The sequence below is a fragment of the Labeo rohita genome, chromosome 25 (assembly GCF_022985175.1).
Source record: "Labeo rohita strain BAU-BD-2019 chromosome 25, IGBB_LRoh.1.0, whole genome shotgun sequence".
In the NCBI taxonomy this organism is placed as follows: Eukaryota; Metazoa; Chordata; class Actinopteri; order Cypriniformes; family Cyprinidae; genus Labeo; species Labeo rohita.
In genome coordinates, this window is record NC_066893.1 from 14,738,827 (window position 1) to 14,798,271 (window position 59,445).

The 59,445-nt window shown below is 33.7% G+C and overlaps 7 protein-coding genes across 11 annotated transcripts; 2 read left to right on the top strand and 5 right to left on the bottom strand.

Moving 5' to 3' along the window:
* Positions 1–396: 396 nt before the first annotated feature.
* On the bottom strand, positions 397–4,231 carry borcs5 (BLOC-1 related complex subunit 5). The gene is made up of 5 exons (XM_051099044.1): positions 3,993–4,231; positions 3,773–3,860; positions 3,478–3,621; positions 1,096–1,253; positions 397–1,020 (listed from the first exon to the last, which is right to left on the bottom strand). The coding sequence occupies exons 2-5, from the start codon at positions 3,828–3,830 to the stop codon at positions 793–795; spliced, it is 588 nt and encodes a 195-aa protein (XP_050955001.1). The 5' UTR covers positions 3,831–3,860; positions 3,993–4,231; the 3' UTR covers positions 397–792.
* Positions 4,232–5,509: 1,278 nt separating this feature from the next.
* Positions 5,510–23,351, top strand: bmal1a (basic helix-loop-helix ARNT like 1a). 2 transcript variants are annotated; one of them, XM_051100073.1, is made up of 19 exons: positions 5,510–5,623; positions 13,774–13,830; positions 14,132–14,279; positions 14,950–14,970; positions 15,087–15,125; positions 15,243–15,275; positions 16,131–16,288; positions 16,412–16,491; positions 16,578–16,670; positions 16,756–16,873; positions 16,957–17,106; positions 18,657–18,903; positions 19,180–19,286; positions 19,397–19,547; positions 19,968–20,056; positions 20,136–20,244; positions 21,451–21,544; positions 22,474–22,567; positions 22,651–23,351. In XM_051100073.1, exons 3-19 carry the CDS (start codon positions 14,140–14,142, stop codon positions 22,806–22,808), a joined length of 1,881 nt encoding a protein of 626 aa, XP_050956030.1. In that variant the 5' UTR covers positions 5,510–5,623; positions 13,774–13,830; positions 14,132–14,139; the 3' UTR covers positions 22,809–23,351. The 2 variants fall into 2 exon arrangements, with proteins under 2 accessions (XP_050956030.1, XP_050956032.1); XM_051100075.1 differs by lacking the exon at positions 15,087–15,125.
* A 2,228-nt stretch (positions 23,352–25,579) lies between these two features.
* Positions 25,580–43,273, bottom strand: btbd10a (BTB (POZ) domain containing 10a). Of its 4 annotated transcripts, none has more exons than XM_051099982.1 (9): positions 43,082–43,273; positions 41,444–41,593; positions 34,553–34,764; positions 32,126–32,378; positions 31,914–32,016; positions 29,650–29,770; positions 29,133–29,330; positions 28,666–28,776; positions 25,580–26,485 (listed from the first exon to the last, which is right to left on the bottom strand). In XM_051099982.1, exons 2-9 carry the CDS (start codon positions 41,542–41,544, stop codon positions 26,172–26,174), a joined length of 1,413 nt encoding a protein of 470 aa, XP_050955939.1. In that variant the 5' UTR covers positions 41,545–41,593; positions 43,082–43,273; the 3' UTR covers positions 25,580–26,171. The 4 variants fall into 4 exon arrangements, with proteins under 4 accessions (XP_050955939.1, XP_050955940.1, XP_050955937.1 ...); XM_051099983.1 differs by having other exon boundaries at positions 34,553–34,761; positions 43,082–43,272; XM_051099980.1 differs by lacking the exons at positions 41,444–41,593; positions 43,082–43,273 and adding an exon at positions 38,548–38,854.
* Positions 43,274–43,613: 340 nt separating this feature from the next.
* On the bottom strand, positions 43,614–44,539 carry pth1a (parathyroid hormone 1a). Its single transcript, XM_051100275.1, has 3 exons — positions 44,462–44,539; positions 44,201–44,307; positions 43,614–44,113 (listed from the first exon to the last, which is right to left on the bottom strand). Exons 1-3 carry the CDS (start codon positions 44,498–44,500, stop codon positions 43,882–43,884), a joined length of 378 nt encoding a protein of 125 aa, XP_050956232.1. The 5' UTR covers positions 44,501–44,539; the 3' UTR covers positions 43,614–43,881.
* A 4,371-nt stretch (positions 44,540–48,910) lies between these two features.
* Positions 48,911–53,374, top strand: si:ch211-176l24.4 (uncharacterized). Its single transcript, XM_051098979.1, has 4 exons — positions 48,911–49,499; positions 49,720–49,816; positions 49,901–49,955; positions 52,386–53,374. Exon 4 carries the CDS (start codon positions 52,391–52,393, stop codon positions 53,372–53,374), a length of 984 nt encoding a protein of 327 aa, XP_050954936.1. The 5' UTR covers positions 48,911–49,499; positions 49,720–49,816; positions 49,901–49,955; positions 52,386–52,390.
* A 199-nt stretch (positions 53,375–53,573) lies between these two features.
* On the bottom strand, positions 53,574–53,828 carry LOC127156211 (phosphatidylinositol N-acetylglucosaminyltransferase subunit Y). Its single transcript, XM_051098955.1, has one exon. The coding sequence runs from the start codon at positions 53,826–53,828 to the stop codon at positions 53,613–53,615; it is 216 nt and encodes a 71-aa protein (XP_050954912.1). The 3' UTR covers positions 53,574–53,612.
* A 33-nt stretch (positions 53,829–53,861) lies between these two features.
* LOC127156210 (protein preY, mitochondrial) lies at positions 53,862–55,598 on the bottom strand. The gene is made up of 2 exons (XM_051098954.1): positions 55,289–55,598; positions 53,862–54,003 (listed from the first exon to the last, which is right to left on the bottom strand). Exons 1-2 carry the CDS (start codon positions 55,495–55,497, stop codon positions 53,862–53,864), a joined length of 351 nt encoding a protein of 116 aa, XP_050954911.1. The 5' UTR covers positions 55,498–55,598.
* Positions 55,599–59,445: the final 3,847 nt, after the last annotated feature.

Genomic DNA, 59,445 nt, shown 5'->3' on the forward strand with positions numbered 1-59,445 from the left:
TTTTTTTTGTTTGTTTTTTTTTTTTAATTTTTGCTATGTCACACCATAGGACAAATTTATGGTACAGTTCAGTAAAAATGTTTAAAAAAAAAAAATCTCAAAGATCAGACTTCACAAATATACAAATATATGCATTTCTTCTTCAAAAATGGTTAATTATGCATATATGAATCAAATTGTACTTTTTTTTTTTTTTTGGAGTAAAAGGAACTTCTGTCATTAAATTGTGAATAGCGCATTTCTACAAAGGCATTAGAAACTGACATTTATCACTAATAATCCTTAAGGAATTACTTTTCTTTTCACATAACAATGCTATAAAACTTTTTTTGTCCTCCAAAAGTGTTTTCTTTAATTAATCTCTCTCACGAAAACAGAAAGTGTATGTATAAACGATTTAATGCCAACAACTTTAATGACACAAGTCTACAGAAAGCCTGTCAAGTGCAAAAGCATCATCATATGCATTAATGATTTCTCATTCAATAACATTATTAAAGAAAATTTCAGAGGCAGAATTATGTTGTCATGCCCTTTAAAACCATTCAGTTATGCATTTTAAGTAAATATATACACATGCCTACACCATTTTGGTATTAAAGGATTTCATTTTGTACCGTGTAACTTGTTTTACGCCAGCTAACACTTGATCCAGGCACACATTAAGCCTTTTGGAGTGCAAAGTGAGAAGTTCCATAGGTAACAACCAGATATGACCTGAGGTAGGTCTCTATAAAGCAAAAAGTCAATCAGTGAAGCCACTATGAACTATTTTTCATTTGTTGGCAGACTCTATTTGATTTCTCCATCAGGTTTCATGCTGAAGGGCTCCAGGCGCTCGCTCTCTGGCAGTAGGTTGTTGAGACGCTCCATTAGTGGTATCGTCTGGTCGATGCCCATCTGGATGCGTCTCAGAATCATCGACATTTCATTGACCTTTTGGATCTGCTCGGCGTACTTGGCGTAACGTTTTTGCCTTTCCTGCATAATGCTGAATAATGCTTCCACTGACAGATCCATCTGACAAAAAAAATCAGGTTAGCATTCACAGCTGGCTTGGTGAAACTTAAATTGAAAAGAAATGATGGTGAATACCTCTTTGATCCTCTTGACCAGAGCGTTCTGGTCAAAGGCAACAGCTTCCGCACACTGGTGTAGATGATCCTGATATCGGACACACAGCTGCAGCACCTGTGCCGAATCTAGCTTTTCTAAACAGACAGTGCTGGGGGAGGTTTGCCCACTGAGCACACCTGAGAGAATGACACCGATATTAGGCTCAAATTGTGATTTCATATCATTTTGAAAAAAAAAATAATAATAATTATGATTATCGTATGATTTTATTCTAAGTTTACTTCCACCACAGAATAAAAGTAGTTGTGACTATTTAATCTCACAATTCTTTACATTTTTTTCTCAGAATTGCTTGTTTCTGTCTTTTGTCATGATTTTGAGGACAAACAAAATTCAGAATTTGTATAAACATTTGGAAAATAAAAACAGAATTGCAAGATATAAACTCACAATTGTGAGGAAAAAAAGTTGTAAGAAGTGAACTGAGAAAAAGTCAGAATTTTGAGATGTAAATTCAAAGGGAAAAAGTCAAAACTGCAAGATGTAAACTTAGAATTCTGAGAAAATGAAGGTTGAATTGTGAAATGTAAAATCGGAATTCTGAGAAAATAAAGTAAGATTTGTGAGATGTAAACACACAGTTCCAAGAAAACAAAGTAAAAACTGCGAGATGTAAACTCAGAATTCCGAGAAAATAAAGTAAGAATTGTGAGATGTAAACATACCATTCCGAGAAAATAAAGAACTGCAAGATGCAAGATGTAAATTTACAACTCCGAGAAACTTAAGGCTGAATTGCGAAATGTAAACTCAGAATTCTGAGAAAATAAAGTAAGAATTGTGAGATGTAAACACACAGTTCCAAGAAAATAAAGTAGTAATTGCAAGATGTAAACTCAGAATTCCGAGAAAATAAAGTAAGAATTGTGAGATGTAAACACACAGTTCCAAGAAAATAAAGTAGTAATTGCAAGATGTAAACTCAGAATTCCGAGAAAATAAAGTAAGAATTGTAAGATGTAAGTTCAGAATTCTGAGGGAAAAAACTCAGAATTGTGAGACGTAAACTCAGAATTCTGAGGAAAAAAGTGTGAATTGCGACATGTAAACTCAGAATTCTGAGAAAATAAAGTAAGAATTGTGAGATGTAAACACACAGTTCCAAGAAAATAAAGTAGTAATTGCAAGATGTAAACTCAGAATTCAGAGAAAATAAAATAAAAACTGTAAGGTGTAAACTCAGAATTCCGAGAAAATACAGTAAGAACTGTGAGATGTAAACTCAGAATTCCAAGAAAATAAAGTAAGAATTGTGAGATGTAAACACACAATTCAGAAAAAATAAAGTAGGAATTGTGAGATGTGAACTCAGAATTCTGAGGAAAAAAGTCTGAATTGCGACATGTAAACTCAGAATTCCAAGAAAATAAAGTAAAAACTGCGAGATGTAAACTCAGAATTCTGAGACAATAAAGTAAGAGATGTAAATTCAGAATTCTGAGAAAATATAGCAAGAACTGCGAGATGTAAACACAATTCCGAGAAAATATAGTAAGTACTGCGAGATGTAAAAACAATTCCGAGAAAAATAAAATAAGAACTGTGAGATGTATATTCAAATTCTGAGAACATATAGTAAGAACTGCGAGATGTGTTTACACATTTTCAAGAAAGTAAAGTAAGAATTGCGAGATGTAAACACACTATTCTGAGAAAATATAGTAAGAACTGTGAGATGTAAACACACAATTCCGAGAAAATAAAGTAAGAATTGCGAGATGTAAACACATTTCCAGGAAAGTATAGTAAGAACTGCAAGATGTAAACACAATTCTGAGAAAATAAAATAAGAACTGTGAGATGTGTAAACACAATTTCGAGAAAGTAAAGTAAGAATTGCGAGATGCAAACACACTATTCTGAGAAAATATAGTAAGAATTGCGAGATGTAAATTCAGAATTCTGAGGAAAAAAGTCTGAATTGTGAGATGTCAACTTAGAATCTGAGAAAAAATTCGGAACTGCAAGATGTAGACTCCAATTTCTCAAGGGGACGAAGTCAAAATATTTATCAAAATGCTGTTCTTTTGGTCAATGTCGCACCACATTAAAGAGCATCAACAACACTGACTTTTTGAATTTTGTGATAAATTTGGCAGAGTTTAAAAGTTGAGGACTTGTTTTATATTAAAGTAGAAGTACATAGGGTTTTGTTATAGCATCAGCCGAAAACAGCACAGACTATGAATTTCAAGATTTAAGTATCAATATCAGTTCATCAATTTGAAGACTAATTAAAATCAAATAATTACAATTTTCAACACAGACCTATTACAAACCATTTGCCCATAGATCATTTACCTAAACTAATAAATTGTTGGCATTTGCACTAGGGCTTACCTTTCAGAAGAGGCTGAAAGGTGGGAATTTCCTGTAACTTTATTACATCTGGATCATTATGAATATTCCGTAATGACTGAGTTCCTTGGGCAACAACTACTATGTCATCCATTTTGGCTCTGTGCTTGGCTGGAGAGGGAACAACTGAAACAAGAAGACAGAACTTACTGACAGGTGATAGTAGAATATACACCTCTATTCTAACAGATATTTGTCTATGGATGCTTATGTCATTTCCACGTCTAACATATTTCACATTAAGAATAAACATAGCGTAAGCAACAATGTCGAGTACCTGAAGCGCTGAAGTCTGAATGTTTATGATCAGCATCTCCACTCTGTTCAGCACCCATCGTGCACTGTCTATGCAGTCAACACAAGCACTGAACCAAAAAATAACATAAATTAGATATATTTTATATTAAAATTATACATCAAATACATAAGTGCGATACAAAAATAGTTCTTGAAATTTGATTTAATACATATCCACGACTGCATAATGCTTGACTTACCGTAATGTTGTTATTTCCAGCTGTTTAACTGTGGCGATTTCATTCGGCTGACTGTTAAGTCAATTGAACGGTTTCCTAATGTTTTACATTGTAGTTTACGTAACTTACAGACATTGTGAGATGTTAAACCACAATACCGATCGCAGACAACGTTCACAAACTATATTTATTAGCAAATAAGCTTACAATCACTAGAGGAACAAATGAAATATCCGGTCTGATAACATGAGACGCGTGATGATGACATCACGGGTTTGTTTACATGTGACCATTCAGGCACGTATGATATGTTCTCGTATCCGTCATAGTTTTTAATCTACAGCTAAAAGAAACGTACACTTCATGTTTAAAGAGAGAGAGAAAGCAGGAAATTAATTAAGAAAAACTGTAACATAAAATAATGAAACCGCTTTTTAAAGATTGATTTTACATATCATAAAATGTAGCTTTTACTTACAATTTATAACTTAAGATGACACATATTTTAGTATATATTTTAGTTTATGCTTACACAGTTGCAAAAGTATATACCTACATATTTTGCACTCTATTCAACTTATAAATAAATAACATAACAATACATAAAATTACCTGATCCTTTACATATGCTTATCATTATCTTTGAATTAATAATAGATCATTTATTACAATTATATAGAAATAAGTGATAATATATCATCATAGTAATACATGTAAAATTATATACTTTTTTTTTTTTTCCAAAACTTCGTGGTTAATCAGTCTGTAAGAGAAAATGTTTATCTTCTACATTTAATAAATGGACACCGTTTTAAATCATATTTCTGGATATTACTTTATGTAAAGTAGTACATTAAATGTACATCAGTTTATTTTTGTAAATATTCCTGTGGTGTGACAAGCCTTATGAATAACACATTGATATTATACATTAATACATTAATATTAGGTTTTGGGTAGTGGTTTCAAACATCTGTTTTTCTTTCAAAAACAAACTCAAAACTTATATAGCACCACAAAAAATGAATAGTAATTAATGTGTGCATTTATTTTTAAACAACCACAATTTTATAACAATACTACTAAGAAAACTGTAATAGTTTTACATATTCTGTATCTGAAAACAAACTTCTGCATTTCTTTTGTAATTTTATCCAAATGTATATTGCATTCACTACCACTGTCCCTTATTTGTTTTCAACATACAATACATTCATATTCCAAATGTTAACGCAATTCCTTAAAACTAAGCATCTCTCTCAAAGAAACTAAAAGGTTTAAGCTGAAGATGTTCAATAATCTCATCCATTTCTCAAAGGAGCAAGTACATTAGACACAATGCAGCAACATGCGATTGAGAACCACCCCTTACTGGGATCATCAGCCATGTCGGTGAATCGCAAGAAACCTTGTGTGATTGGTCACTCCGTGTGTCAATCATTCCGCCGTGAAATGTAACCGCCATTCTGACTGGCCACAACAAGTGCACCTTTTTATCCAACGATCCTATTGGTTGAAAATATAGGTTAGTGGTCCGACAGTCACACGAAGGAAAGAAAGTAGGTCAGAGACTGATTCCGTTTATGTCACAGTTCCTCACGGACCGGACGTCAAATAACCGAAACAAACTGTGATGTTGAGCTATTCCTCCGGTAAGTGTGACGATTTAACGTTTGACCATTAGGTCTAAGTGTCGCGTACTGCTTATCGGTTTATTATGTGCGTTTTTTGTCCGCTCGCATATTGGTTTCAGTAGGAGGGGCGTCTGTGACATTTCTCGGGTTGAATACCTTAGAACCGATGCAGCTGCTGCCACCACAACAGAAACAATCACGGTGTCAGTGATTTAGTTAGAAAGTCATAAATCTTAGCTGAACGTAGCCACAAACCCACACCCATCATCGATGTGAGTTTAATGGTCTGCGTTCCCTTTAAGATGGTTGAATAGAGGGAGCGCAAGTGTGCTTGAGCCTCTTGTGTGGGTTGGTCACTTCAAAAGGTACTTACGCTTACATTTTATCTACTGTGTTCGCCGTATAAATTTGGGCTGCGTCTCAGCGCCTTATGAGCTGTCTACCTTTGGGAGGTTTCGTAGGCTTTCACAAGTGATGCTCTCTAGGTAGGCAGCTCACTATGGTTTGATTCAGGGCTACAGTGGCGTCATTATGCTTCCGATTGCGGTTTATCAATGCCATTGTAAAGATAGCAGTTTTAGAGAACAGATAAAAGGCGTGAGGTTAGTCACCGTTCAGATGTGTCTTTTTTTTTTTTTTACCCAGTTTGAGTACTAGCTAGAGACAGCTGACTGTGTCCTACAGTTGAGTCAAAAAATCCATTTAATGAACCTGACATTTCAGACATGGAAGATTTAATGTGATACTCTATTACCAGGCAACCATACAAATGCAAGCAAATTTGTGACACTGGCCAGAACTCATTTTTTGCAAAAGGTCAGATGTTCTTGCTTCCACTAAGGAACAGAGTGTTCTTTGCATCATTCTCAGATCTTGCTGGATGTTAAGCCGAAGTTCATGGCGATTTCCAGCTCAACTTTTCACTTATTTTTGTGACGACAATGTAATTTGACTTTAAATTAATTTGGAAAAAAGCCAAATGGAAGCTCTTTCATTGCAAAACACTGTATAAGACAGACAAGGCTTTTTTATTTTATTGGATATTTTTTTTTAGCATTGATTGAGCACGTTTCCCACTTTTGACTACATGCCCCAGTGGTGTGGCTTATTTTGGCACACTTCATTATTATTACAGTGTAACAAATATTAATTTGTTTTAAATATTAATATTTACCATTTATACCATGTCATTTTTTTTAAATGTATTTTTAATTTCATATTTTTTTTAAATTGTCTAATTTTAATTATTATTTTATTTTTAATCATTAGTATTTAGTTTATTAATTTATATTTTTAGTATTTAAATTAATTGTTATTACAATATTAATGAATAACTGTAGTTGTTGTTAACTGTTAATAAAATATTAATGTTAAATATTTACCCTACCAGTCTAAAGTTTTTGAACAGTAAGATTTTTAATGTTTTTTAAACGCCAAACAGGCTCACCAAGCCTGCTTTATTTGATCCAAAATACAGCAAAAGCAGTAATATTGTGAAATATTTTTACTATTTAAAATCTCTGCTTTCTATTTGAATATATTTTAAAATTTAATTTATTCCTGTGATCAAACCTGCATTTTCAGCATCAATTCTCCAGTCTTCAGTGTCACATGATCCTTCAGAAATCATTCTAATATGCTGAAGAAACATTTATTATTATTATCATCAATATTTTCAGGATTATTTGATAAATAGAAAGATCAAAAGATCAGCATTTATCTGAAATAAATGGAGTCAGTACATATATATTTATATTTGTACTTTGTACTATATATATATATATATATATATATATATATATATATATATATATATATATATATATGATTTCTGAAGGATCATGTGACTGGAGTAATGATGCTAAGAAAAAATCATCTTTGAAATCACAGGAATAAATGACATTTTAAAATATATTCAAATAGAAAACAGTTATTTTAAATAGTAAAAATATTTCAGATTTTTACAGTTTTTACTGTGCTTTGAATCAAATAAATTCAGGCTTGGTGAGCAGAAGAGACTTGTTTAAAAATGTTTAAAAACGTTTGACTGCTAGTGTAATACTAATATTTAAAAATGTTAATATTACATATTTATTAACATTGAACACCAAATCCTACTTTATGAATATAAAACATTTGAAATCCATGTGAAACTTGCTTCGGCTTTACATTTGTGAAAAGTACTACTTGCTTACAGTCATGACAAGTCCAACAAGTTATGTGTAAGTGCGGCTTCCATATTGTAAGACGGGTGTGTGGCATTCAGTTTAAGTAACTGCATTCCTAAAGTACAGCATCAAACACACATCATTAGGGCGTTCATCAGCTCTCACTTCCAGAATCAGTTGTTTTTCCTTAAACCACGTCTGGAGTTTCTTCCATTCACCCACATGTCATGTTTTTCCTGAATTTGTCTGTAATAACTTGAACTGAGGCGTATAATTAGGATGAGTAATACAGGTATAATCTTTAAATGTGACATTATAATCCAGTTGCCACGAAGGGAGGTTTCATTTGCATATTTGGCTTTCGCCATACTGAAATCGTCTTGAATTCGAATAAACTGAGATGACCTACTTTAATCTTTTTCGCTCGTCGCTTTCTTCCTCTTTTTTTTCTTTATCTTTGGCAGTCTGTGAAGGCAAGCCCACGCGTTCAAGAATAGATCTTTTGGAGATGGGTAGAGTGATGGTGGTACATGAGCTTTAAGAAAATAAAACCACAGAGTTTTTTTTAACACTTTTGTGTTAAAAATATGTGAATTTGAAGAATGACGTATGCATCACAGTTATAACTGCACTCTTGCTCCAGCGTGGGCATTGAAATGGCTGGTTGAAGGGTCTGCAAACGCACTTTTTATTTCAGTAGAAAATCCCATTCGAACACAGGGGACTCCTGTTTCGTTTACAGCGGGAGAAAATGGGTCTTCCGGCCCTTTCTTTCTGCCAGTTGCATTTCTGTAATCTAAATGTGGCCTAGATTGTGCGCTTTCCAAGGGTTTCCTGGCAACCAGAGCAGGTCATTGATGAATCTCACCGATTCCTCCGTGTGTATGTGAGTGTTTGTGGGAGTATGAGAGAGATTTTTATTTATTTATTTATTTTTTGTAGATAATAAGGAAGCTCAAGTTACTTGTTAACTTAAAGAGATAGTTCACAAAAAAAGAAAATACTGTCATCACTTACTTCAGTCCAAACTTATATGGCTTTCTGTAGTCTGTGGACTGTCTCAAGGATTTTTTTTTCTCAGTATCTCCTTGGCTGCTGTTAAATTTGATGATAGAGTCAGTGGAAACATTCCTGCTTGTTTTAAAGGAGAAGTCCACTTCCAGAACAACAATTTACAAATAATTTGTCACCCCCTTGTCATCCAATATGTTCATGTCTTTCTTCAGTCATAAAGAAATTATGTTTTTTGAGGAAAACATTTTAGCATTTTTTTCCATGTAATGGACTGCTAATGGAATGCAGTTTAAATGTGGCCTCAAACGATCCCAAATGCGGTTGTAAATGATCCCAACCGAGGAAGAAGGGTCTTGTCTAGCAAAACGATCAGTTATTTTAATAAAAATAATACAATTTATATACTTTTTAATTGCCAAACACTCGTCTTGTCTTACTCTGCTTGGACGGTTTTTGCTCCTGTTCATGACAGTTAGGGTATGTCGAAAAACTCCCATCTCATGTTTGAAATCGTCCTATATTGCTGTTTTACCTTTTTGGTAAAGGGTGTTTGATCTTCTTTGCATGTTCACTTTGCAAAGACTGGGTCGGTACTTCTGCAGTGATTTAGGAGGATTTTGAAATGATTATTGAAGTTGAGGGAGAAAATACGATTGGAGTCAGAATACACAGAGTTTAGGGAGAGAAAGGCAAGACGAGCATTTGAGAATAAAAAGTATTTAAATTGTATTTTTTTATTGAAAATAATCGATCGTTTCGCTAGATAAGACCCTTCTTCCTCAGCTGGGATCGTTTACAACCGCATTTGGCATCATTTAAAGCTGCATTTAAAATAATATTTTGGAAGTTCAAAATCGGGGCACCATATCAGTCCATTATATGAAAAAAATATTTTCCTCAAAAAACATAATTTTTTTACGACTGAAGAAAGAAAGACATGAACATCTTGGATGACAAGGGGGTGAGTACATTATATGTGAATTTTTGTTTTGGAAGTGGACTTCTCCTTTAATCACTTATTAAAAAAGCCTAATTTAGATTGTACGGTGTGAAGTAATTATCAACCTTTGATGTGAGCTTTTTATCAAATGTTTTAGAGAAGGTCATTTTATCACAGTGTTTTCCATGTTTAGACACAAATGCTGTTATAAATGTGTTTTAGGACCCTTCATAGTATAGAACCTGCCCATCTTAAAGGAGAAGTTCACTTTCAGAATAAAAATTTCCTGATAATTTACTAGGGATGCACAATATTATTGGACTGATATCGGAATCGGCCGATAATGGCTTTAAATGCAAATATCGGCATTGCCCGATATGAAAAATCATGCTGATTATGGGAATATGTTAACACACTTGTGTTCAGGGTGTGCTAGCGTGAGGCTCATTCTTGAAGTTTTGCCTGAATAGTGATTAGATTCACTGTTTTGGATAACTGCATTTAAACTGAGAATGCACATACAGAATGAGGCGTTCGGTGTGTGATGAGTAAAGTGTAATAGCAAGTGCAGTGGCAGCAGCGGTAGCTTATAATGCCTGTTTGGTAAGAAGTAGGGATGTCAGTTTTTTGATAAATTCCATGATCGATTGTCATTTAAGTCGTTAACTTTAATGCTGCAAATGTGTCTAGTGCAGTGACATGTAGTCACCGGCATGACAGGATGTGCAATGCCACTTAAAACACCAGCTTATTCACCCGAATTAAAGGTTTGTTTTAGTTTAAATTAAAGGCTAGTAGCAGGATTGTAAAACCAATAGATGTGAATATGGTCATTTGATTAAAAAATGAAGTTCCGTTTAATTTTTAGTTAATTTTTCATATCCGGTCACTAGACCACTGAAAGCGCCTTTTAAAATGGTTTCACAGTGCTGCTTGGTGTTGTATTTTGAAACACAATCGGAATGTTTGCAATTGACACGATCAGCATTTAAAATAAAATGATCCCAAAAGTAATTACGGTGTGCGGTCAGTGAATCACTTTCACCGGCAGCGCTAAGGCAAAACACACTGTTGCTCATATGAAATATTTTTCCGTGAATATTATGACACATTTGAGGTACAAAGCCTTCTTTATAAATTGGTTAGCAGGCAAATGTTACATAGTGACCATGCTTTTGGATTCATGCCGTTTGAGCCCATAAAGCAACACGGAGAGACTTGGTATTGTTTCCAAATAAAAGGATATAAATCGGTATGGGTATCGGCCAAAATGAGATGAAAAATATCTGCATATCGGATATCAGCAAAAATCCAATATCGTGCATCCCTATAATTTACCCACCCCCATGTCATCAAAGATGTTCATGTCTTTCTTTCTTCAGTCGTGAAGAATTGAAGGTTTTTGAGGAAAACATTCCAGGATTTTTCTCCATATAGTGGACTTCAGTGGTGGCCAACAGGTTGAAGGTCCAAATTGCAGTTTCAATACAGCTTCAAAGGGCTCTACACGATCCCAGTTGAGGAATAAGGGTCTTATCTAGCAAAACAATTAGTAATTTTCTAAAAAAAAAAAATAATAAAATAAACATATACTTTTTAACCACAAATGCTTGTCTTGCACTAGCTCTGTGATACGCAAGCTTGTCTTCATGCATTACGTAATCATGTTGGAAAAGTCATGCGTGGTTTGTTCTTCCTCTGCGTACTTTGGTTCAAAAAGGTAGGCGAAAACTCAATGTCATGTTTAGCTCCAACTTCAAAATCGTCTAACATGGTTGTTTTAATTTTTTTGTAAGGGGCGTTTGACTTTTTTTTTGCATGTTCGCTTTGTAAACACTAGGTTTTACAGTAAAAGACTGTAAAAATGCTACAGCAAAACCTGTTAAATTGTTAACAGTAAGTTAATTAATTAATTAACAATATTGGACATTACATGTAATTTTATGGTAGTATACCATTTTTAGAAGTGGAAAAGAATGTATAATTTACAGTAAATAACCGTAATTTGACATTGCCAGAATTCCCTGTGTTATATTTCAAATTTGATGTTTTGTTGTTGAAATAACTATGTTTCTTCTTAGTTTTTTTCTTATCAGTTTTGTACATTAGGGTTGTGTGTTACATCTAATGTTGTTAAATTAATGTTTATTGCAATATTTCAGTTTCATGTGTGTTACCATGATGGTGTTTAGTGTTTGTGTGAATGACACTGTGCACCTTCTATATATGTTATTAATTAATTAAAATGTGCTTGTGATGGACTTTGATTCATCAGGTGAGTTTCTCATCACCACCTGCTTTTGGTGGTTATCAGTGTATTACAAAGGTACAAAACAGATTTCAGTACTTCCATAGGTTTGTATATTAACATTATATCAATTAATAAAATTATGGTATTTAAATGTAAGTTAAACAGTAAAACTGTAAAACCTAAAATGTTGCTACTTTTTTATGGTAAAATTTTACAGATTTTTATTTTTATTTATTTATCTACGTAATGCGTGAGGTTGGGCTGGTGCAAAATGAACATTTGTGGTTAAAAAGTATATACATTTTTATTGTTTAAAAAAAAAACTAAAAAACCCTCTAAAAAAAACCCAGTGAAGTCCATTATATGGAGAAAAATTCTGGAATGTTTTCCTCAAAAACCTTAATTTGAAGACAGAACGGCATGAACATCTTGGATCACATGGGAGTGAGTAAACTATCAGGAATTTTTAATTCTGGAAGTGAACTTTTCCTTTAAGGTTGAAGTTGCTTTCCTTAATATTTTATTGGCAGTTGACTCTAAAAATTTAACGGAAAAATCTTTGTCTGTTTGTTTTAGTAATTTGTGTTCTGGATCGGCTAAATTAAACAGTGGTGTGCCGCAGGGTTCTGTTTCTGGACCTCTTTTGTTTTGACTGTATAAGTGCCCATTGGGCTATATTTTTCATGAACACAATATATTGTATCATCTGTATGCTGATACCCAGCTGTATCCCAGCTGATCCAAGAGGTGAGGCTAAAGCCAGGTTGGCGAGTGATTTCCTTCATCTTAATACCAAAAAGACTGAGTGCGTTGCCAATAAGTAAATTATAAGTAGGCTTTAAGTTTAAGTTTGTTTTAAGATCATCTTAAGAATATGGGTGTTGTAATAGATTCAGCTTTGGCTCTAGATAAGCAGGTCATTAGTGTTGTCAAGGCTGGGTTTGACAAATTTATTTCTAAATTAAAACCAATTGACCCTTCGCAAACAGCTTGATTGACAGGTGATCTGACCAATCATGACGTTGAATCTGCCGTTTTGTCTGACAAATCAGACAGGAGAGTAGATTAATGTCAGTAAACTTAAACTTGAAAAATGGTGTGTATTGACATCCTTCCGCAGTTTAAATAAAATACGTTCTGAAGTTCATTCATGTTTATTTTGTGTTTCAAGTAAACGATCGGTTTACTTGCCATTTAAACTGAGGTAATAGACTGATCTGTCATGACACATTAAAGAGCCACAAAACAATATTTATGACAAAATTTGAAAGCTGAGACCTTGTTTCATACCAGAAGTAACCTGCTTTTTCTTGTCTATCGGCATGTTGTTAGTTTCCTCTTTCCTCTGCAATGTATTTTTCACTGTGTCAGAACTTGATGTGTAGTGTGAGAGCGGCATTGTTTGTTGGACATAGCAACAGTAACTAAGGGGGGCGGGTCTTTGCGAAGGTTCAGTTCTGTCCTTTAAAGACCTGGAAACGTCATTCATGCATTTGTATAATCAAACATTGATTACTGGAATTGTTTACATATAAAAAGCTCTTTGGTCAATGACATTTGCTTTAAACATGCTACGTAAATAAACTTTGTATTTTATTGCACAATGAAAGCCGGTGGGGTCCAAAATGACTCGTCGACGAAGCGAAGACAGCTTTTTTCTATTAATGACTACTGATTAGTCTTCACTTCAACTTCTCTTAACCTCAACCACAATGTCTGTGTGAAACTGAAAAGTAGAGTTAGTCAAAGGAAACTTATTTGTTTGCTACAAATGCAGTTTTATTTTTGTCCACAGGATCTTGCCACAGGTGGAAGGACATGCATTGAACAGCTGCTTGACTGAATCTGTGTGGTGAGCATCTTGTATTCTCTATACACACATTGATATAGCATTTTGTAGGCCAGTGGTTTTCAAACCGGTCCTGGAAGCACCCCTGCCCTGCACGTTTTGTATGTCTTCCTTATCAGACACACCCAATTCATGTTGTGCAGCTTCTGCTAATGAGCTGATGACCTGAATTAAGTTTTGTTAGATGAGGGAGACGTACAAAATGTGCAGGGCAGGGGTGCTTTCAGGACCAGTTTGAAAACCACTGTTGTAGGCATTTTAAAGAACTGACCTTGAATGTTTTTTTGTGCACGTTGCTTTTAAGATGATCTAATGGCAGACCAAAGAATGGACATCTCCTCCACAATGAATGAGTTCATGTCCCAGAGTTCTGCAGATCTCATCAGCAGTTCCATTGGCACCACGGGCTTGGACTACAACCGCAAGAGGAAGGGCAGCACCACCGAATACCAGTGCGTGAACTTCTCATAGTATAGTATATAGCGTAACACTTTACAGTCAGGTTCATTAGTTAACATGAACTAAAAATGAACAACACTTCTACAGAATTAATTGTATATTTCAGCATTTACTAGTGCATTATTAAACATGAACAAACAATGAACGACTGAAGTAACATAAAAAATTTGTGTGATAAATGTATTGCTCATTGTTCGTTCATACATTAACTAATGTTAACAAATGACACCTTATTGTAAAGGGTTACCATATTTAATAATAGTATTTAAGGCTTATTGTACCTTAAATATTGCAAACTATGTTTGAGCAGTTCTGCATTTCAAAGTAGTATCACATAAAATAGTTATGGGAAACAGTGACAGAGGTTTAATTTTTTGATTATTTATTTGGAAATTAGGCAGTCTAAAAAACAAGAAACAATTTATGAATTGTAATACAATAAGATGAAAAATGGCGTTTGCAGATACAATGTTTTGTTCACTTATTAAAAATAAATAATATATAAATGATACAATTTTTCATATTTTTAATAATAATTTATATAATATATGAATGTTTATACATTTAAATAATTTAAAATACGAATAATTGACTGTGTGTTCAATTGCTGGTTTGAAATATTTTTATTTAAAGTATATATATATTTATTGTTTTGTTTTACAGGATTGATGGCTTTTCCTTTGAGTGAGTAGAAATGTTTCCTAAAATTTTTCAGAAATTTGCCCTAATTATAATATAATTGAAAAATAATTTTTGTGGGAAGGGGTTTCAGTGACTGATTTGGTTCTTGATTTTTACAGTGATGGTATGGACACAGATAAAGATAAATCAATGGGAAGGTAAATGAAAATGAATTATATGATGTTATGTCTTTACAAACACTGTTTTAAGACATAAAGAGATTTAATAAATGAATGATTAATCAATAATAAATAAATATTTTCTCCTAAATCCAGGGATGACCAGCAGGGCCGAATAAAAAATGCCAGGTAAAGTGAAGATAAGACTTTCCTTTGTTTAATTAATGTTATATGTACACTACCAGTCAAAGTTTTTGAACAGTAAGATTTTTAATGTTTATTAAAGGCGTCTCTTCTGCTCACCAAGCCTGCATTTATTTGATCCGAAGTACAGCAAAAACAGTAAATATATATATTTTTTTACTGTTTAAAATAACTGTTTTCTATTTGAATATGTTTTAAGATGTAATTTATTCCTGTGGCATTTTGTATTATTATTATCAATATTTAAAACAGCTGAGTACATTTTTTTTTTCAGGATTCTTAGATGAATAGAGAAATCTAAATATCAGCATTTATCTGAACTAAAAAGCTTGAAGTTCGGGAAAGAAATATAGAAATACTTTTATTTAGCAAGGATGCTTTAAATTCATCCAAAGAAGACGTTTATAATGTTACAAAAGATTTCTATTTCAGATAAATGCTGTTCTTCTGAACTTTCTATTCATTAAAGAAACCTGAAAAAATTATACTCAGCTGTTTTTAACATAATAATAATAATAAATGTTTTTTGAGCAGCAAATCAGAATATTAGAATGATTTCGGAAGGATCATGACTGGAGTAATGATGATTAAAAAAAATCAGTTTTGATAACAGAAATAAATTACATTTTAAAACATATTCAAATAGAAGTAGAGTTATTTAAAATAGTAAAAATATATCAAAATTGTACTGTTTTTGTTGTACTTTGGATCAAATAAATGCAGGCTTGGTGAGCAGAAGAGACTATTAAAAATCTTACTGTTCAAAAACTTTTGACTGGTAGTGTACATGAGGTGTGTTGCCTGTGTATTTTTAGCTGATTTTTAATTTTATTTCTTTAGGGAGGCTCACAGTCAGATAGAGAAGAGACGCAGGGATAAAATGAACAGTTTTATAGACGAGTTGGCATCGTTAGTTCCCACTTGCAATGCCATGTCTCGCAAGTTGGACAAACTCACTGTACTACGCATGGCCGTCCAACACATGAAGACATTACGGGGTGAGAGCTTTCTGCCACTGCACAAGCCAGAATGCATCTGATTGAGCTCATTAGGAGTCTAAAAACAAACTTTTTCCACATTTAATTATGCTTGGCATGTCTCTTTCTATCTTTTTCTTGTAGGGGCCACCAACCCATACACAGAAGCAAACTATAAACCAGCATTCTTGTCAGATGATGAATTAAAGCACTTAATTTTAAGGGTGTGTTTAAAATATCAACTCCCAGGCTTTTGAGAATTGATCATGTGGAAAACTTTTTAAAACTGTTCTTTCCTTTCTCTCTGCAGGCTGCCGATGGCTTCCTCTTCGTAGTTGGTTGCGATCGTGGAAAGATTCTCTTTGTCTCGGAGTCTGTTTATAAAATTCTCAATTACACTCAGGTATATTTTCTTGACCGTGATCTCCAAGCTCTGATACAGTAGTGTTTTTGATGTTAATGCAAACTGTTTTGTTTTAAACTATCAGAATGATCTGATTGGCCAGAGTTTGTTTGACTACCTGCATCCAAAAGACATTGCCAAAGTGAAAGAGCAGCTGTCATCGTCAGACACGGCTCCGCGGGAACGACTCATCGATGCCAAAAGTAAAGTTTGTTTTTATAAATGTTACCGTTTTACTTACATTTAAGCCAAAAGAACTTGGATTGATGTCGGGTTTTCTCTGTAGCTGGTCTACCAGTGAAGACTGACATCACTCCCGGCCCCTCCAGACTGTGTTCAGGGGCCCGGCGATCTTTCTTCTGTAGAATGAAATGCAACCGTCCGTCTGTCAAGATGGAGGACAAGGACTTCCCCTCAACTTGCTCCAAAAAGAAAGGTATCACTAGCTTTTCAGGTAGTTTTCATGGGTTACAAAACATATTAAATACAGGGAAATAAAATGTGTGTATATATATGTGTATATATATATATATATATATATATATATATATATATATGTGTGTGTGTGTGTGTGTGTATATATATATATATATATAACAAATATTTTCCTAATTCAAAATCTTAGAAAAGCTTAAATGTTGTGTATATGTGTATACATACCTGAATAAATATATTTTCATTTTGTTCATTTGTTTATTTTCATAATTTAAAAAGAAATGACATCTAATATATGTATATATATCATTTTTATTTTTTATTTTATACATTTAAAATATTTTTTTTTAATTATATAAAGATATAATATTTGACAAATATTTTTTAATTAAATAAAACTGTTTTAATGTGTGTACATATCTAAACAAATAACCTATAAGTAATTGTTTACATATATATTCCAAAATTTTAATATCTGAAATTTATATAATAAAATGAGAAAAAATATTTATTATTTTAAAAAATCGCTTAAATATATATATATATATATATATATATATATATATAATTAGTTTTTTTAGTTATATACATTATAAATGTATTTTTTTTTTATTATATAGAGATATAATATTTTATAAATATTTTTTAATTAAATAAAACTTACAATTTATGTAAAATACATATTTTTATTGTTCATATGTATATCTAAATAAGAAAACCTATACATTTTTGCATATATATTCTATACATTTAAAATTTGAAAACTATAAATAATAAAATGAGAAAAATACATATTTAAAAATAAATATATTGCATATAAATATATATATATATATTATGTAGAGAGACATGTAAATAGATTTAATAAATATTAACAAAATGTTTTTTTTCAAATATATATCTTTAACAATAATTTAACAATAAATTATTGTTAATTTAATTTAACAATAAACTCTGTAACATCTAATATATATATATATACATTTTTTTTAATTATATACATTGTATATTTTATTGTATTATTTTTTTTATTATATAGAGATGTACTATTTGACTTTTTTAATTAAAAAACTTACATTTTGTGTATGTACAATATATATTTTTTTGTGTATGTATATCTGAAGATTTTTTACATATTCTATATACTTAATATTTAATATATAATTAAATAAGAAAAAAATAGATGTTTCAAAAAGCACTTTATATATATAGAGAGAGAGAGAGAGAAAACATGTAAATAGATTTAATAAATATGAACAAAATATTATTTTCAAATACATATCTGCAATTTAAAAGCAAGCAATAAAATCATATATATATATATATATATATATATATATATTTTTTTTATTTATTTATTTAAAAAAAACTTAAATTATATATATTTTTATGTGTTTATATTATTTTTATATATATATATATATATATATATATATATAATTTTTTTTTTTTTTTATAAATATTTAAAACTAATATTAAATTCTATTAGCAGGATATGTCATCTTTTTTAGCTTTAGAGGCTAATGGATAAATCTTTTCCTCTCTCTACAGCAGACCGCAAGAGTTTTTGCACCATCCATAGCACCGGCTACCTGAAAAGCTGGCCGCCCACCAAGATGGGTTTGGACGAGGATAACGAACCCGATAACGAGGGCTGCAACCTCAGCTGTCTAGTGGCCATCGGCCGCCTACATCCGCATATCATCCCCCAGCCCATGAACGGCGACATCCGCGTTAAACCCACAGAATACGTCTCCCGCCACGCCATCGATGGCAAGTTTGTTTTCGTCGACCAGAGGTAAGAAAGACCCGTCTTACATCATCTACAATAATCCATTTGTAAGAAATCCACAATGTTTGGTAGACCGGACTTTATAGGGCACCAGCTAAAATGTTATATACACTTTAGTATAGACTTTTATGGCTCAAAAGACCACTAATGATGTGTGGGATGAGCAGATGTGATTAGTCAGAAACCTCAAGGGTCTACAAGTATTGATTTCAGTTCATGTCAGTGAATTAGCATCTCACTTAATCCATTAGTTTATCAACGCAATTCATTGTGTCCATTCAGGGCGACAGCCATCCTGGCGTACTTGCCCCAGGAGCTTCTAGGAACGTCATTTTATGAGTATTTTCACCAGGACGATATCGGTCACCTCGCCGAGTGCCACAGACAAGGTTTCTGTTGTATTCACTCAATCACGTCATTCATACCATTTGTAAATTGATGTTTAATCTTCCTGTTATGATGCCATTTGTAATAAATGCTCATTTGCTTATTTCCTCAGTGCTACAGATGAGAGAAAAGATTAATACAAACTGCTACAAATTCAAGATAAAAGACGGCTCTTTCATCACTCTGAGAAGTCGCTGGTTCAGCTTCATGAACCCCTGGACCAAAGAAGTGGAATATATAGTCTCTACAAACACTGTGGTTTCGTAAGTATCACGTCACATTATGTTTGTGAACATTTGTCAATAAGGTGCTCAACCGTAATGTTTCTTTAATCAGGCAGAGGTACCCCATGATCTAATAAATTTGCCTTTCACACACTACTTAGACTCAAAACTTAGCATGTTTAATTTTGTCATTGTACACAAATAACTAGTGCATGTGATTCTAAAATAAAAAATAAATGTCATCTGCCTTTAAAACAGCATTTCTGATGGCCTCATGAAGAAAGAGTATTATTTAATAGTTCAGGCTCTTCCAAGTTAGTAATGGCAGTGAATGGGTGTTCAGATTTTGAAGTCCAATAAAGTGCATCCATCCATTATATAAAAACGCCATGAATGTCAGTGGTGTTTTTATATTAATTCCATTCTAATGCAGAATGCTGTTGATTTATGTTGTTTCAGGGGCAGCATGCTGGAAGGCGCAGACCCTAGTTATTCGCAGACAGCTTCGTCCCCACAGAGCATGGACAGCGTTTTAACATCAGGAGATGGTGAGAGCTGTTTATTTTCAGCTGAGCAGTTTCTCTTACAGATCTCGTTCTAACCTTTATGTGTGTATGTTTCTGACAGGTGGGGGGAAACGTCCTCTTCAGACGGTTCCTGGTATTCCAGGAGGGACTAGAGCCGGCGCTGGCAAGATTGGACGCATGATAGCCGAGGAGGTGATGGAGATTCAGAGGTATGTCCAGCTTCCAGGCACATTTAGGCAGGGCTCTACGCTTACTTTTCTTTTACTTTATTCTTTTAACTTAAGAAATGTAGGAGCACAGTCAAAATTTCAGGAGCACCTTCTAATCAATAATCTAAGAATCTGAGCAAAAATTAGCGTTCTCATTACGAGGTGATATTTGACTTGTTTTTACCTTCGTAATGGCATTTTTCTAACTTTATTAAAAGTTTGTCATCTTTTATGTCAAATTTGTTTTCAGTTATATAAGCTTTTTAAAAAAGAACAAGTAGAATAAGAATAAGTTACCAATCAAATGAAATCAGTAATAACAAAATTAATTTATACTACAGAGGTGGCAGAGAAGAACACAAAAGTGGCATTTTCATATGTTTAATGAGGCTCAGAGGTGGCATGAGTGCAATCAAATTCATAAACTCATTTTAAGATTAATGTTTTAAATATAACATTTGGAATGTAGAAATATTAAATGATTTAAATAACTGAAAAGATACTTTAAAAATGAAGCTGTGGTGGCGGCAAGTCACTGATTTAGTCACTGAATCATATTCATTTGATTCGTTTGAATGATTCATCTAGGAATTTATGAATGGGAAATTGAATCATTGACTCACTAGATTCGTTTAAAAATGCACGTTCATCCATAAAAGAAGCAACGCCATGTTTGAATAGATGCGCAGCGGCTCAGTTGTGACTTGTTTCAGACTATTTTTTTATGAGAAAATAGAGCAAAATCAGGCAATAGTGTTATAGGCAGACAAGTCACTTGATATTAACTTCTTGTTTGTTTAACTGTTGTATTAAATCAAAACTCCCTTATTAAAGCTGTCACTCATCTTAGTTCATCGTGATCTCACAAAGTTCCATTATAATCAACGAAACTCTCTACACTGCACAATGAATCTCTTATTTACACTCTCTCTACACTTTGTTTATGAAGGGATCTGTGAGATATGTCTGTGATACATTACTCAATGTTGCAAAAACGCGTAGAAACCTTTGAAGCTCCTCTCAGCGCACAAATATGCTGATCGGGTCAGTCGCACTGGTGCTCCTAAATATTTTTTCATAGTCGCACGCAGTAGTTTCCAGTCGCAAATACGACTCAAATTGTCACACTGTAGAGCCCTGTTAAGTTGCACTGCAATATCGTTCACAAAATTGATATGTGATTTTATAATGATGTCCTGCCCTCAGGATTCGAGGCTCCTCCCCTTCCAGCTGTGGCTCCAGTCCTTTAAATATCACTGCCACACCTCCACCGGACACCTGCTCTCCAGGGGGGAAGAAGGTGAGAAAAATGACTCTTTCCCACATTTACACCTACAATTCTGTTATTAATTACTCTGATGTTGTTACAAACCCGTAAGAGCTTTGTTCATCTTCAGAACACAAATTAAGATATTTTTAATGAAATCTGAGAACTTTCTGACCCTGCATAGACAGAAACACAACTGACACGTTCAAGACCCAAGAAAGGCAGTAAGGACATTGTAAAAATAGTCCATGTGACATCAGTGATTCAACTGTAATTTTACGAAGCTAGGAAAATACTTTTTGTGTGCAAAAAAAACAAAAATAATGAATTTATTTGACAGTTTCTTGTCTTCCACATCAGTCTTCGATGTGCATTCATGAGAGCACCACGATGAGAAGAAATTGTTGAATGAAGTTGTAGCTTCATACAGGCTTCGTACAAGATGCTTAAAGTGCTTGAATTTGACTTTTGAAATTTAAGGCCTGGAAAACTCTTGAAAATGGCAACATTCCTGAAGAGGTGCTTGAAAAGTGCTTTAATTATCAAGAGACCAGCTATGTTAAATTTTTCCAGTAAGCACATATCTTTTCACACAAAATTCACACAATTCAAAAAACATCATTCAATTTAATTTTTTCAGTATCTGTACGAACCCTGTTCATAAAAGTAAGGTTGAACTGCTATCACATGGACTATTTTAACAATGTCTTTACTACTTTTCTGGGCCTTGTCAGTTGTGTAACTGTCTATGCAGGGTCAGAAAGCTCTTGGATTTCATCAAAAATATCTTCATTTATGTTCTGAAGATGAACAAAGGTCTTATGGGTTTGGAACAACATGAGCGTGAATTAATGACAGAATTTTCATTTTTGGGTGAACTGTCCCTTTAATTACTCTGTAACAATAGGTTATGAAAAAGTGACCAGTACATGAAAAAACAATGTCTTATTTCTTTTGATTAGATTCAAAATGGTGGAACTCCAGATCTGCCTTCAGCAGGAATTGTGCCTGGGCCTGATTCGATAGGATACCCATATTCAAATAACTCCTTAATGAGTAAGTACACTGAATCAGTCTCATTTAAGTGAATCACATTTCATATTCTTATGCAAGTGCACTAAACGAATCTCCATCTGCAGGTGACAACTCCCATCTCAGTATTGACATCATGGAAGAGCCCGGATCCAGCAGCCCCAGTAACGACGAGGCAGCCATGGCCGTCATCATGAGCCTCCTAGAAGCTGACGCTGGCCTCGGCGGTCCTGTGGATTTCAGCGACCTCCCTTGGCCTTTGTGAAACCACAGAGGACTCCCATCAGGATGCTCATCGGGTCCAAGGTTAAACAGGTCTAACCGCAGATCACCGCAGCCGCTCGGCACAGCGGAGGCTCCTGGATAGGAAATGCACCGCAGTGGTGTGCGGAGGCTAACGAGCTGCTGCCACTAGATACAGGACCTCCTACTCAAAGCACACAGAATGGTTGAGCTGCATACTTCTTTCCAACCGCCTCCTGCCGAGTGGAGATCTGTGCATTTCCCACGATTCACGATTTTTCCCGACCTGCCTGTTTCTCTGTAGATATCGGCCTGGATTATTCCTGTGGTACCCATCAGCAAACACGGATATCTTTCTATACATATATAAATATATATATATAAATATATATATACAATTTTGTTTGTGTTTTAATGTTTTTACACTACAAACGTTGTTGAAATGTTAAATATTCTATATGCAGATTGTAACTAATATTGTAATTCTATTATGTAAGATTTCTTTATGCAAAATGTATATGGTAAAAGTGTAACGTATCAGCAGTGGATATTTTTAAAATAAAAAAATCTTGTCTTCAACATTGCCTTGTTTTTTTTTCTTTTCATTTTTGTTTTGAACTTTACTACTTACTATTAAAGGAACAGTTCAGCCAAAAATGAAAATTCTGTCATTAATTACTCACCCTCATGTCGTTCCAAACCCGTAAGAGCTTGGTTCATCTTCAGAACTCAAGTTAAGATATTTTTGATTAAATCTGAGAGCTTTCTGACCCTGCGTAGACAGCAACACAACTACCATGTTTAAGGCCTAGAAAGATAGTAAGAACATCATGAAAATAGTCCATGTGACATCAGTGATTCAACCGTAATATTATAAAGTGAATACTTTTTGTGTGCAAAGAAAACAAAAATAACGACTTGTTTCAACAATTTCAACGTCTCAACTATGGAAATATGGAAGCTATGGAAGTCTGTTCCCGCCACAGTTGAGAAAAAAATGATTCCATAATTTTCCATAATTCATAATATTAAGAAACTTTCTCATAATAATGAATTAATTATAAAATTCAGGAAATGAGTTAATAATAATATTCAGAAAAATATTCTGAAAGTCATAATTTTGACTTAGTTTCTTGTAATACTAAACTTTCTCGTAATAATGAAAAAACGTTCATAGTAATGACTTCGTTTCTCATAATAATGACTTTCTTATAATAATAAACAACTTTCTTGTAATAATGATTTAGTTTCTCATAATATTGAGAAACTTTCTTATAAAAATGAGTTAAGAAGAAATAATATTCAGGAAAAAAAAAATCATTTAATTAGAAACTTTCTCGTAATAATGACTTAGTATCTCATAATAATAAGAAACTTTCTTGTAGTAATGACTTAGTTACTCATAATAATGAGAAATTTTTGTCATAACGAGAAACTTTCTTGTAATAACGAAACTTTTTTCGTAATAATGAGAAACTTTCTCGTAATAGCAAAAAACTCTCGTAATCGCGGAAAACTTTCTCAATAATGAAGAACTTTCTCGTAGTACTGAAAAACTTTATTTTGTAATAACAAGAAACTTTTTCGTAATAATGAGAAACTTTCTCATAATAATTACTTAGTATCTCGTAAGGAGGAACTTCATAATGAGAAACTTTCTCGTAATAATGAAAAACTTCCTTGTACTGAGAAATTTTCTCATAATAATTACTTAGTATCTCGTTATGACTTAATGTCTTATAATAATGAGAAACTTTCTCATAATGATGACTTAGTTTCTTGTAAAAATGAGAAACTCATAGTAATGAGAAACTTTCTCATAGTAATGTCTTTCTCGTAATAATGATTAATATCTTGTATATGTAAAACTTTCTCATAATAGTGATTTAGTATTGTAATAATGAGAAACTTTTTCGTAATAAGAAAAGTTCTCATAATAATGACTATTGTGGTAGTATCTTATCATTATGGTATCCCATAATGGAACGGCATGAGGGTGAGTAATTAATAGAATTTTCATTTTTGGGTGAACTATCCCTTTAATACTTGACTCATTTTTGTCTGGATAAAAGATTATCGATGTCTTTTGGAGAATAGCTGGGGATGTTTCCTCATGCCTGCTTCAACTGATGTCTCTTTCCCTGCTGGCTTTTGATTGGTCCGTGGCTGAGATATTTTTGTTCTATGTTGCCATCCAGTGGTAAAATCTTTGAGGAAATTAAATGTGTTGTCAGGGGAAGAAGACTATAGCTTGACAATTGAGTTCTGAAAAATCTGTTGGTACCATCATGAATTATTTTGTAGGTCAAGCATAATTCTAAATTAATTGACTTAGCATGACATTCTGATGAATATTGAATGTTTCTTAAGCAGCAAATCAGCAGAATTAGAATGATTTAGAAGAAGAGTCATTTTAAATTGTTTTTTTTTAACTATATTTCTGTTCTTACAGTAGTTTTGATCAAAGAAATGCAGCTTTGATGAGCATAAGACTTCATTAAACATTTTTTATCAATCACAAACTTTCTATATAGATATTTACATATATTTCATGAAATAGTTCAAATTTAATTTTGGCATTGTGACATTTTTATGACAATACAATGGTGACAGGCAAACGTTCTTAATTGTTACAAAAATGCATATTAAAATAGTTTTTATGCAAAATTTCTTTATTTTTCAGGTGAAATTTAAATGACACATCTGGGATGCACCTATAAAATTCTATGAAAACATGACAAATGATTTACAGCAATTTCTATATTCTTAACCATATCTAATGAACCAAGCATGCTGATTTGATCATGTTTATTAAAATAACATTTCTCCAGCGGTGCACGAGAGGATTGCACCCCACCGCAGCTACAAAATAACAACAAAATGAAAAGTACGGTACGATAAAAACGTGACATCACTTCAGTACTCATTCAGAGGCCATGCATCACAGTGAAGCTCCACAGGTGCTCCGTTACACTCAGTCCACACGACAAAACCAGAAGGGATTCTCATTTTATCGCATGATGTTGCTCGCGGGGTGCTCGGGTGGATTGTGCTCCTTTTTTATTGCCAAGTTAAACAGCAGTAGCCACACAGCACCACAACATAGTACAATCAGATACTAATCAAAGGAGTGATTATCAACTTTGAGTGTCTATCTATATCAAAAAAAACTCCTTTGGTTGAGTTCTATGTGGGAAAGAAAGGCAAAGTGTCCAAAGGTCATGTGCTGCCGCAGCGATCGTCTTTGAGACTCTTAAGGCGGGAGAGGACTTGAAAGGCAATGCGGTCTTGGCAGCGGGACTTGGCTGGCCTTTCTCTGCAGTGCTCCAGTGGTGACATTGTGTACGTGTGTATGTGTGTGTGTGTGTGTGTGTGTGTGTGAGGGTCAGATTGCTGGGGACGAGGCGTCAGGATCAGGATCGTAATGGTGGCTGGGCTGAGGGTGGTTGGGGAGGATGTCTAGTTCGTCCACCTGAGGTCCGGGGTGCATCACCACCAGCTGGTCCTGAGGGATGTCTGCGGCGGCTGCCGCCAGGTTGGTGATGGACTTGCTTTTCACGCACTGGAAGTCTACATGTCGGCTTTTGCCCTCCTCTTTTTCCCAGGACATGCGGATGAAGGGCCGCTGGACGTAGTTGTAAATGACCTCAGGACGCCCGCCGGGTCGCTTCTTTACTTTCTCCTTGTAGGTCGGGTAACCTAGGGACAAACATAGACATGGCATTAGCAAGGCGGCTAATTAAAGGGATAGTTTATCCAAAAGCCCTATACAAGATTACCACTAGGCATGCTGTGTACGCAAGGTCAGAAAGCTCTCAGATTTGATCAAAAATATCTTAATTTGTGTTCTGAAGATGAACGAAGCTCTTACGGATTTGAAACGACATGAGGGTGAGTAATTAATGACAGAATTTTCATTTGTGGGTGAACTATACCGTTAAAAGGACTAACATACATCAAACTTTACATATTCATTCTGAAGGTGTTCACAGATGTGTTTATTGCCATATTTTATACATTATATATACAGGGCTGACAAACGATGTATTGCATACAAAATAAAAGTTTGAGTTTGCGTAATATGTGTGTGTGTACTGTGCATAATTACTGTGTATATAAAAATACACACAAATTAATGTATAATGTATATATTTAAGAGAAATATGGTATTTATGTACAAAATATTTTTATTTATATAATACAAATTATATGAAAATGATCATAAATACATGAATATTAAATATATACATGAATGTGCTTATATATATATATATATATATATATATATACACACACACACACACACACAAAAACTGTGTTGACAGTATTTTCTGATTTGTGGAGCGATAAAAGAAGACATCCAAAATCCCTTTTGTAAACATTTCTGAATAATTTTGAACCCAGCTTTTATCCAATGTTCAGATTTCTGTTCTGCAGATGTATGCAAGTTAGATATAGATGAATTGAATTGTACACACACACGTAAAAAAAGTATGGTAAAAAGTATGGTAATATCCATTAGTTTTGGTTTTTTTTTTAAACCCTTCTTCATCTGTGGTGTCTTGCCCTAAAGGGATAGTTCAACCAAAAATTTTAAATTTGCATTATTGACTGGTATTTTGGCCAAGTTTAAAAGCCTTAATGATGGATTTTCTACAAACACAGTTTGTCACTTGACAAGACATTAAGACACTTTCAGAACAACTATTTACAGATGATTTACTCAACCCCTTGTCATCCAAGATGTTCATGTCGTTCTTTCGTCACTCATAAAGAAATTACGTTTTTTTGAGGAAAACACTTCAGGAATTTTATCTGTATTGTGGATTCCTCTGGAGTCTGTGAGTTTGAACTTCCAAAATGCAGTTTAAATGCAGCTTCAAAGGGCTCTAAATGATCCCAGCCAAGGAATAAAGGTCTTATCTAGTAAAAAGACTATTTAAATACTTTTTAACCTCAAATGCTCATCTTGTCTAGCTCTGCATGTGCTCTGTGTATTTCGGTTCAAGAACGATTTTGAAGTTGGAGAGGAAAATTACATTTTCGACCTACCCTAACTGTACTGAACCGTAATACACAGAGAGCATGCAGAGCTGGACAAGACAAGCACTGAAGGTTAAAAAGTATATAAATAGTCTTTTTATAAAAAAAAATAACCAATCTTTTTGCTAGATAAGACCCTTATTCCTCAGCTGGGATCATTTAGAGCCCTTTGATGCTGCATTTAAACTGCATTTTGGAAGTTCAAACCCACGGGCACAATAGGAATCCACTATATGGAGAAAATAGTTTTCCTCAAAACAATTTCTTTTACGAATAAACAAAGAAAGACATGAACATTTTGGATGACAACAGGGTGAGTAAATTATCTGTAAATTTTTGTTGTGGAAGTGAACTTAATAACTTTAAATAAACTTTAACTGATGGTTTGTGAATTATTGTGATGTTTTTATCAGCTGCTTGGACTCTCATTCTGTCGGCACCCATTCACTGCAGAGGATCCATTGGTGAGCAAGTGTAATGCAAATTTCTCCAAATCTGTTCTCCAAATTAACTAAGAGAGATGGACGTACTAAACGGCGGAAGAGGCTGAGACGGAAGACAAGAAATTGTTTAATAAAGTTGCTAATTTTGTTTTCTTTGCACACAAAAAGTATTCTTATAGATGTCACATGGACTATGTCCTTACTACCGTTCTGGGCCTTGAACATGTCAGTTACATTTCTGTCTATGCAGGGTCAGAACATCTCGGATTTCATCAAAAATATCTTAATTTGTGTTTTGAAGATGAACAAAGGTCTTTCAGGTTTAAAACAACATGACTGAGCAATCAATGACAGAATTTTCATTTTGAAAGCCATTTTTATTTAGTGTCTTACCTTCAATGCCTAATCGAATTTTCTTCAGTCCCCTGTCCTTCAGGACCGACTTGGCAACATCTCTGTTTTCAATGTATTTGAAGAAGCGGTATAGTTTTGTGCTGTATATAACTGCGTAACACAAAGACAAAACCATTACGACCTTGAAGCACACCTATGCATTCCTTACAAACCTACACTGATCTTCAATACACCCAGTCTTTCCTGGCTAATAATAAAATTCTTGCTTATGTTAGTGTATTGCTATGTGGTCACTAGGGTGTTTATCTATTTTTATTATCTACAAGGTCAAAACAAGCTGTATCATTACTGTTTGTAGCAATATGGGTTAAAAGTGTTCAAAAACCACATGCACACACCACTAATGACCACAATCAATCCCCTGAGAAATAACCCAGTATGCATTAGCCATGTGATTGACATATAGATATCAGTGTGTAATTGAGGTGCATGTGAAGTAAACTGACTCTGTGAGTACTCCTCGCCCATCTGCGGTGGATACTCCTCATCCCAGTCCACCACATCGTCGTCGGTCAGCACCACCACATGACACTCCCTCTCTCCGCTCTGAGCGCTGGCCACCATCAGGGGCAGCACCATCTCCTCCAGATAGAACTCAAACTGCCGCCGAGCGCCGTCATTAGACAGCTCGTGCATGAGTGCACCTGTGTTATTCAAATCAGCTCATTACGATTCGGCAGCTGACTCGCTGATTCACTCCAGCCATATCATGACATACACATGATTGTTTAAACTCAAAATCCCGTACGCTCACAATGTAAACAGGTCACGCTAACAGCATCCAGTGACCCATATCTGACAATCACATCGGATACGGCACTGACCTACTTCTGCTCTCTCGCATCTACCATCCTCAGACATCCGAAACGCTCGGCACGCCGTGCAGTTCCGCCGTTGGCGTGACAATCAGAGCACAAAAAAACGAATCCGTTTAGCGCATTTGTCATGTTAATGGATACTCACTGAGGTCTCTGCACTTGATGGTGCTGTAGTCGAAGGCGATGCAAAGGTAGTCACATGCCTCTCTCAGCTCCGGGATGGAGATCCCATCAGGGCAGCGGATTATCCCTGATTTGTAGTAATCCTGCCGGTTAAAAGGGAGAGACGCAGTGGAAAAACAAACAGGCGGCCATTACTGAAGCAGCACTTATTCCAAAGAGAAGCAAATGGCTCCGATGCCAGGCACACAGACATACACACACACACCCCCTGCTTTTCCCACTCTTCACAAGCACTGATCCATTTAAAGCCAGCCAAACGTGGAAAGAGCTCAGCATACAGACAGCATGAAGACGCTCAACAAAACACTTCACTGAAAAAAAGAGAAAGGTTCAGTATGGCTGTTATTTGTGTAGTGCTGTCCTGATTTTTCCACTGAGCTGAGCCTCACGCTAGAAGCTTAACCCTTTTAATGCCGCAGAGATGGGTTTGTAACAAATGCCAAATTTGTCCAAATTGGGCTTTTTTTTTATTAAGCACTGCTGTATACAAAACGTCAATTAGAAAATTACAATATTTCAATGTAGTTAATGCAACGGCCCCGCCCCTAGACCTGTACGTCATGTAATATTTCATACAGTTTACTGCTGACAAATATGCTGAAGGGCAACAACTCCATAAATACAGTTATGCTCTAAAATTCAAGATAGTGGGGCAAAAAAGCTACTGTATTAGTTGTTTCATATTTATATATATCACACGAGCAGCAAGTGCAATATGACACAAGTGCTGATTTTGTCTCGATCTATCACAAGTTTAAATGTGATTTTATACAACCGTTCAGTAAATAAGAAGTCTGATACTGTGTTATATTTTAAACACAATATTATGTGTTTTTGCTCAATTTTACAGAGAACACATTATCTTTGAAGCCATAGCAGAATTGTTGCGCATCTAAAGCTACAATTTGTAATGTCTATTTATTTATTTACTTTTCAGTTTTAATTATTTAAATATAATATAATATATTTATAATATATTTTCAGACTGAATTATTTTTTTGGATTTTTTTTTTTTTTATTTAAATTTTTCTAGACTAGTTTTAATGATTAAATTAAAAAAATATATTAATAAAAAAGCATGTCAAGTTAATTGAAATCATGAAACATACACAATTTAAAAGCAATTTATTAAAAGTTTAACAAAAAAAAAAAAAAAACATTAACATCGCCTTATGAATTTTTTTTCTCTAGTTCAGTTTTATATTTAACAAATTATGTGTTTTTCATTAATTTTCTGGAGTCCATTTTAATGGTTTCATTAAATATCTAATTGATTGATTTTATTTAAACAATTGATTGAATTGATTTTATTTTAAAAAAGTATTATGTATTTATTTATTTATTTATTAATGAAATAATTAATTTATTAATTTATTCAGAAATACTGTGTTGTGTATTTACATTTTTCTGGTAAATAAATTCTGGTAAATAATTGTTCTGGTAATGTTTCTTTATAATAATAATAATAATAATAATAACTTATTATAATATTTGTATTATTAGTAGTATTAATATCATTACATTAAGTAATATATTTCTGTCATAGTTTCTTCAAGTTAAACCAAACTTTTATTTTGACGGGTTGCTGTGAAAACCCTTAAGTTTCTGTTTGTATGTATAACTATAGTTTTCTCAAAAGAAACTGTAAAAATCTGTTTGTGAGTCTCAGAGCAGTTCTAGAGATTATGCGTATGTTTTCATGTACTCGTATATAGAGGCGGAAGAGGATGAAAACACGCACTTCAGTATGTGCGTAACAAAATCTCACATCTAAATGATCCATCTGATTATTTGTAAAGATGAATAAATTCTTCTTCAGACAACTAGTGGATCTTGAAAATGTGAAGATATGTACATTCATAATATAAAAGCCCTGCAAAACCTTTAATCATCCAGGATCAGCACTATCTGTTTTATTAAATATGAATTGAATTTAAGATCAGTAATGTGATCAGGCAAAAACAAAAGACAAAACATGGTGGCACTGACTCTGAAAATAATAAAGCAAACCAAAGAAACCAGACAGCGGGGAAAGCATTCTGCTGAGTTGGCATTTTTCTATGAGAAATACATCTGCAATGGGCTTTAACAAAACAGTGCGCTTTATGCTGAAGTCATGTGAATTTTGATACTGCAGTCTAATCCGGCACTTAATCAATATGCAGTGCACTAGGCCAAAGAGATATTTAAAACCTCAATAAAGCTTTTAAAGCATGGTGCACTCACCAAAATGGCTCTGAACACGGTGGAGCTGATTCCCTCTGCAACCTCATACTCTCCCTTTTCATTAGGACGCGTGAAGTTGTGCTCCCGTCCAGATCCAAACATCCTTCAAAACAACACCCACCAGTTATTTATTAAAACACTGACACAATATGGCAAAGCAAATGATTCTGATGAAGCAAAAATAAACAAGACGTGACCCAAGCTCATCCTACCTGCCGAGCATGGTGTTGGGTTGGGCAGTGAAGAGGGATGGGTCGACCACAAAACGAGTGTTGTCTACAATCAGGGTGACTCGCTCGGCAGTCCTCAAACTGCGAGGGCCCTCCTTGACGTTTTCGCACACGTAGATCATGTCGGAGCTGTGGGTTTTGCCATGAGGGTCGCCATAGAACAGGCTGGAGGTGCATGGTTTCTGAGGCCTGGGACTCGTGGAGCGCGATGAGCAGCCTGAATCCCGTTCACGGTCTGAGAAATCAACACAGAAGTTAGACAGTAGTCAAGTAAAGCAATATACAGTTTGCGAAGTTGCAGCTTGAGGTTTTAAAGTGATAGTTCACCCAAAAAAAACGAAAATTCTGTCATTAATTTTTCACTCTCATGTTGTTCCAAACCCGTAAGACCTTCGTTCATCTTCAAAACACAAATTAAGATATTTTTGATGAAATCCAAGAGCTTTCTGACCCTGCATAGACAGCAACGCAACTGACACGTTCAAGGCCCAGGAAGGAAGGAAGGACATCATTAAAATAGCCCATGTGACATCAGTGGTTCAACTGTAATTTTATAAAGTTACGAGAATTCTTTTTTTGTGTGCAAAGAAAGCAAAAACAACAACTTTATTTAATTTTAATTTTAATTTCATCTGTGTCAGTCTTCAACGCATATTTACAAAAGTATCACAATGCATGCGTGTGGTGCTGCTGGCGTTGAATAAAGTTGTTATTTTTGTTTTCTTTGTCAGAAAGCTCTCGGATTTCATCAAAAAATGTCTTAATTTGTGTTCTGAAGATGAACAAAGGTCTTACGAATTTGGGACGACATGAGGATGATTAATTATTGACAGAATTTTCATTTTTGGATGAACTAAACTTAAATTAAATACATTTCAAGTAAATTTTTTTCTTTACCAAGTAATCCTAAAAAACAATACACAGTGTACTGTACAAAAATATTAAGCTGCACAGTTTTTTTTTTTTTTTTTAATGATTTTTAACATCAATAATAATAAGATTTTTTTTTTTTTTTGCATGCCAAATCAGCATATTATAATGATTTCTGAAAGATCATGTGACACTGAAGACTTAACTGCTGAAAATGCAGCTTTGCCATGACAGGAATAAATTACATTTTAAAAAACACTGAGATAAAAAACTGATTTTAAAATGTAATAATATTTGATGTAAAATGTAATAATATTTCACAACATTACTGATTTGATCAAGTACACTGATCAAAAAACATAAAAAAAAATGATTGACCATAAACTTTTACTGATAAATAAATAAATATTTTGTTAGTATACATATAATACAGTTACTGCATATATAATATGCATTATCTGTAAAGAATTATAGTAATTTAATAGATATTATATAATGTTATATAATTATATAAATACAACTAATTAATATTAATATACACTACTCAAGTTTTTGAGATTTTTAATTTTTAATGCTTAAAGAAGTCTTTTCTGCTTACTTGCATTTATTGCGCAGTACAGCAAAAACAGTAAAATTTAGAAATATTTTTACCATTTAAAATATTTTAAAATGTAATTTATTTCTGTGATTTCAAAGCTGATTTTTAGCATCATTACTCCAGTCACATGATCCTTCAGAAATCATTCTAATATTCTGATTTGCTGCTCAAACAACATGTAGCATTATTATTATTGTTGAAAACAGCTAAGTTGAATTTTTTCAGGTTTCTTTCTGTTCTTATGTCTTTGATTTTTCAGGTTTCTTTGATGAATAGAAAGTTCAGGAGAACAGCATCTGAAACAGAAATCTTTTGTAACATTATAAATGTCTTTATCATCACTTTTGATCAATTTAAAGCATCCATGCTAAATAATAGTATTAATTTCGATAATTTCTTTCTATAATAAAAAAAAAAATACAAAAATAAAAATCCTGACTCCAAGCTTTTGAATGTTATAGTGTATAATCTTACAAAAGCTTTTTATTTCAGAAAAATGCTGATCTTTGGATCTTTCTATTTATCAAAGAATCCTGAAATGTACTCAACTGTTTAAAATATTGATGATAATAATAATAATAATAATAAAAAGGTTTCTTGAACAGCAAATCAGCATATTAGAATGATTTCTGAAGGATCTTGTGACACCGAAGACTGAAGTAATGATGCTGAAAATTTTGCTTTGATCACAGGAATAAATTACATTTTTAAATAAATTCAAATAGAAAGCACTTATTTTAAATAGTAAAAATATTTTAAAATGTTTTTGCTGTACTTCGGATCAAATAAATGCAGTCTTGGTGAACAAAAAACATTAAAAATCTTACTGTTCAAAAACTTTTGACTGGTAGTGTATGCTTAGTATTGAAATAATATAAGAAATGTATTCTAAAATATTTGACAGCATTTAAATGATACAGAATGAGCAACCCAAAGCTCACCGCTGAGGGGCTGGCGTATAGGTGAGGTGACATTTCTGATGCAGGGGGTCAGCTGTCCTTCGCCTCTCTCGTGTGAAGAATCCCTGGAGCGATCGCCAGAGCGCCGTCTCTCCCTAGAGTGGTCCAGGGGGCCTCCTCCTCCTCCGCTGGCTCCGTGCAGGCTCATATTCACCAGCTCACTCTCCAGCTGAGATCCACGCGGCTGACCACTGCTGGGAAAAGCCAACACACAGTCAGAAACACACGTGAGCATTCGTCTAGTGAGGGAGGGCTGGTCCGAGTGCATCTCCGCAACGTGAGGAACTTGCCGAATGCCTACGATAAACTTACATGAACTCAGGGCTCTAAAAGAGATGCTGAGTGCAGAAAGCGTGATGACAGCAAAGCGCAATTTCTCACCATTTCCTGCAAACCTGCAGCATGAAACAAAAGGACAGCAGCGCAGGTTCACTTTCAGCACAGCCTCATCTGTCAACAAGCCACTGTATTGGCCCGTGTAATCACAGATGATTCAAACTCATTTGTTTTTATTTTATTCGCATCACGTGCCGTGCCTGTGAGAAAAAGTGCCTGGGGTTTAATTTTAACCTAATCCTTTCAGGCGACGGCCTACATTAAAAATTCAATACTTCTTATAATTTAATTTAGAAATCCAGGACAAAAAAAAAAAAAAAAATCTAAAATAAACCCCCAGAGAGAAATATTCACAAAACTAGCCCTTGTCTCTTCCATTTGTATTATAACATAAACTGCACTGACTAAAAGCATTTTTAATAATAAAATTAAATTATATTAAAAAATAATTTTATTTATTTATTTATGTATGATTTTTATTATTTTTTATTTCAATTTTAGTTTTAATTCTAAATTAAATTAGATTTATTTACTATTATTAACTATTACAACTCTGACAGTAACAATAATAAATACATAATGCTATAAAATATAAATAAATCCTTTGTAAACCCAGACATCATTTAAAGCCTCCAGACTGCTTATGCCTAGACCAGGTGCTGTTAATTTTTTCTTGCATTAATGCTCATTCCCCAGGGGGCTGAAACAGGATCATTACAAGACAGATGCCCTTGAAGCAAGGAGACTGGAGTGCAGCTTCAGTCTACAGACCAAAGAAGAAAACACAGTTTTTGTGGTCTTCGCACAGAGCCGGTACGCCTTTTTCTTGCCCTGCACTGAAAAACATAAAGGGTCCACTGAAGCGTGCACAGGCAGAATATTCTGTTTGAATAAATGATGAATAGGCTGGAAATAGGGCTTGTTTTATCCCGGCGAAAGTGCTGCCCAATATGGACCCCTCGATTTATTTCGACTCTCATGACTGCACCAGCTAAAAAGCTTTGTGACCCCATTAACTAACCAGAGCGTGACCAGAGCCCATGGCACTGCCATACCCAACAGCAGCTACAAATTCAATAAGTTGTGCTGCATCTGTTTTGCAGCGAGTTTTCCCACCTGATGCAGAGCTTTACACAGTAAAACCCAAAACTTCTATGCATGGAGTGCAAAGTCTAGTGTGACCTTTACAGTTCCTATCAGACACAGATTGGCCATTTTACAGATACAAACACTGTATTTAATCTAGAAATTTCCGACAGATGGCACCCGGTGGTGGGTCTCTAAAGAGTTACATGCTGTGTATTTAATAGGAAACAAAGGTGTTTTGTTTTATGCATTGTTTGAATAATTATTGATAACCGTTTTATTCTCAAATAAAAATAAAATGAGACTTTAATGATTAACAGTTCACAAAACAATGCTTAACATAATTTAGTCAATTAAGTAGCACTATGGCTTAAACAATATTAACAATATTCATTATTACTGCTATTATTATAGTATCAATTAAACCATAACAATTATTACAAAATATTATTAACACAAATATATATATATATATATATATATATATATATATATATATATATATATATAAAAGGGCTTAGTATTAGTATTATTATTATAGTATCAATTAAACCATAAAAATGATCTTTACTAAATATCATTAATACTAATATTGGAACATCCTAAAATTATATATAATATAAAATACACTCTAAATGTTATTTCATTGAGTGAAACTTAATAAAATAATTGACATATAACTACTTATAATAAAATGTAGTATAAAAAAATAATATAACTGCTTAATATTAAGAATAATAGTTATTACTACTATTATTATTATAGTATTAATTAAACTATAAAAATTATTATTACAAAATATTAATATTAATATTGAAACAATATAACATTATATATAACAAAATATACTCTAAATGTTATTTAATTGTGTAAAACATAAATAAATAAGTAAATAAAATAAATAAAACAAACTTATAATACAATGTAGTATATAAAATAATATAACGGCTTAAATAATATGAATAATAATAGTTATTATTACTACGATTATTATAGTATCAATTAAACCATAAAAATAATTACAAAATATTAATCATTTCAATATTGGAACAATTTAAAATTCTATATAATACATAAAATATACTTCCAATGTTATTTTATTGTGTAAAACATTAATAAATAATTAAAATTAAACAACTTATAATACAGTGTTGTATATAAAATAATATAATGGCTTAAATAATATGAATAATAATAGTTATTATTACTATGATTACTATGTATCAATTAAACCATAAACATAATTACAATATATTAATCATTTTAATATTGGAACAATTTAAAATTATATACAATATATAAAACATACTCTAAATGTTATTTTATTGCATAAAACAATAAATAAATAATTAAAATAAAACAACTTATAATACAACATAGTATATAAATTAATATAATGGCTCAAATAATACTAAGAATAATATTACTATTAATATTATTATTAGTTTATTAGTAGTAGTATCAGTTTATTATTAATAATAGTTATTATTGCTATTACAAAATATTATACTAATATTGACAAAATTATAAATAATATTAAATTGTTATATATAAACTACCTATTTTTTATTGCTATACTCTAAATATAATTTGTGTAAAACAGAATAATTAAAATAAAACAACTCATAATGCAATGTAGTATATTGTGCAATGGTGTAAAAAAATAAATTGTTAAAATAATATTTTTGAATATTATTTAACACACTCTAAAATAAAAAAAAACATGTTTCAGCTGTTAAAAAAATTAAACACTATGCAAACTACTGTACTACGAACACTTCTCAGCCGCTTCCTCGCACTTGCTATCTGATTGATATTTTAGCTGCCAAGATCCAAGCCATTAATGCAATGGTGAAACCTGAACTTCAGCTGCACCCTTTAAGTACCATCTGAGCAGTCTGATGACTCCCTAAGCAGCTCACAGAAATTCATTCAGCACACAGGACGGCCTCATTCAGCTTCAGAGTACAGATCATTTCCCAGATCCACTGCCAATCACATACACGACTATATAATTACAAGTCAAGATCATGTTTTGCTTCTCTATTGCATCAGCCCAGAAATGTGCCAGGCAGAAGTAGCCCACAACGAATTGAAACGACGGCATGTCTGTGGTGTCTCCGGACCCCTCAGGGGACAAGATCAGATTCTTGACAAGACGAGCCGACTGAAGATCAGTCCTTCTGAAAATCAACAGCACGATTACAAAAAGACAAATACACAAGTGCATTTTTGACTTGACTTTTGTTTCAAAGTCACAATAAGGGCTCACCAACCGTTCTGTTACTTACAGAGAAAGTAGCATCAATAATTCAGCACACTGCTGACACCGCTCCTCTAATGTTAAACAGCAAGACAATGCGTTCCTGAAGCGCGCTGCCTGCAGATACGCGTTCAAATGACGCATACAACTCATTTCTAAACGACAGAATATTTAATGAGGGAGCTGCATCGGTAATAAAACTTATTAAGCGTTTTCTTATATCCTTAGGACTTTCTTAAGCCAAACATCCCTCTTTCAAGACTCATTCACACAGTGAAGCGCGTGTACGTACCCGCCTGTCTTTAAAACAAAGCAGCAGGGCAGCAGCTGATGAATGAACGCACAAAGGACGCGCGCTCCTTCGCACAACGAGGGCTTGCCAGGCGACTTAGCAGCATCCTCGGGCATTACTTTCAAACTTCAGCATAATGCGAGCACTCCGGTATAACTTGTTCGCTGCGAAGACAGCCTCCAAATGCTGCTGTTTGGAAAGAAAGGACGCCCTCAGGTAGCATCGGCGTGACACACTGTAGGACGGTAGCATAGTAACCTGACGGAGACGCACGCCCGAGCATGAATGGCTGGCCGCTTTTTCCGCTACTGTGGCACGCGGAGGCTGCCTCGATGACGTAGGCCGACCCTTATAACATCTCCTGATATTGTAGATTCGCTCATGCACGATAACACAATAGGCTGATGAAAGAGACGGCGTGATGGGAAGGAGCGCGGCAGTCATGCCGATGGTAAATGAACCCGGTGAACCTCCCCGCAACCGAGTGTTAAAAGCGTTATACAAGACTTCTCAGAATGACCTTCTATTCTGAATATAGTACAAAGCTAACGTAAAGGTAAAGAAAAGTGAGTGTTGTAATGCGCAATCTGCCGTGAATTTAAATCAATCGATGTGTTTGTTTGACATCAGCGTTGTCATTTTATAACCTTTAACGTTACCTATCCTTGACTATAAAACGTGTGCTTGTGACGGACTAGATAATTAAATAATATAAGAAAATGATGAAAAATGTACTGAAAAGCATGTCTTAAGATGTGCTTTTTACCCTTCCTTTCATTCATAAACAAAAGCTGTTATGGCCATTGTTTCCGACTACATACTGACAAGCTGTTAATTTCTTAAAGGCCAGCAGGTGGCGCTGACACACAAAGGCGAACAGGTTGTACATTTACAGAGGACCAAACCTGAAGATAGATAGAAAATTAATAAAGGAATAAATAATTTGATCAAATATAGCTTATTTGTAATAAAATTTAATCTTACATTTATTTTTATTAACTTTATTTTTTACTATTTTCTGTATTTATTTAATAAATCTATATTTATTTATTCACAGGTGTATTTATTCCCAGATTTATTTATTAGTTTAGACAGATAGACAGACAGACAGACAGACAGATAGATAATAAAGGAATAAATGATTTGATAAAACAAATACAATTCATTTGTAATAAAATTTAATTTTGGATTTATATTTAACTTCTTTATTATTTTCTGTATTTATTTTTACATTTTTTATTTTTAACTTTTATTTACTTATTCTTTAATTTATATTTTTTTAAATATTTTATATTAATTTTTTATGCATTTATTTATTTTATATTTATGTGTTTATTTATTTTTAGATTTATTTATTCCCATGTGCATTTGTTTCCAGATTTATTCACTTAGACAGATAGATAGATAGATAGATAGATAGATATTATTATTATTATTTTATATTAATTTTTATGCATTTATTTATTTTATATTTATGTGTTTATTTATTTTTATATTTATTTATTCCCATCTGCATTTGTTTCCAGATTTATTCACTTAGACAGATAGATAGATAGATAGATAGATAGATAGATAGATAGATAGATAGATAGATAGATAATAAAAATAAAGGAATAAATGATCAAACAAATACAATTCATTTGTAAAAAAAAAAAAAAAAAAAAAAAAAATCTTGAAATTATTTTTATTAACTTTATTTCTTATTTTCTGCATTTAATTTACTTTTTTTTTTTTTTTTTTACTTATTCTTTAATTTATATTTTTATTTATTTTTATATTTATTTATTCCCATGTGGCCATCATACACTACACGACTGAGGATCATACACTACCAGACTTTCAAGATGTTCCAATCACGACAAACTCATGCAGAAACTTGTGCTTGGTTGCTAAGAGAAGATTGACAAATGAAAACAACATGTATTCTAAAATTGGCTGAAAATATCAAACATGTTTGATATCCTCCGACTAGATGGAATCAGAGTCTGAAGCTTAAAAGTCTGTGACCATCATACATTACATGATTTTCTGTTGTGTAGACAAATCTGCAGACTGGCTCTGACTTTTGGCAACTAGCATTAACTTCTCCAGACTGTAAATCAGTGGAAAAATGGGGCAAAAGTCACATAGCATATTCCAGGCTTCAGCTGAGGGTTATAATGCTCATAAATGGCCTTATCATGTGGCCATATTTAATTTGAAAGCTAGGCTCTGAGGGATAGAAGTACAGTGCATTTAGTAACACTTCTTAATTATGAACACACTAGTTTGTAGTGCAAACAATTTTACTGTTTACTGCATGTTGTTAATCTTCTCGTTACTTCCCTATAGCAGCTAATGAACCAGAAGTCTCGCCCATATGCTTACTTCTGAGTTGAAGAATGAGGTGTGTAGAAATCAGTATACAAACCAAAACAGCCAGCTCAATTCATATGGGTATTCATCAGGTACAGTATAAGTACATATAAAAAAAATGTGTAAAGAAACAATCTCTCAACTAATGCTGCAAACTATACAGGAAACCTTGTCAATTGGTACATTACTATAATATTAAAGAGTCTAAATTCAATAGCTATTTATTTATTAGATATAGTAATCAACACTCAGAGATTCTATTTAAGAATCTAATCTTTTTTTTTTTTTCAGGTAATAAAAATGAAAGTTGATTAAAACTGATTAATTAATATCATCAACTCAGCCCCATATATAAACTAAACTATATAAATAATGGATTTAGCATTTGGAGTGAACCACAACGAATCGGACTTTAAAAGAAATTTCACATCCACATACTCCAAATGTGTCTGATAGTTCAGTGTGTCACAGAAAATCCATGCAGCAGGAGGACACTCCTATGACTGGGAATCTCTGAATCTCTGTTATTATCCTGTCTTACCTTGAGTATCTGCAGATCCTCCTAGACCGACACGTCGTCCTTTGATCCCAATTTTCTGAATCGCTAGAGTGGCTGTCATAAGAGATGGAGCGTCCTGCCATCTCAAGAGAGCTGATATTACAGGACCTATGCGCCTTCAGATCTCATATCCTAGCAGGGCGAAAAGCATTGAAACAATGTTTTCATTCCATCTGTTGCCAAAACTTGCTATAATGCTTTCAATGTATTATTTTCTTTCGTCAAACTGCATAATTTTATGCAAGATTTTATGTGCACAAATAAGTTGCAAGAAAAATGTAACTGCAGTATGATTAACATCTAGGTAACACTTTATAATACCGTTCATAAATAAATCATTGACAAACATTACATAATGATTAACAGATCATTAGATAATATATTAACAACACATACCTACAAATATAATCATTATTTAATGTAAAATGAAATGCTTACAAATATCATTAAACTTTTAATTCACATGATCATGCATGATTTTAACAGATGTTATACAATTATTAGCTTCATTAATAAATCATTAACAAACATACAATGCTTAACACTGGATCATTAGTTAATGCTAACAAATGTCATTCAACTTTCAATTCATGCAATCATGGACTTTTTCAAATGATTTTAATAGAAATAATACAATGATAACAAGTTTATTTTTTAATGTACTTTTGAATGCTAACAATTGTCATTAAACATCTGTTCACATATTACCCAATGCTCTTTTTTCTTTTCTTTTTTTTTTTTTTTTTTGCAAATGTGAACAAAATTAGCTTAATTAGTAATTTTAAGCACTGTCTGTAAAGGTCATATATTTGGTCTTTGTTTGTTGTGTAGACTTCTATTATTATCACAAATCATTTATTAATTATTTGTTTGTTTTTGCAGGACCGAATCTAATGATCATATGAATTTAAAGTTTGATGACATTAGTAAGCATTTTAATTTACATGAAATAATTATCTGCTAATCATTAGGTAAGGTTTAATATGTTTAGTAGTAAACATTAGCAAGCACATTATCTCATGTTTTTGGCTATTTGAATATATATTAACTAATGATCTGTTAAGCATTATATATGCCGGTTAATGATTTATTAATTAAAGTTATTATAAAGTCTTACCAAAATTAAATTTGAATGTGTGTGATAATTAAATGTTAAACACACAATGTGTGTAATCATAATTTTGAATAAATAAACTAAAAATTCCTCGTGAATAAATAAACTAAAAATTCCTCAAAAATTATATAAGATTTAACTGGATAAAATGAGATTCCTACAAGATTTTTGTATATTAATTTGATTCCTAGAGCTCTGTTGGATATTGCATAATGTTTATTAGCATTGTACTTGTTCTGGAAAGTTTTTCTAATGGACAGTTAAAACCGGACCGCTTTTTCTTTCCTGTTCTATATATAAAAAATGTTTTATTTTTATTATTATTCTTTAAGAAACACAAGAAGTACAATTTCACAAGTGTTCGTTTAAATATTTGTTGAGCTATTATCAAATATAGTTTCCAAAATCGACCAAGTACTCAAACCTAGGTAACCTGACTCACCAAGCTATCTAGTTAGCTTATTAGTTAGCGTTTAAACGCTAAACAAACACAGACGATCTCTCACCTGTCTCTATTTAACGTTGAACTTTCTCCGCAATGTGTACGCTTGATCTTTCTGCCAGAAGTTAATAGCTAGCATGAATTTACTAGCTTATTCCTTCCCTATTAACGATGGGATACAATGTTGACAGATACGAGCATGCTACATGGCTAACCAAGGAGATAAGTAAACTAAGCCGAATATCGCGAGAACACGCGGGACGTCGCCATAGAAACCATCTTGCGTACAATCAGCTGCTGTGGGTGAACCTATGGAGTGAACACGCTGCTTTTGAGATAATGCTGCCATAAAAGGCGCGATACAAAAATAGAATGCAGAGGGTGTATTGAAATAATCTTAAAATACAGAAATAGAATAAAAACAAAAATAGAAGTAGAAATAAATTTAAAGAGCAGGTTAAATAAATTTATGCCTACATAACATAAATGTAAGGTGCGTGGTTTGAGACTTTTAACACAACAGGGAACAATGATTTTTAAAAAATGTTTATTTTATATTGTCATCTTAAATAGAAGACACTCAAAAATGACTTTTCTCTATTTTCTTTTCTTAAGAAACATTTGGTCCGACTGCTCGTTTACTTTTTTCTGGGTTCAGTTTAATAGATCTAGCCTATGTTAATGAATAAATACATAAGAGAGCTTTGAGCTGTCACGGCTTAGCCGCTAAAAACTAATGGAAACTACATAAAAAATATAAATAAATCATGTATAGAAAAAAATAAATATTATTAATAAAATTTTTAAGGCTGAACAGAATGGCTCGACTTCAGTCCCTGAGTTCACATTAATCCAGTTCTGTTTTTACGATGGGTTCATAAGACTTTCCAGAACTGCAATGATATCTTCAGCTTCCCTTGGATTTAGATTCTTCAGTTTTGGAATAATATCTGGAACAAGTGCTGTTTTCTCTTCGTTTTTGTTTGAGGCCGTGTGGATTTCCTGCAGTTTCATCTGGAGCCAGTCTTGCCTCAGTTCCACATGTTTATGCACCCCGAGGTTGTGCATAAGCTGGACTTCATTGATAGCCCTTTTACTTTTGATGAGAGAGGGAAAACACATTATAATACATAAAAAAAGTGTTTCTGAATTTCAATAATAATAATAATAATAATGTACTTACCTAAGTGGCTTGCTATCTGCATGTGTTGAATAGAATAATATGCAGATGGAGAAAAGCAGAACTGTTTTCTCCAAAAGTCCAGGATTGATGAAAACCATTTTATAAATCTGTGAATTAAAAATAAATGCGTTTATGGTAGCTAATCATAATTTTAATTGTAGCAAAATTACTATATAGAATTAAATATATCGCGAAGATTAAAACAAAAAAAAGTAATATTTAAAAAAAAAAACAATATAATTTATTAAATGCTTAACTTACCACTTGGTATTGAGTAACAGGTTGCAGGAGTTCGTGCATCAGCCTATCAGTTCACATTAGTGTTGGTTCACAGTTCACGGTGTGAGCTCCTTTTATAGCCCCGCGTCCATTGATGAGCCGCCTTCATTATTAGTGATGATGTCACCCCGTGCCTTGATGAAGAATGCGTGTGACAACAGCTCCAATAATTCAACCCTCGTTACCTTCACTTGAAAACCCGCCCCTGAATTTGAACTTCTATGTGTAGTGGTACGATTTCCTTAGGCTACCGACCTCAACCAATAAGTACACAGACAAATAAATGTAATAAAATACTAAAAATAAATAAATAAAAATAAAAATAATTCTAAAGGGGAAAATGTTAATACAGAAGAAATGACTTAATTTTAGTTTGGTAGCCTTAGTACAGCCAATTTAAATTAGGTAGCAAATTTATTCTATTCTATTCTATTCTATTCTATTCTATTCTATTCTATTCTATTTATTTTAAAAATGTTATATTATAATTGTAATTTTAGCAAACTATTTTCTGCCTATGGTTTTGTATGATTTTTACTATGATCTACATGTTTCACCAACACTGTAACATTAGGAAAGGCTGCATAAATTGTACATATTAATATACAGATTTTGTATTATATGTATATACATGTATTATATATGTATATATATATATATATATGCATACATACATACATACATAATTTGTGACCCTGGACCACAAAACCATTTTAAAAAATTTTAAACTGAGAATTATACATCATCTTAAAGCTGGCTAAATAAGCTTTCTATTGGTGTATGGTTTGTTAGGATAGGGCAACTCGAGATACAACTATTTGAAAATCTGGAATCTGAGGGTGAAAAAAAAATCTAAATATTGAGAAAATCAGACTAAATTCCTGCCTCAGCCCAATCAAAAGTACCAGCACTTACATAGAAACCTATACAAAGTAGCCAGAAACAAATGCAAATTTTAAAGACATACGTCAGATGGATTTAGAGGCTTTTGCATCTGACCTCTTCCTATATAGATTGTATGTATATATATATATATATATATATATACACAGAACCCTGCTAAAACCCTACATATTAAATTATGTATACATATATATATATTTTATACACACACACACACACACACACACACACACACATATATATATATATACAATAACAGACAATAACAGACTAATATGCAAGAGACTAATAGATAGATGCATCTATCTGGGTATATAGATATATATATATATATATATATATATATATACAATAACAGATAATAACAGACTAATATGCAAGAGACTAATAGATAGATGCATCTATCTGGATCAATAAAAACTTTTCCGGCTTTCCTCTGAAATTGTACAGAAGAAGTACATATTCATAAATTGTAACTAGCAGCTGCTACACGTTTTCTCTATCAGGTGGTCATCCAGCCGAGAACCTGCTGCAGTCACAGGTGTCCAGAGGGGCACCCGGGGAGGTGGATGGCTCTGTCCTACTTTTATGGCCACTGGATGACAGATTAGGTAACTATGAGCGAAGTTTTCTAAATGTAGCCCAGGAATGGCTATGTCATGACACAGAGAGTGTGTTTGAGTACCTAAACAGGTCTGACCCGTAGATCTTACCTCGTGGTGTGGTTAGGGTTTCTCTCCAAGCTATGGGCTTCTGGCTCGAGAAGAAATGGGGTATGACGACAGGGAGCAAGCGGTCCGATGACATCCGAGGCAATAAGCATGGCTTCAGTCTGTAAATTACAGAGGACGAGATCGTCACCCAATATCTGCATTTTAATGCAATAACCAGCAAAGTGCATGCAAGCTGTATCCAATACTGCTTATTCTAGAGATGTTCATTGCATCTTGTTCACTGCACCTGTCCATGAGCTACTGTTTCATCTTCTGGCATTCTGTAAAACAAACTTCGCAGGTGGCAAGCAATTAAAGTTGTTTACATACCAGATTCGCAAGATTTATGGCTGACAAGACCCGCGTGTCGAAGATGTTTGACCCCATCCTGGTCTTTTGCAGTACTGTGTATGGGCTGAAGTGAACATGGCCTGTTTAGATGACACCCACCAAACAAATAGACTTTTGACCCTTGCATGAGATCCCTAGCACAGTCCTAACAATCCTCAGCAGTATTTAGACCCTTTGGTGGCAGGAGGGGGGACCTTTCAACCCCAGAACTGTAGTTCTCATTACCTCATGCTTTATCAATGCAGGTCATGTCATCGGCAGTTTGTGTTACCACTACACATGATTATTCAGGAGAATTTAGGGGGAGATATCAAGTCACCTAAGGACATCCAATGCAATCATGCCACAGGTGTAAAAGCCATGCAGGTCCTTGTGACACAGTGAATTGAATCTATATTAAGTGCCACCATGTGGCTACTTTTGGTTTTTCTCAAGGTTTATTGAGCGATAAAATTATTATATTACGTAAGTTCGAATACAACATTTCATGACCGAAATGAATTGTGATAAATGTTAATAGCCGGAATCTGAAAGGATCTGACAGCAGGTGAAACATTCTAATCTTAAAAAGAGAGTATTATCATTAAATATTGGTTCTGAAACATTTTAAGACTCATAGTCATATTTTAGAAAATGTAATTTGTGTAACATTATTTTATTGTGATTTTACTGTTTTTCTGATGTACCACATTCAAATAAAATGCAACAGAATTTGCTTTTTATTGGAAAAAATGTTTGATGTTTGGAAGAATGGAATAGAACAGGATAGAATAGAATAGAATAGAATAGAATAGAATAGAATAGCATATAGACAGGTCTCGCATGTATTAACTGTATTAACTGCCATAATGCATATTTTAAAGACAGAAACTATGTATAATGTGTAATGTATAGAATAGAATAGAATAGAATAGAATAGAATAGAATAGAATGTAGACAGGTCTGGCATGCATCTTTATATTTACAGCTATAATGCATAGTATAAACAGAAATTATGTATACTGCGCAGTGTATTAGAATAGAATAGAATAGAATAGAATAGAATAGAAGAATAGAAGAATAGAGACAGGTTTGACATGTATTTTTGTATTTACTGCTATGATACATAGTATAAAGACAGAAAATATGTAAAATGTGCAATGTATTACAATAGAATAGAATAGAATAGAATAGCATGTAGACAGGTTTGGCATGCATTTTTGAATTTAAAGCTATAATACATAGTATAAACAGAAATTATGTATAATGGGCAGTGTATAACAATAGAACAGAATAGAATAGAATAGAATAGAATAGAATAGAATAGCATGTAGACAGGTCTGGCATGCATTTTTGTATTTGCAGCTATAGTACATAGTATAAACAGAAATTATGTATAATGGGCAGTGTATTGAAATAGAATAGAATAGAATAGAATAGAATAGAATAGAATAGAATAGAATAGAATAGAGACAGGTCTGGCCGGTATTTTTGCATTTACAGCTATAATACATAGTATTAAGACAGAAAAAAATATGTACAGTGTGCAATGTATTAGAATAGAATAGAATAGAATAGAATAGAATAGAGACACCTGGCATGTATTTTTGTATTTACAGCTATGGTACATTGTTTAAACAGAAAAATTATATAATGTGCAATGTATTAGAACAGAATAGAATAGAACATAGACAGATCTGGTGTGTATTTTTGTATTTGCAGTTACAATACATAGTATAAACAGAAATTATGTATAATGGACAGTCTAATAGAATAGAATAGAATAGAATAGAACAGAACAGAACAGAATAGAATAGAGACAGGCCTGGCATGTAATTTTATATTTACTACTATTATACATAGTATAAAGACATGAAATGTGTACAATGTACAACGTATTAGAATAGAATAGAATATCGAGTAGAATAGAATCTAGACACATCTGGCATGTATTTTTGCATTTACAGCTATGATACAATATATAAACAGAATCTGTACCATTGTATTGTATTACAGTGGAATAGAATAGAATAGAATAGAATAGAATAGAATAGAATAGAATAGAATAGAACAGAATAGAACAGAATAGAATAGAATAGAGACGGATTTGGTGTGTATTTTTGAATTGACAGCTATGATACATAGTACAAACAAATTATGTACAATGTGCAGTGTATTAGAACAAAATAAAATAGAATAAAACAGAACAGAATAGAATAGAATACAGACAGGTTTAGACCTGTATTTTTGTATTCACAGCTATGATACATAGTATAAACAAAAAAATGTACAATGTATAAATGTACAAAATAAATAATGCATTGTACTAATACACAAAGAAAGTGCAGTATGCAATATAATTCACAAAACAAATAATAAATAAATCATATAAAATCACAATAAATATTACAACATTGTGGCAAGCGAACAAAAAATATAAATGTATTTTAAACAGATTTTGGGAAACCAAATGTATGTCTTTTCTTATACAAATAAACCTTGAACTTGGTGACCTTGTTTCAACTAGTGACGCTGGTTGATTCAACCGTACGTGGCTTCAAAGACACCGTTTAAAGGAGCGGAAAGACATTAGTAACACATTTAATGCAGGTTCACATGAGATATTCCCAATGGATCGTAAAAAGAAAGGCAGTAAAAATCATTTTAGCCACTCTTTGCTGACGTGATAGACCACGGAAGCCATTCCTTACAAGAGAAGCTACAAAAAGAGCCCTTTATGTGAGAAAGGGATTTCTCCAGCAGTGAAAATAGTTGCCTGACAAGCCGAGTGACGCACAGAGGACTGATGCTTATTCATGAATGAAGGTTACGTAGCTCTTCGTCGTCACAGTAACGGCGTGATTTATTAAATGGCACATTTTCAGTACACACCACTTCGAATAGTTTTTCTTAGAACTAATTGTCTTTAGACTTCATTTGTTCTTAAAATTTATTTAATATTATATTTTTTAAAGAATTTATTAGATGCTCGAAAATGTCGACACTTACAGAGCATGCGCAGTCGGCAATTGGCGCAAAAATACGAGTGCGTGTTTTGTCAATTAGCAAAATAGGTAAGTACATAACCGTTTTCCTTTTGGTTTAGGGCCAAAACACCAAAATGCATTACATACTTTTAAACGAAATGTACTTTGTCGTACATTTAGTCGCAAAGGACAAGCACTTAGGCTACACAGTTGCTTTCTGTAACAATTGCTTCTGTGGAGAATGACGTCGCGATGAACGAAGTGTTAAATTGTGGCACTGAACTTGAGATACAATGTTTCTCAACAGATATAACCACAAGTATGCTCTCCTCATTACTGTTAAATTTGTCCTGACTTGAACTTTTAAGGTCCTGGCTGAGAGAAAAGGTGACCAGCTAAATCAGGTAAGAGTTACACAAAATTTGAAACATGGTTGCAAAAGTAAGATTCCAAACATGTGGATTAAATGTATTTTATTACCTTAACAGGTGTTAGTGGGAGAAAGAAACAGAACGAATAGGACATTTAACTCTGTTGAGGCATGTGAGTATCCACTAACAATTAAACTACAATTTATAGCTTTTCAGGTTTTTGTCCATCAGATTACATAATGGTTTGTTGCATTGCACTAGGTATATTAAGCTTGCATGCATATACAATTAAAGTCAAAAGTTTACATACACCTTGTAGAATCTGCAAAATGTTAATTATTTTACCAAAAATAAGAGTGATTATGTAAAATGCATGTTATTTTTTATTTAGTACTGGCCTGAATAAGATATTTCACATAAAAGACATTTACATATGGTTACATACAGTTAAACTGCCTGCAGTTCTTCAGAAAAATCCTTCAGGTCCCACAAATTCTTTGGCATTTTTGTGTATTTGAACTCTTTCCGACAATGACTGTATGATTTTGAGATCCATAATTTCACACTGAGGACAACTGAGGGACTCATATGCAACTATTACAGAAGCTTCAAACGCTCACTGATGCTTCAGAAGGAAAAACGATGCATTAAGAGCCGGGGGCTGAAAAATTTACAGGGTAAATTTGACTTATTTTGTCTTCTGGGAAACATGGGAAGTATCTTCTGCAGCTTCTAAAGGACAGTACTAAATGAAAAAAAAGACATTTAGGCAAAATTAGAAAAATGTTCACATTCTGTTCAAAAGTTTTCACCCCCTGCTCTTAATGCATCGTTTTTTTTCCCTTCTGGAGCATCAGTGAGCGTTTGAACCTTCTGTAATAGTTGCATATGAATCCTTTAGAAAAGATGGACCTCAAAATCATACACTTATTATTGGAAAGGGTTCAAATACACTAAAATGCTGAAAAACCAATGAATTTGTGGGACCTGAGGGGATTCTTCTGAATAACAGCAGGCAGTTTAACTGTTCAGGACAAACAAGGGACTCATGAACAACTATCACTAAACAAAAAAACCAAACAAACAAAAAAAAAACAGCTGTGGATCATTTAGGCAGTATTAAGAATCAAGTGTATGTAAACTTTTAAACAGGGTAATTTTTTATCAATTAAACTATTATTTTCTCTTGTGGACTATATGGAAATGTCTTTTATGTGAAGTATCTTATTCAGGTCAGTACTGAATAAAAAAATAACATGCAGATTTTGCAGATTCTGCAAGGTGTGTGTCAACTTTTGACTTAAACTGTAGCCACAGATACACATTACGTTAATACATATTTAAATTTGGAATATATTTGGAATGTATGTCAAACGTTTGGAATAGTTAAGATTGAAGGAAATCACCAAGGCTGCATTTATTTGATCAAAACTACAGTATAAATGGTAATGTGAAATACTACTACAACTTAAAACACCTGTTTCTATTTAAAGAGGTCATCGGATGCTAAGTTCACTTTTACATGTTGTTTGAACATTAATGTGTGTTGGCAGTGTATGTACAAATCTACCCTATAATGATAAAAGTCCATGCAGTGGTTTTTAATTAATCTGAAAAATAATATTCCCTTTTTCAAATCAAATCGAATTCTTAGATGCCTGTTGTTGTGGCGTCACACCGACAGAGGCCGCTTCCACAATAGTTGATTGACATGAGCATCTTACCTCAGATCAGCTGTAACAGTCCAACCTCCATGTTTTGATGCCGGAGCAGGGATGTAAGTTAGACAAGAATTGAGCGATTGAGGTGTTGTGTTGCTGGATGTAATAATGAACATAGTGGACGTCATTTACTCCCGACATCTGAGCCGCTGAAGATGCAGTGGATTACGTTTGTTTGTGAAGGGAATGCACCTCCCGATCTACATATATCCGTCTATGTTCGCTCGAATCATTCGTGATCCAGCTTCACTTACAGCAGCAGTGAGTATAAGGGTTTTTTTATGAATCTTTGCGATCGCCTTTCCTAATAATGTGCTAGTTAGCAAGTTTAGTGACTAAATGCGGCTAAAGTAAACAGGCTCGTCACTCCACAGAGAGAAGAGAGGGGCGGGGCGAGCAGAGCTCATTTGCATTTAAAGCAGCCTCGACCAGAATGATTTTTGCAGAGCTGATTTTGGCAAGGTAAAAAGGGTGTTGTTTTACACTACCATTGAGAATTTATAACCAAAGTATATTATAGACTTTTCATTAAGACCCTAAAGAATCGTATCAACTTGTGGAAAACGGGCATCCGATGACCCCTTTAAATAGATTTTACAATGCAATTTATTCCTTTGATGGAAAACTTGAATTTTTATCATTACTCCAGTCTTCAGTGTCACGTGATCATTCAGAAATCATTTTAGAATGATTTGGTGCTCAAGAAACATTTATTATCATCATCAATGTTAAAAACAGTTCTGATGCACATTCAAAGAATCCTTTAAAAAAACCTAGCAACATTTCCAGCAAAATATTAAGTGGCACAACTGTTTTCAACACTGATAATAAGAAGTGGTAATATAACTTATGTGCTTTTTTGTTCCTCTTTGATTTTGTAGAAGAAATGGCTTCCCTCTCAACAATGACGAATATTCCCATTGCTTTTAAAGCATCCAAGAAACACAAAAACAAGAAAACGAAAAAAGAAAAAAAGGATAAGAGCAAAAAGAGTGTGCCTGACTTCTTGTTTAATGATAGCTGCCATGAGGCAGTGTTTACACAAATGCAAGACACTACGAAAAGAAAAAAGCCAAAGAAGAAAAGCAAACTGAAGGAAGACTTCCAGCAACCTAAATTAAATAAACAGCCTAAACAACCCAAAGATACGCACCAAATTCAGCCAGTTATCTGCATCTCCCCCGATCAGGAGACGCCACATTCAACCGAGAAAGAGTGTTACAGAAGCACGAAACGTAAAAAGAGAGTCATTTTCAACTTGCCACCTGAGCAGAGCCAAGCCGCAAAGACAAACGTTGAAGAATTCGGAAAGAAGCAGCTTGTCGGTGAAAGCAGCTTGGAATCCAACACAGCTGAGGAAATGAACAGCCAAGACCTGTTTATTACACAGAAATCATTCTTGGATCCATATGTGGAGATCTCCAGCGGCTCAAGCTGCAGCGAGGCCACTGCCGTGAAGGCGCTTGAGAACCACGCACAAAGGTCAAGAGCTGAAGCAACCACTCAAACCGAAAACTTCTTTACCTTACCAGCACTCTCCACCTCTCTCAGGTTTCTACAGCAGCAGAGCACGTCCGAAAGCACAGAGGAACCGGTAGACCTGAGCCTGCCGAACAGAACAAGACAACTGCACGGCTCAAAACAATCAACTGTAGATTCTGCGAAACCGCCCAAACTGAAGATATCAGACACATCGAGTGAAGACGGCGATACGGCGCCCAAGGCTAAAGGTGATCTGCTTCAGCTGAAGGTCATCCAGACTCGCTTGAACGAGTCTTTCTTTTTTAAGGTGAAGGGTGAAGATTCGCCGAAGCCCATGTGCCCTTTGATGAAACTCACGGAAAGTGTTGAGAAGAAAATGAAGAAGTAAAATCAGACTAAGCTAGGATGTTACAAATTCACGATGAAAAAGCAGTTCTGTGCACTTCCATGAAAAAGACAAAGCTTTGTTATCTGCAGTTTTATTCTATATTTTACATTGTTCGCTTTAATGTTTATTCAGTGTTCTGGATATGAATCTTCACTGTGTTTACAAAGCAAGCATCGTTCATAACATTGGTACAATTAAATTAGTCTCTTGTTATGTGGAAGACAATAAAACTACAGTCTTAATTGTGTCTGAACAGCTTGATTCCCATCCACTTCCAAAGGTGAAAGAAAACATACACTGGAATTGTTACTGGCAACAGCAGGCTATAAAAACACACGCTGCTTGCACTAGTGCAGCCTTGAGGGAAATTTTCATCCACGGTTGCTGAGTAAAACAGTCCAGACAATGATATCAGGGGGACAAGAACAGTCACTGTTGACAGGGAGAAAAACATAGTGGCAGAAAACAAATAATTTGCTTTTTAAACTCAAGATTCGGTGGGTTTTTCAGTCGAGCCGCTCTTACGGATCATTCTTGCATCTTGTGGGATCATGTTAGGAATACCATCAATGATGGGATATGCGATACCAAGCTCTTCGTTTATTAATTCGTTGCTCTTTTCGTCGTACCTTGAAAAAAAAAAAAAAAAATCAGAAGTGAAGACATGTATTAGTATTTTTAATAATGATAATCTGAACAGTTCATGCATAAAAATACAGTTATTATAAAACCATACTAAATATATAGGATCTCCTTATATAAAGGAGAAAGTCTTTCAAATGTTTTGTAGCATTTTTTGTAACTTTTTTTTTTTTTGGAAATAGCTTTTAATATTAGTTTAATTATTATGCAAAATTATATTTTTTTTTAATGTATAATAAAAAAAGTCATAAATTATTAAAAATAGTAACTATGATGTAAAAGGTAAAAATTTGTAATGGAAATTATCAACTGCACTACCAGTCAAAAGTTTTTGAACAGTAAGATTTTTAACAGTTTTTAAAGAAATCTTTTCAGCTCACCAAGCCTGTATTTATTTGATCCAAAGTACAGCAAAAAATGTAAAAATGAAATATTTGTTTAAAATAACTGCTTTCTATTTAAATATGTTTTAAGATGTAATTTATTCCAATGATTACAAAGATTAATTTTAGCATCATTACTCCAGTCACATGATCCTTCAGATTCTTTTGTTTCTCAAAAAATAAAAAATAAAATTATATATATATATCTTTGATTAACAGAAAGTTCAGAACAGCATTTATCTGAAATGTAATTTTTCATAACATTACAAATATCTTTTTCATCACCTTTGATCAATTTAAAGCATCCTTGCTAAAATAAAAGTTTTAATTTCTTTTCCAAAATAAATAAATAATAATAAAAATAATAATAATAATAATAATAATAATAATAAAAATGCACTGACTCCAAGCTTTTGAATGGTATAGTGTGTAATGTTACAAAAGCTTTTAGTTTCAGATAAATGCTGATCTGTGGATCTTTCTATTAATCAAAGAAACCTAAAAAAATGTACTTAACCGTTTTAAATATTGATAATAATACTATTACTCTTGAACAGCAAATCAGAATATTTGATTTCTGAAGGATCATGTGACACTGAAGACTGGAGTAATGATGCTGAAAATTCAGCTTTGATCACAGGAATAAATTACATTTTAAAACATAAAATAGAAAGCAGTTATTTTAAACAGTAAAAATATTTTACAATATTACTGATTTTGTTGTATTTTGGATCAAATAATTGCAGGCTTAGTGAGCAGAAGAGACTTAAAAACATTAAAAATCTTACTGTTCAAAAACTTTTGACTGGTAGTGTATAACATCACTGTTATATAACTACTGTATATCCCACCACAAGATAATAATATTATGCATTATAAACAATCATACCTCAGGGTTTTTTTGGACAGTGGACACACAAGAAACTCAAGGAGGGACTCGTCAAACGGCTGACTCTCACTGCCCTTCACTCCATCGCTGCGGCTCCGCTGTTGTCCTCCGATTTTCACGGCGCTCACGGGACGCAAGAGTGGCAGGACGGTCACAGATCTCTGCACGCTAAAAACTCCAGTGGCAAGTGTCCTCAATGCATGAGACATATCCGAAGAGAGCTGTACAGCTAAAAACTAAACTTGTTTTTTACCCGTTTGACAGACGCTAATAGTGAACCGGAAGCGCTGAACTTGCACGTCTGCAAACGTGTCCCCTGATCTTCTACATTCATGAGATGGTTCCGATGGCAAACTGCTCTATTAGTTTTGTTTGAAAAGAAATGTCATTCATCAAAAAAAATATGTTTTCAAAAACAAAAACACTCTTTAGCAAAAAAATCAAAGTAATAAAAATAATAATACGAAATATGTAATAATACGAAAAATGTAAATTACTAATCTAAACTACTAGGCTATTACTACTAATAAAAATGTGACCCTAGACCACAAAACCAGTCATAAGGGTAAATTTTTTGAAAGTGAGATTTTTACATCATACGTCTTTTCATACATTTATAAAAAGACACATTTATATCACGTACATATCATATAACTGAAAGCCGAATAAATAAGCTTTCCATTGATGTATGGTTTGTTAGGATAGGATGCTGGTCCTTTGCTGGTCATGTTGCTGGTCAAGGACCAGCATCCACCAGCAAAGGACCAGCTTAAACCAGCTAAGGACCAGCACAAACCAGCAAAGGACCATCTTAAACCAGCACCAAAACATACCCAACCAGCATATGCTGTTTTTTTCACCAGGGGCAAATATACCCGTGCTACTTAAGACTGATTTTGTGCTACAAGGTCACAAATAATAATATTTCAGCTGGCAGTGAGTCATTCATTTAGATTTAGAACTGTAGAATAAGGACTGTTTTTCTTTTGCGTCACACGCATTTTATTATTTTTATTATTAATGGATATTTGACATTTATGACATTTCATGCCTCATTAGACGAAATAATATCTTTAAAAACAGTGTGTGGCGCTCCTGCCTAACGTATTGTAAGATAGAAAAACAACCGGAGAAACTATTCATAAACAGCAGATGTCGCCAGTGAACTGTATGTTAAATATTAAAAAAGCTACGAACCCTTGCATCTGTGAACCCCCCCCCCCCGCCAACACAAATCATAGCGTTCAAGTTCTTGTTGTGAAACAAGCTGAGACTTAAATCATAGGCAGAAGCTTCCATGAGTGGAGAAACTCTCTGTGTAAACAAAATATCGTATAAAATATAGTGTAAACAAAAAGGTTGTATATTAGCCATTTTGCTAGGCCTGTGATTTTGAGTGTCTCTCAGAAGCCTCATTCACACAAACAACAGACTCGAGCAAAAGTCAAGCATCTGACCAACCTTCTGACTTCCAGAGGTGGCTGGATCCTCCTCAAAACTGCCCTCTTGATTTGAGAGCTATTCTTGAAGAGTCTTCAGTGCAGCTCTGGTTATTCATCTAGCTGATTTTGTCAAGACTTGTCCAGAGTTTTATCAGGGGTTTATTCCTTTGGCATTTGTTGTTGAGGCTCTCGCTCAAGGCAGACGAGGTGTACTCGAGGATATGAAGGAGGCAGCATTGGCCAGGCCATGTTTGCGTGTATTTCTTCTCTATAGCCACAGAAAGGCACACATTCCCCCAATATCCCTACACGGCCAAACTTAAAGCAGTTTCTTGTCAATATTTGTAGTTTTTGAGCTGATGGGGAGTGAAAGCTGGGAGGAAGCTTGTGAGCACCAAAGACCTGCCAAGCATGTCAAATGAAACAAGCCCGCTTCAGGCCAAAGACAGGACAGACGGCATTGTGGGTAGGTGTGCTCTTCGTTGCATTGAACGAATTGATTTTTTCAGCCATGTTAAATCTGACTATACCCGCTTGCTCTTTTGAAAATGTTTACTTCTGTGTTTGGGACAAGGAAAACAGAAAATAAATTGAAAATTAAGTTGAAAATGTTGAAAAAATCAAAGACAACTCATGAATTCTAGGATATTCAAGGTTTGCTATGCATAAAATATCAATTACATTTACCTTGTTTGACTTTCATAGGTTGGTTAACCTTAATTACTGCTGAAATAACTCATTCCTTGTGTCCTCCATGGTTGGAAAATGTGTTGAATGCATAAAAAGAGACAAACCTTAAGTTAGTTATGCAAATGTCTGTCTGAGCCTAAGGGTTCTTGCCTTCGGCTGTGATTTTTATCTTCATATTAAACAGGGCCAACAATGTCTACTTGCAGATCACCGGTGTGGGCTTTTTAACTAAAACAATTTGTTCTCTGTCAACTGATGGCAATTAGACAATTTTGCTATTGCCTTCTGTTGCGATTTCCAGCCAGCATCCTTCGGAAATAGTTTCACAGTTGCTAGCGAATCCATTTAATCAAGCTTGAACTCTTTTCTGCTCCATTATCCACCACAGCAGGAATGCTGAGCAACATATGATTGTGTGAACTGTCATTATTTCCTTTTGTCTCAGTTTCCACTAATGCAGATGGTGCCAATAGTGAAATATATAAAAACGAATAGCAATATGCTTCTTGAAATGTCTGAGTGGACCAGATGGATAATTTCTCTCCCGTGAAAGAGAATTAAAAACCATACGCTTTTACCTCATTTAGTTCAGCAGCTGAATTTAAGGACTTCAAATCTCTTACAGAACTGTCTGTTCAACAGAAAACATCTTCGTTTACATTAAGAATACATGTTAAAACACAGGCCTATAAACAAACATTAAACCCAGAGTTTTCAGCCTCCTGGGAGTCAATTAAAACACTACAGCGAGTCTATGAATAAGATATTAAAAGTGTTCTTATATTTTCACGCCATTTTGAACTAAATGAACGTTTGCTAATGATCTGCTAAGGATTATATGAGGTAGTAATGTTAGCTAATGTTCTTAACTAAAGTTACTATATAGTGTTCTTGAGAAAATATAATTTAATGCTCTTTTATGTGGTTTCTAATGGTGGTTTGTTGAATCTCAGCTCCTGCTAATACAAATAGAGTCCAAATCAGGAAACACTTTTAAAGTAAACAGCTTTCTGTTGATCAAAAAAGTGAATTCGCATTACCAGCCTGAACCTGTTGCGAATACCCGTTGTTGTAATCTTTCGTTCTTACGTGAAATTCTCAATTGCGTTAATTAGGGACCAAGCACTGAAGCATTTGCATTTGTTGGTGCTCTTATTCTTCTTTCCCTCTGGAAGTCTATGGCAGCCCATAGAACTGCTTGTAGGAAAGTTGTAAAATTTGGCACAAAGATAGAGGACAGTCTCAACATTAACCACAGCAAGTTTAGAGTCTCTAACTCAGTTTTACATACATTCTAAATCATAAACATCTTAAAGACATCTAATAGATGTCTATTTGACATCTGATAGGAAACGTCGAATAGACGTATTGCAGATGAGCAAACTACATCTTGCAGATCTCTTGCAGAAGTCAAATAGACGTCTCTGAGATGTACGTGTGCTATCAGGCTAGTGATGTGACATTTGAACCGAGGCATCGGAGCTTGTGTTAAGGGGTGTGCCTGATGAAGCCTCGATTCGAGGCTTGTGTTTGTTAACTTAGAAATCACGAAACCAGTGACAAACGAAGCCTCACTTTCTCTCCAGTCCTGTGCGCGATTCACTTTGTGTGTTGGTTCGAACTCACAGATCTTACTTATTCATTTAAGTTTTTTACATACCCAGTCATACAAGTAATATGAGAAATACAAATAATTTCAGGAAAATGAAATATTTGCCATATGCACTTCATGTGTACATTATTCTTCTATTACATCATATAGATATTCGTACTTGGATTTAATGCCACAGTTTAATGGGTAAATTAATTTTTCAGAGACAGAAATTCAACAAACAAACACACACTGTTAGACTTACATTTGTGCAGGTAATATGAGTCGATCTGTGGAATGTGTGGCGAATGTTTCGTCCGACGATGTTTCTTTCACAGGCTTTTGGCTTCTTTATTTTTTACAAACCACCAGATTGCACTGTTTTCGACACACTCGAAGCTTTGAATCTTTTCCATAAAACAGTCAGAGGAAAA

What these genes read in the sequence shown, in the direction of transcription:
- LOC127156211 (XM_051098955.1), bottom strand. Translation starts at nt 53,828, where the DNA reads ATGTTTTTCTCCCTGTCAACAGTGACTGTTCTTGTCCCCCTGATATCA.
- si:ch211-176l24.4 (XM_051098979.1), top strand. Translation starts at nt 52,391, where the DNA reads ATGGCTTCCCTCTCAACAATGACGAATATTCCCATTGCTTTTAAAGCA.
- LOC127156210 (XM_051098954.1), bottom strand. Translation starts at nt 55,497, where the DNA reads ATGTCTCATGCATTGAGGACACTTGCCACTGGAGTTTTTAGCGTGCAG. An exon ending in CTGTCCAAAAAAACCCTGAG is followed by an intron (nt 54,004 to 55,288) that starts GTATGATTGTTT and finishes TTTTTTTTCAAG; the next exon opens with GTACGACGAAAAGAGCAACG.
- bmal1a (XM_051100073.1), top strand. Translation starts at nt 14,140, where the DNA reads ATGGCAGACCAAAGAATGGACATCTCCTCCACAATGAATGAGTTCATG. An exon ending in TCTACAAACACTGTGGTTTC is followed by an intron (nt 19,548 to 19,967) that starts GTAAGTATCACG and finishes ATGTTGTTTCAG; the next exon opens with GGGCAGCATGCTGGAAGGCG. An exon ending in CGTTTTAACATCAGGAGATG is followed by an intron (nt 20,057 to 20,135) that starts GTGAGAGCTGTT and finishes TGTTTCTGACAG; the next exon opens with GTGGGGGGAAACGTCCTCTT.
- pth1a (XM_051100275.1), bottom strand. Translation starts at nt 44,500, where the DNA reads ATGCACGAACTCCTGCAACCTGTTACTCAATACCAAGTG. An exon ending in CTGTTACTCAATACCAAGTG is followed by an intron (nt 44,308 to 44,461) that starts GTAAGTTAAGCA and finishes TTTAATTCACAG; the next exon opens with ATTTATAAAATGGTTTTCAT. An exon ending in GCAGATAGCAAGCCACTTAG is followed by an intron (nt 44,114 to 44,200) that starts GTAAGTACATTA and finishes TCTCATCAAAAG; the next exon opens with TAAAAGGGCTATCAATGAAG.
- btbd10a (XM_051099980.1), bottom strand. Translation starts at nt 38,663, where the DNA reads ATGCCCGAGGATGCTGCTAAGTCGCCTGGCAAGCCCTCGTTGTGCGAA. An exon ending in TTTGTTTTAAAGACAGGCGG is followed by an intron (nt 34,765 to 38,547) that starts GTACGTACACGC and finishes GGCTTTTCCCAG; the next exon opens with CAGTGGTCAGCCGCGTGGAT. An exon ending in CCGTGTTCAGAGCCATTTTG is followed by an intron (nt 29,771 to 31,913) that starts GTGAGTGCACCA and finishes TTTAACCGGCAG; the next exon opens with GATTACTACAAATCAGGGAT.
- borcs5 (XM_051099044.1), bottom strand. Translation starts at nt 3,830, where the DNA reads ATGGGTGCTGAACAGAGTGGAGATGCTGATCATAAACATTCAGACTTC. An exon ending in TTCAGACTTCAGCGCTTCAG is followed by an intron (nt 3,622 to 3,772) that starts GTACTCGACATT and finishes TTCTTGTTTCAG; the next exon opens with TTGTTCCCTCTCCAGCCAAG. An exon ending in CTTTCAGCCTCTTCTGAAAG is followed by an intron (nt 1,254 to 3,477) that starts GTAAGCCCTAGT and finishes TCATTCTCTCAG; the next exon opens with GTGTGCTCAGTGGGCAAACC.